The 60,948-nt window shown below is 40.3% G+C and overlaps 1 protein-coding gene across 2 annotated transcripts; it reads left to right on the top strand.

Moving 5' to 3' along the window:
- The first annotated feature begins 217 nt into the window (after window positions 1-217).
- MTX2 (metaxin 2) lies at window positions 218-50,545 on the top strand. Of its 2 annotated transcripts, none has more exons than XM_060779576.2 (10): window positions 218-550; window positions 24,433-24,480; window positions 25,477-25,523; window positions 38,569-38,641; window positions 42,943-43,019; window positions 45,925-46,017; window positions 46,382-46,420; window positions 46,796-46,921; window positions 47,787-47,863; window positions 50,075-50,545. In XM_060779576.2, exons 1-10 carry the CDS (start codon window positions 511-513, stop codon window positions 50,283-50,285), a joined length of 831 nt encoding a protein of 276 aa, XP_060635559.2. In that variant the 5' UTR covers window positions 218-510; the 3' UTR covers window positions 50,286-50,545. The 2 variants fall into 2 exon arrangements, with proteins under 2 accessions (XP_060635559.2, XP_067327460.1); XM_067471359.1 differs by having other exon boundaries at window positions 350-550; window positions 24,436-24,480.
- The last annotated feature ends 10,403 nt before the right edge of the window (window positions 50,546-60,948 follow it).

Below are 60,948 nucleotides of genomic sequence, written 5' to 3'. Positions count from 1 at the left end.
TCCAAAGAGGTTCTGTGGCTCAATGAGTTTATTGGCCGCCCAAGATATTAAGGGTGCACCTACACTGTAGAATTAATACAGTCTGTCACCACTTTAACTGCTATGGCTCAATGCTATGGAATCCTGGGAGTTGTGGTTTAGTGAAGCACGAGCCCTTTTTTGCCAGAGTAGGCTAAAGGCCTTGTGAATCTACAACCATGATTCCATAGCACGGAGCCATGGCTGTGGTGGGTGCCTGAATTCTGCAGGCGCTCCCAGGGCAACCCAGCCGAGGCCTGCCTTTCTCTTTTGCACCAAGAGCGGCGCGCGCCTGCCCGGGCCTGGGCCGAAGGGGCGGAGCAGGCCCCGGATGTAGTTCTCCCGCAGGAGCCTCCTCGGCCCCCGCCCCCGCCGCCGCCTTGCTCCTCTTGCCGGTGCCCTTGCGGCCCAGGGAAAAGGGAAGGCCGCTCTGCTGCTTGGAAGCACCCGCCTCCTCCTCCTCCTCCTCGGCTTGAAGCCCCTGATTGCAGCATGTCGCTGGTGGCGGAAGCCTTCGTGACCCAGATCGCCGGTGAGAAAGAGGGAGAAGGGTCAGTGGGGGTGGCAGCAGTGCTGCTTCGGGGCCCCCACGTGCTGCAGGGCTGGAGCATCCCTCCCAGCAGCACTGAGCCATCGGGGATGAGGGGAATCGCAGCCATTCGCAGCTGAAGCGGCCCCTCTTTGGTGGTGCTAGGAGTGTGCATGTACAGCAGTGCTTCCCAAGTGTTTTGGACTTCACCCCCCAGAATCCCTCATCGTTGGTCAGGCAGCTAAGGCTTCTGGGAGTTGAAGTTCTAAATACCTAGACTGGGTAGGATACACCGCAGAGTGAATACAATCAGTTTGGTACTACTGAATAAATAATAATAATAATAATAATAATAATAATAATAATAATAATAATAATAATAATAACAACAACAAAACAACAACAACAAAACAACAATGGAATATATTATTAATAATACAGTAATCTTCTATCTATATAAAAATAAAAATGTAATGTTCGTTTGTGGGATTAACAGAACTCAAAAACCAGTGGGCGAATTAACACCAAATTTGGACAGCATACACCTAACAACCCCATGTATGTCCTTCACTCAAATTTTTTTTGATTTCATCATTTGGGAGTTGTAGTTCTTCGGATTTATAGTTCACCTACAATCAAAGAGCATTCTGAACTCCACCAATGATGGAATTGAACCAAAGGTGACACACAGGACTCCCATGACAAACAGAAAACATTAGAAGGGTTTGGTAGGCACTGACCTTGAGTTTGGGAATTGTAGTACACCTACATCCAGAGAGCACTGTGGACTCAAACAATGATGATCTGGACCAAACTTGGCACGAATATTCCATATTCCCAACTAGGAACACAGATGGAGCTTGGGGAAAATAGACCTTGACATTTGGGAGTTGTAATTACTGGGATTTATAGTTCACCTACAATCAAAGAGCATTTTGAAGCCCATGAACAATAGAATTGAGGCAAACTTCCCACACAGAACCCCTATGACCAGTAGAAAATACTTAAGGCCATCCAGTCCAGCTCCCTTCACCAGGGCAAGAAAACGCAATCAAATACTGTTTACCCACAAGCATAGAGAAATTACATATCTTAGAAACCATTGTCCATAGACATCTCCATGGCTGGCATAACTGCATGAAGCACGGTAACCTTCCCGCCAGAGAGGTACCTATTGATCTACTCACATTTGCATGTTTTTGAATTGCTAGGGCCTGACAGTGGGAGCTCATGCCGCTCCCCATATTCGAACCTACAACTTTTCGGTTAGCAAGTTTAGCAGCTCAGCGGTTTAACCCAGGGGCTCCGGCATAGCCACATGTATATTTATGCATAGCCACATAAATACACATATACACAAATATACACACATATATACACACACAAAACACATATACACAGACTGGGCCACAGCAACGAGTGGCAGGGAAAGGCTAGTATAGTAATAATAATAATAATAATAATAATAATAATAATAATAATACAGGAACCCCCGGTGGCGTCGTGGGTTAAAACTGCTGAGCTGCTAAACTTTTTGACCAAAAGGTCGCAGGTTTGAATCCAGGGAGCGGTGTGAGCTCCCTCTGTCAGCGCCAGCTTCTGCCAATCTAGCAGTTCGAAAACATGCAAATGTGAGTAGATCTATAGGCACCGCTCCGACGGGAAGGTAACGGTGCTTAAACACTTAAACACAATAGTCGCTGACTAAATTACCATCTGTCAGGTGCAAAAGGCCACCTTACTGGGATCTGTACGCATTATTCGCTGATACATCACACAGTTCTAGATACTTGGGAAGTGTCCGACATGTGATCCAATGCAACAGCCAGAAGAGTGATCTTGTTTGCTGTGTACTAATCTTCTTGTGTATGAAATAATAATATTTATAATAGTATAAAAATAATATAATTATTAATAATAATTTTAACATGTCTCTCCTCATGACCTGCCATGGCTCGATGCTATGGGATCCTGGGAGTTGTAGTTTAGTGAGGTACCCATATACTATTATTTTTATTATTACTATTATGATGTTTATATTCCACCTTCTCTCGCCATACGGAGACTCAAAGTGGCACACAATTGAAATTATTACAATACAGCTTAAAATATACAATATACAAATATTAAAACATCATTAATATTTAAAAAACCCAATTCAAGTTAAAACCATAAAAGCACTTAAAACTACAACACCCCGTGATGTAAACACCTTCATCGAGGACAGCAAGGAGGGGACCATTCTGGCTTCTCTGGGAAGAAGGGAGTTCCAGAGTCATGGGACAGCCACCGAGAAGAGAAGGAAGGCCCTGTTCCCTCTCATTCCCACCAACCAAACTTGAGATGGAGGTGGGATTGAGAGAAGGGCCTCTCCTGAAGATCTCATAGCTCAGGCAGGTTCTTACAAGGGAATGAGGTCAACCAAACAGCCTGGATGTGAACCGTCTAGGGCAGGCATGGGCAAACTCCAGGTGTTTTGGACTTCAACGCCCACAATTCCTACCAGCCAATTTGCCCATGCCTGGTCTAGGGCTTTCAAGGTCATAGCCAGCACTTTGAATTGTGCCTGGCAGCCAGTGGAGCTGCTGCAAAGAGAGGTTGTCTGTTCCCTGCAGCAAGCCCCAGTGAGCAACCTGGCTGAAGCCCTTTGGACCAGCTGAAGTTCCCAAGCATTCTTCAGAGGCAGCCCCACGTGGAGCCTGTTACTCATAGGCAGAGAAAGCGAAAGGCTGTGTCAAACTACAACTTCCATGATACCAAAGCAACAACCCTTGGCAGTTAAAAAAAGTGTGAATATACCCCAGACAATGTTTTAAGCAGTCTTCCTTCCTTATCTTATGGTGAGAGTTTTACTCCTAAACGTTTTGCAGGTTGCCGGTTAAGTAAGCCTGCTTTGAAGAAATGGGCTTATTTATTGCTTCTTGGCAGGGGGTTGGACTGGATGGCCCATGAGGTCTCTTCCAACTCTTTGATTCTATGATTCTATGATTCTATTGTGTCAGGGGCAGACCAAACAGTTGCATTGCATTTTTTTAAACAAACAAACAAAACACAAAGTTTGCAAGCTTGGTAGTCGTGTCAGGGCAACCAGTCAATTATATTACATTTCTAACAGAACAAAGCAAACAAACAGACAAAATACAAAATTTGTGAGTTTGGTAGTTGATTAAATATCCTTTGACCAGTATCTGGCCACTTGGAGTGCCTCTGGTGTTGCTACAAGAAGGTCCTCCATTGTGCATGTAGCAGGGATCAGGTTGCATTGCAGCAGGTGGTCAGTGGTTTGTTGTTCTCCACACTCGCATGTCATGGATTCAACTTTGTAGCCCCATTTCTTAAGGTTGGCTCTGCATCTCGTGGTTCCAGAGCACAGTCTGTTCAGCACCTTCCAAGTCACCCAGTCTTCTGTGTGCCCAGGAGAAAGTCTCTCATTTGGTACCAGCCATTGATTGAGGTTCTGGGTTTGAGCCTGCCACTTTTGGACTCTCTCTTGCTGGGGTGTTCCAGCGAGTGTCTCTGTAGATCTTAGAAAACTATTTCTTGATTTAAGTCGTTGACGTGCTGGCTGATATCCAAACAGGGGATGAGCTGGAGATGTCACTGCCTTGGTCCTTTCAATATTGGTTGCTACTTCCCGGCGGATGCCAGATGGTGCACTACCAGTTAAACAGTGTAATTTCTCCAGTGGTGTAGGGCACAGACACCCCGTGATAATGCGGCATGTTTCATTAGCGTGGTGAGATGTGTTCCACACTGGGCATGCATACTCAGCAGCAGAGTAGCAAAGCGCAAGGGCAGATGTCTTCACTGTGTCTGGTTGTGATCCCCAGGTTGTGCCAGTCAGCTTTCGAATGATATTGTTTCTAGCGCCCACTTTTTGCTTGATATTCAGGCAGTGCTTCTTGTAAGAAATGGGCTACTGAAGGGCATCAGAGGCATTAAAAGTAAAAGAACCCATTTGATGTGTTGCAGTCTTAAGAACACCCAAAGTTGCCCACCGCATGGGTTTATTTTCTGCCCTTCTTTTTTCTTTAATGCCTGTCTTCTGTTTATGCATGCATGGCAGTGCTGTTATAATTGGGAAACTTTATACTGGTAATAAAAATAAAATTTGATTGGCTAGTAATAGAAGGTCCCATTCATGAAAACAATTGCTTTGTCATGCAGTTCCAATTTAACTGCAACTGGTATAACAGCAGTAAAACATTAATCTTCACTACATGAGCTCTAGGGTGATTATACAATACTATAAATAGTTTAGAAATGTATTAGAAGATTTTTCTTGGTCTGTGATTACACTGGCCATAGCTTCAGTGTGGTTGTTGACTCTCCACTTCTCTCTGGAGAAGCTTACAGCGGTCTTCCCCAGCCTTGTCCCCTCCAGATGTGCTGGATTCAAATTTCCATATTTTTAAAGGATGATGGGATATGCTGTGCAACACAAAGAGCGTAATTGTGGAATGCTACTCTATAGTCTCTGCCAAACATACCGTCTATACTCAAGTATAAGCCAGGTTTTTCAGCCCTTTTAAAGACTGAAAAAGCCCCCCTTGGCTTTTACTTGAGTCAAGGTTATTTATTATTTTACTCTATTATTATTTTTATTATATTTATTATTTTACTCTATTTATTATTATTATTATTATTATTATTATTATTATTATTAACTGATTATGTTAGTTATTATTATTATTACATTTATTATTTTACTCTATTTATTGTTATTATTACATTTTTGTTATTTTATTCTATTATTATTTTTTATTACCTTTATTATTATTGGAGGAATACGTAAGCTCATTTACACTGAAGAAGGTTAGAATAATGGTTTAATCAAAGTCAGACAGTCTTATCTTAAATTACAGTTTTATGTAAATAGTCAAAAACATTTAACCTACCGATGTCTCAATTAATGTAATTTTATTGGTATCTATTTTTATTTTGAAACTAGTCATCCCTTGTCATGCGTTGCTGTGGCCCAGTCTGTGTATATGTGTTTTGTGTGTATATATGTGTGTATATGTATGGATATATTTGTGTATATGTGTAGATATGTCTGCTTGTGTATATATGTGGTTTTGCGCATGCGTTCTAATGCATTTTTTGTCTTTTTAAGTCTCTTGTTCTGTGTTTTTCAGTGTTTTTATGAGTGGTGGTCACTTGTTGGCCTGATAGGTGTATTTTGTCCAAATTTGGTGTCAATTTGTCCAGTGGTTTTTGAGTTGTTAATCCCACAAACTAACATTACATTTTTATTTATATAGATTTACCAGTAGCTGCTGCATTTCCCACCCTTGTCTTATACTGGAGTCAATACGTTTTCCCAGTTTTTTGAGGTTTAATTAGGTGCTTCGGCTTACGTTTCGGTCGGCCTATACTTGAGTATATACGGTAATAGCTTTCCTTTTCTTGCTTGTATCTCTGCAGCACTTTAACTGTATTGTGAATATTGCATTCCTAAAATGTTGCCCCCTCCACTTGGTAAGTCTGGTCACATTTCTTCGAACATGCTGACCATAGTCTGTTGCTCTAATGCACTAATGATTAAGTATAAAATGATGACCATATCATTTAAGAGTCCTTTGGTAATGATGTTGACTGGGTAATGATGAAAGCATTATTTGCTTGCGCTTCTCTCTGCAGAATCCTGCTGTTTTTAGATGTGGAGCTTCTGAACAACAGAGGCAACAGTCGTCCTCCCGTCCCCCCACGTGCTGTAATCTGTTATAAAATATAATCTTATGCCTTTATTTCAATCACGTTGTCAGACAAGGTAGTGCTCAAAATTGTGTTTGAAGGAAACCTCCAATACATACAGCCCAGACATGTATGAGGATTTATAGAGATTAATCATATATGTATCACAAATGACCTCTCAGGATAAGAAAATGAATTCTCTATACTACTTGAAAGTTAACGTCTTGGTTTTCAGATGGTATCAGGCTTTAATCTTTCTTACAGCAGGAACTGAAATATCAGCTGATAATGTTGGGTCAGAAAAATGGTTGCAGAAGTGATAGATTAGTGGATCCAAGGGAGAGAGACTTTTCCTGAGCATTCCTTCTCTCTCTCTCTCTCTCTCTCCGTAAATGGAAAAGAAAACAAGGTGACTCCTTTTGTTATATAGTGGGTTGGGGAAAGGATATTTATTTATAAAAAATGAGGGATGCCCCCTTTAATTGTATGCTTTGCTAGTGCTTAAAAATACTGTTTTGCAAAAAGAGACCTTTGCAACTCATTGGTTCACTAGAAATTCACTTTCAGAGCAACACACAGATGTGCAAAGACAAGTGTCCCCCAACTCGGCGTGTTGATGTATTAGCCGGAGCTATGATTGTGCTCATAATAAATATGTAGGATGCCACACAAAGTCCTTTTGCAGGCAAACCTAATTCTACCCAACAGCACCCCGACTAACAAGGCAGACAGAATAACAAATGTGTGTATGCTAAACTAATGTATTAAATTGGCTTGCTGCAAAATGCCTGTGACCAAAGCATTGTGGGAAGGATGTGGACATAAAAAGCAATTGCTAGCATCCAGAATTATTGAAAAGATTTCCATGTTGCTCAAGGGAGGGGAACTCCTAGTCCAGGAGTTTAATCCAATCTGAAGATGTTTGGTCTGATACACATATCACTAACCTTTAAATTATGTGTGACTTCTCCATTATTATTATTATTATTATTATTATTATTACTTTATTTGTACCCCGCTAGCATCTCCCAAGGGATTCGATGCGGCTTACAACAGGCCGGAGCTCAACACAATACAACAATACAATACATAGCAAATAAAACAGTTAAAGCAGAAAACAATAGCAATAGCAATACAACAGGACATTATTAAAAACTGAGCCGGCCAGAATAGGGTACAGGATTAAAAGTGCTGAAGTGTCAGAGGGATATGGGATTAAAATATAAGTGCAGTGTACGGTGAGGGTGATCTTGACTCTACCAAAGTGCTTCTGGGCTTTAGTAGTGGGGTTCCTAATCTGAGAAGGCACGTTGGAACAGCCAGGTTTTCAGGTTCTTTCTGAAAACTGCCAAAGCAGGGGCCTGTCTGAGATCTTTCGGGAGGGCATTCCAGAGGTGGGGGGCCACCACAGAGAAGGCCCTGTCTTGCGTCCCCACCAAACGCGCCTGCGATGCGGGCGGGATCACGAGCAGGGCCTCTCCTGATGACCGGAGTGAACGTGTGGGTTCGTAGACTGTGATGCGGTCACGCAGGTAGGGTGGTCCCAAACCGTTCAGGGCTTTGTAGTTAAGCACCTGCACCTTAAATTGGGCTCGGAAAATAAACGGCAGCCAGTGGAGCTTCTTAAACAGAAGGGTTGACCTCTCTCTGTAATGGGCCCCTGTTAACATCCTGGCTGCTGCCCGTTGGACCAATTGGAATTTTCGAGCCGTTTTCAAGGGCAGCCCCACGTAGAGCGCATTGCAGTAATCCAGTCTAGAGGTGACTAAGGCATGGACCACCCCGGCCAGATCAGCCTTAGCGAGGTACGGGCGCAGCTGGCGCACGAGTCTCAGTTGTGCAAAAGCCCTCCCGGCCACCGCCGACGCCTGAGCCTCAAGCGTGAGCGATGAGTCCAGGAGGACTCCCAAGCTGCGGACCTATGGCTTCAGGGAGAGTGTAACCCCGTCCAACACAGGTTGCCACCCTATACCCCGGTCTGGTTTACGATCGACCAGGAGGACCTCTGTCTTGTCGGGATTGATCTTCAGCTTGTTCGTCCTCATCCAGATGGACACAGCGGCCAGGCACTCGTCTAGCACCCGAGAGGCCTCCTTGGAATTAGGTGGAAAGGAGAGAAAAAAATGAGATGCCCATCTTCAGGCTGTAGTCGAAAAACATTTTTGGCAAGTGTGTACCACAAAACATGCTAATATATATATTAGTATATATTGTAGCACTTCTGATGGACGTTTTATTTGAACTCAATCCTGGACAGTAGCGTGCACATGAGAGAGGCAGCAGGGAATGAAGGTCTGAATATGCAATAGTGAGCCAACATATTACTGCCATCTACATCTTCCTAGTAGGTGCAATGGGTTAAACCCTTGTGCTGGCAGAACTGCTGACCGATGGGTCAGTGGTTCGAATCTGGGGAGAGCAGGCTGAGCTCCCTCTGTCACCTCCAGCTCCCCATATGGGGACATGTGAGAACCCTCCCACAAGGATGGTAAAACATCAAACATCCGGGGGTCTCCTGGGCAACCTCCTTTCAGACAGCTAATTCTCTCACACCAGAAGCGACTTGCAGTCTCTCACGTTGCTCCTGACACAATTTTTTCCCCCTAGTGCTTCTGGTAAGATGCACTGTTTTACTTGAACTGTATCTGGGCCATATAGTAAGACCCCTGTATCTGTGAGCCCCGTACCCACAGTTTCATTTGACAAAATGTGCCCTTTCTAGGAATTTTCAACATCTTCCAGGCTATAGTATGGAAGTCCTGCAAAACTTGGCAGATGGAAAGGACCAATATTAAAACAAAATAAACTTTGGCAGTCCATTCCTCCTCCCTCTCCCTGCATGTTGTGCAGTTCTGTTCTATGGTATGCTTCTACTGGAAATTGTCCTAGAGTTGCACTGGCCAAATGCTTACAGAAGATATCTCTCTAGGAATTTTCTAGACCCTCCAGCATGATTCTGTAATTTTAAGCCATTCATTTATTTCAATCCACAGTTTTCTGTTTCCATGGTAAGCTTGGGAACTTGTTCCCTGTGCATACAGGGGTCATATTGTACAAGAAAACAATTCTAATAAATAAGTAAGTGGTGCAGTTCTTTGTGTTGTAGGACTATTAGACAAATATTGGCAAATCATAAATGTAGTTGATAAAAAAGTGAAGAAAATGCATTGAAAGGAGCCAGTCAAGTTATCTAGGAATTATTTAGTACAGTTATCTTGGCTGGCAGATAATAAAAGACTCCAGTGCAGTCCTAAGCATATTTTTTTCAAATTTAAAGTCCTTATAAGTTTAGTGTGATTTAATTATCTTCTAAGTATACAGTATTTTTTAGTTTTGAAGCTTCAGATTATATTGTATATTACAACATACGTGTTAATGCTGCGATTTGCATACTTGAAATTGATCCAGGAATCATTGTACATACCTACATGGAAGCAAGTGCAATTGTTTTTAATGCATCTAATGCCCAGGTCACTATGGGCCCTTCCACACAGCCCTATATCCTAGAATATCGAGGTAGAAAATCCCACATTATTTGAGTGTGGACTCAGATAACCCAGTTTAAAACAGATATTTTGTGATTTTCTGCCTTGATATTCTGGGATATAGGGCTGCGTGGAAGGACCCCAAGTAGAAGGTTTAGGTACTCTTTTTTCCCCTGTATAGGAAAAGTACAAAATCAAATAAGGAGCAAAAAGTAAGCTTTAACTCGAGAGTGAGTAGTATTTGCTACTTCTCAGTTGAAATGCAAACTTATTTTTTATATTTGATTTCTTTTTATGAGAAATACAATCTTATACTTACATGAGAGTAAGGCCCCTTCCACACAGCTGTAGTAGCATAAAATCCCACATTATCTGCTTTGAACTAGGTTATTTTCCAGTGTGGACTCAGGCCCCTTCCACACAGCTGAATAAAATCCCACATTATCTGCTTTGAACTGGAATATATGGCAGTGTGGACTCAGATCACCCAGTTCAAAGGAGCCCCCGGCGGCGCAGTGGGTTAAACCCCTGTGCCGGCATGACTGAAGACCGACAGTTCACAGGTTTGAATCTGGGAAGAGGCAGATGAGCTCCCTCTATCAGCTCCAGCTCCTCATGCAGGGACATGAGAGAAGGATGATAAAAACATCAATTTATCCGGGCGTCCCCTGGGCAACGTCCTTGCAGACAGCCAATTCTCTCACACCAGAAGTGACTTGCAGTTTCTCAAGTCGCTCCTGACATGACCAAAAAACAAAACAAAACAAAAACCCCAGTTCAAAACAGATCTCGTGGGATTTTCTACTTTGATATTCTGGGTTATATATCTGTGTGGAAGGGCCCTCAGATTTCCATTACACAAATGTACATCTTTGATAAAAACCTCATTTTAACTATAGGTTGTCATTATGTTTCCTGTTGATTTATTTAGCAACCCAAATCAGGTTTACTCAGAGGTAAAGTTCTTGGCACTCAATCCTTAGCAAGTGAGCATAGGGCTCTAGCTTTAATTAATATAAGGAAAGATGATGGATGTGTTCATAAGCTTCTGAACTGTGGAATGATATATTTTTCATTTTTAGATAAGCATGTCTATTTTTGTCATGTTCCTTGAAGAGCTGTTGAATCTCTAGCTCAATGAATTTGTTTTCTTGACCCTTTCTGTTGAGTAGCATAAGGTCAATTTAATGAGAGAGCTCGGAGTACATTTTGAAATTGATTGCGCCTTCATATAGGTATTTATGCTGGATGACGATGAGGCAGCTAATTCATAAAGGGATGTATTTGTGCATTCTTTATTGATCACTACTAATGGAGCAGAGATCTTCAAACTGTAGTTCCGAACTGACTCCAGCCTTGCCGAAGTAATGAGGCCTTATGTACAGTTGGCTCTCCACATCCATGAATTCAACTATCCACAGCTTGACATTAAAAAAAAATTCAAAAGGCAGACCTAAAATTTGCAATTTTTATATAAGGAACACTAATTTACTACACCATTATATATATATGTGTGTGTGTGTGTCTGTGTATACTTTGGTATCCATGGAGGACCCTGGAACCAAACTCTGGCAAATACCAAGAACTCACTTTATATGGATCCCCCGGTGGCGCAGTGGGTTAAACCCCTTTGCTGGCAGGACTAAAGACCGACAGGTCGCAGGTTCGAATCCGGGGAGAGGTGGATGATCTCCCTCTGTCAGCTCCAGCTCCCCAAGCGGGGACATGAGCGAAGCCTCCAACAAAGATGATAAAAACATCAAATCATCCTGGCATCCCCTGGGCAACATCCTTGCAGACAGCCAATTCTCTCACACTAGAAGTGATTTGTAGTTTCTCAAGTTGCTCCTGACACGACAAAACAACAACAAAAACTGTATAATATTTTAGCATTTGAAGTTGGAATCACCAGCTTTTTCATGTCTCTGTGAGATATTAGAAATACAATTTAAAATTATCTTTTCTAATGTAAAGAATAGCAAGTTAGTGACAGGCATGCTGTGCATCTGTCTGGGGCAGGAGTGGGCAAAGTGCATCCTGTAGAAGTTAGTTGATTACATTTCCCAGCATTCCTCATTACTATCTGCTGTCAGTTGTAGTCCAACAACCATTGATTTCAAGGTACATCTGCACTGTAGAATTAATGCAGTTTGACACCACTTTCACTGTTATGGCTTAATGTTGTGCAATCATGGGAGTTGTAGTTTTACAAAACTACAGAGAGAAGGGCAAAGAAGGCCTAACGTATATATTTAAAAACATATGATTTATTGCTTATTTCCCATAGAGTCAGAGGTTTCTCGTTACATTTGCCTAACACACATACACACTGCAGCCGATGCAGTAATGTGTCCCAGCACACACTTTGGAAAGCCCTGCTTTAGGGACACCTGAGGGCCTTTCCACACAGCCCCATATCCCAGAATATCAAGGCAGAAAATCCCACAATATCTGCTTTGAAGTGGGTTATTTGAGTCCACACTGCCATATATTTCAGTTTTTCCCCCAGTACTACTTCTGGAATGTCCTAGTCAGCATAGCTAGTGCTGATATTCTGATATTGTAGTTCAAAAATTAACTTTCTCAAACTCTGTTTATAAAAATCTAATGAGTGAATGGAACCCCCGGTGGCACAGCGGGTTAAACTGCTGAGCTGCTGAACTTGCTGACTGGAAGGTTGGCAGTTTGCATCGAGGGAGCAGAGTGAGCTCCCGCTGTTAGCCCCAGCTTCTGCCAACCTAGCAGTTAGAAAACATGCAAATGTGAGTAAATCAATAGGTACTGCTTCAGCAGGAAGGAAATGGTGCTCCAAGCAGTTATGTCAGCCACATGAACTTGGAGGCATCTACAGACAACGCCAGCTCTACGGCTTAGAAATGGAGATGATCACCACCCCCCAAAGTCGGACATAACTATACTTATTATCAAGGGGAAATCTTTACCTTTAATGATGGAATGAGGTAGGCAAGAAGTGTAAAAAGAATGGTCCTTTGCTTTAGGAAGCCTTTTAAATGGATTCACACAAAATGCTGGCTACATACTGTCTTGCCTTTGAGATCTTGGAAGGTGGAGTCCCTAGGTAGGAACAGGAAAGACAATACACATACAGATTTGAGGCTATTCACCATCCAGAATAGTTTCGCCAAATAAGAATGATCACACATAGTTTCTGATACTAAGAAAGAAAAATTACAGTTGTGATAGCAGAGTTCTTCTTAATGCAGCCTCTGCTGCAGCCTAACAGAGTTGAAATGTTACCACCAACAAAAATATTGATCAGATCCTGACATCAGGCAACAGAAAGCCACTGACATTGGTTCATAGTGCGCTCATCTTTCATCTGCTGATGGTCCAAATGGCCACTTGACCTAGCTCAGAGTTTGCATAGCAAACATTGTACGTTTTTAATGCAATAAATAAAAGGAATAGCAGATGTCAAACCGTGAATCACTAAAGGCTCTGTTAAGCCATGGTCAACATACTACTTTGGATTTACTATCAGTTTGTTTTCAACAGTTCCGAGCTATGGGAGAAAGGGGCCAGAATGATCGAGTAATCATCCTAATATTCAGTAGCCAAGCATGTCACCCACATTATTTTTAATAGGAGCTACAGGTATAATTAGACTCATAACTACACCGGGGAAGTGGGGGGGGGGGGGGTGTCTTTAGGAATTTCTAGGTCCTCCAACACAACTCTGTGGTATGCTTAGATCAGAAGCTATGTAATTTAATGGTGTTTGGTTGTATACACAATTTTAGATAACTGTGGTCTGGCTGGAAACATATTCCTTGTGGATACGGGAGTCTTATATAGCCTATAAAAAGCTCTTCTTCATTGGAGCCCCCAGTGGCACAGTGGGTTAAACCCTTGTGCCATCAGGACTGCTGACCAATAGGTCAGCGGTTAGAATCTGGGGAGCGGGGTGAGCTCCTGTCTGTCAGCTCCAGCTTCCCATGTGTGGACATGAGAGAAACCTCTCATAGGATTGTAACACATCTGGGCCTCCCCTGGACAGTGTCTCTGCAGACGGCCAATTCTCTCACTCCAGAAGCGACTTGGCAGTTTCTCAAGTTGCTCCTGACGCGAAAAAAAATATTGGAGAGCTGTTTGGAGAAGGTGGTCAATTCCCTGCTCAATTTGCCTGAAGGAGGAGGCAGACCAGGTTTATATATCGGTGAAGAGGATTTGAAGTGCACTTGTATCTCTGGAAGTCTGATAAGTGAGTAATAGATGTGCCAGTGGCCTCTGCTGTTTGCTTCCTTCCAACTTTGCTCCAGTTGCATATTTTGTTAAATAAAAGCATATGTTGCCGATCACCAAAGTCTCTCTAATGATCTTTCCCTTCTATCCATACCAGTGATACTCCTGAAATGTCTCTTGGCTCTGAGAAATGGCAAGGGTGAAAGAGGGGTTTTGCAAAATGTCACTGGTACTTTCCCTTTTAAAAAAATCAAAACCAGTTTTTATTTAAGGTACCAGCTGCCTGCTTGGTTTTCACAATTTTCCTCCCTGTATTAGTGTGGCGTAGATAGACGGGCAAATAATAGCTAAAGACCAAAAGAATCCAGTGGCCGAAGGATAAACTTGGTTTGACTTCATTATTAGACAAATGATAAGTTTGTGGGGAGTTATTATAGCATTAATCAACTTGATGGATTGGAAATATGACAGAACTGAAGCAGCGTGTAATATTAGTGGCTATTATTCTACAAATTATGCCTTCACCTATTGTTCACAAGGCAAGAGTCATGCTGTACATTAGAAAATGTTGTGTGCCCATTTTCCCTCTCTCTTGTTAAGACATCTCCCAACCCTTCACATTACTGCTTCTTGTAATGCGAACCTATTGCCTCTAGATCGGAAAAGCATGGGTGATCCTCCAGAGTATTTCTTTAATACTGTGCTACTAAAGCAAACGCATTAATTTCATTAATTGGGACCTATCCCTGACCCAAAAGATCAAGGCAGTCAGGAAAGTCACCCTCTTTTTTGCAGAACAGAATAACATTCACGGAATTCAGTGGCCCTTTTTCCTGCTTTCCCAGGTTTAGCCTCATCCTCAGAGGCCAGTCCACAAAATCTAGTCTTAAGCAGTCCAAAAGCATTAATATAATTTCAGCTATGTAGTGTGTGGCAACTGAATTGTTGTCCATAAAAATAGGTATAAATGTGTGTTGTTCCCAATGTTTATTTCTGTTGTATAAATGATAGAGGAAATTTGGACATGGAAATTGAGAGGGAAAACATCCAAAGGGAAAAAAAGTAATACAGTGTTCCCTCGCTGTTTCATGGTTCGCTTTTCTGCGGACTCACTGTTTTGTGGTTAGGGTTTAGAATTAATTACGAAACAGTGAGTCCGCGGGCTCCGTGGCTGCCGGGTGAGGTGGGGAAGCTGACCCTGATCGATCCAGGGGCTTCCCATCTCACCCCAGCAGCCTTTGCAGTGCCTCCGTGGTTGCCAGGACGAGATGGGGAAGTTAGCCTTGGCCGGATTGGCAAGGGCCGAGTTCCCCACCTCGCCTGGCAGCCACGGAGCCCTGCGAGGGCCTTGGGCAGCCCTGCAAAGGTTGGTATTTATTTATTTATTTATTTCAATTACTTCTACCCCGCCCTTCTCACCCCCGAGGGGGGACTCAGGGCGGCTTACAAGCGAAGGCACAATTCGATGCCTATATCACATTATACAAAACATACAAAACAATTTAAGCAAATTAACAGGTTAAAACATCAATACAATATCAAAACCAGGTAGGGTGAGGTGGGGCCAGGTCTGCTGTGTGTTTGAGTCTACTGTAAGAGATTATCCTTAGTTTATCTTGAAAAAAAATAGTCCTTAGGTAAAAACAAAAGATTTTAGAATCGGAGTTTTACATTACTGTTTTAGCCCACCATGGTAAACCTCACTACTCCCCAACTCTTTCTACATACAGAGTGAGGCAGCATAACTTCCTTTATTCAAAACTTAATAAAAGCCATTGTATGAATCAGAATATATATATATATATATATATATATATATATATATAATGTAGGTGCATACCTAAAGTTTTGTTCTACATAGTTTTGAAGATCAAATTAGTTAGGTGATGTCCCCCATTCTCCATACACGGAGTAAACCGATTTCTGGCGTTTGTCATGACTCTTGCCAGAATAGCAGGCGATATGTTGGCAATTTCTTCCTGAATGTTGGCCTTCAAATCTTGTAGGGTCCCTGGACGGTTCACATAAATACGCGATTTCAAAAAAACCCATAGAAAAAAAATCACAAGGGGCCAAATCTGGAGAGCGGGCCAGCCACTCCAAATCCACTAGAAAAGTAGGCCTCAACGGCAAAAGCACGCTCCCCACTGTTCCAACTCATGATGGCGACTGAACTGTGTCAGGACAAGATTTTATACTCCCGCCTCTCAAACGAGACCATTAGCGCTCCGCTACGTCTTCAACCGACTGAATGGCGCGCATTTAAAAAAAGGAAGTTATGCTGCCTCACCCTGTATAATGTGTGTATTAAATGATGAACTCTATATTTGTGTCCATACCTGTCTTTTCACAGCATTAATAAGCTCACATTCTTTCTCCATTAAAATATAGGATACAAAGATTAAAATACAGTAACAGTACTTCCACCCCAAAATAAAGGAATACTGTTTACAAGTGCCCTTTTGTGGTACACAAATTAAGAATTATATTTGTCACTCACCTCACAGCAGCTGAACAATTTTGGCCTAAATCCTGTTGATATTTCTAAGTAGTGTAGATACGTTGACTCAGTAGTGATTCAGCAAGTCAACACTTGAGTAAGTTCCGTTGGTTCAATGGTTCTATTATGGTTGTGTCTAACAATAGGATTTAAGCCTATACATTCATTTGACCATAAGGAAGGCTACGCAAAGGAAGATCGATGCTTTTGAACTGTGGTGTTGGAGGAAAATTCTGAGAGTGCCTTGGACTGCGAGAAGATCCAACCAGTCCATCCTCCAGGAAATAAAGCCTGGCTGCTCATTGGAGGGAAGGATAGTAGAGGCAAAGATGAAGTACTTTGGCCACATCATGAGGAGACAGCAAAGCCTAGAGAAGACAATGATGCTAGGGAAAATGGAAGGAAAAAGGAAGAGGGGCCGACCAAGGGCAAGATGGATGGATGGCCTCCTTGAAGTGACTGGCTTGAACATGAAGGAGCTGGGGATGGTGATGGCCAACAGGGAGCTCTGGCATGGGCTGGTCCATGAGGTCACAAAGACTTGGAAGCAACTAACGAATAAACAACAACAAATTTATTCGCTAATAAAACGATTCTCAAGAAGGGCCCCATGTTTTGGTCCAGTTTGTGCCTGCATTTTTAATGTTCAGTCTTTCTTAAAATGGCTGTGCATAATCTTTGTACAGTTCTATGTGTAGTGGAGGTAAAGGTTTTTCCCTGACATTAAGTTCAGTCATGTATTGTGATGTTTTCTGCTTTTTACCGATGTACGTATTTCTATATATGGCATCTAATTGTTGCCGATTTGTACACCGCCCTGAGTCGCTTTCGGGCTGATATGGAATGGAAAGAAATGACGTACATAAATAAATAAATAAATAAGGGCATGTGGCCATCATGACTGCATGGAGCACCATTACCTACCAATTGATCTACTCACATTTGCATGTTTTCGAACTGCTAGGTTGGCAGAAGCTGGAGCTAACAGCGGGAGCTCATGCCACTCTGTGGATTTGAACCTGCGACCTTTTGGTCAGCAAGTTCAGTATCTTAGTGCTTTAATCCACTAAGGCACTGGGGGCTCCAGTTCTGTATATAGTATTAGATATAGATCTCCGTTCTGCCTCTTCAAAAAAAAAAAAGAAAAAAAAGAATACAATCCCACTGCTGGAACCTATTTCTCTAGGGTGCAAGCTTTGCTGTTAAAGTAATAATGGCATAATAAAAAAAAAGTTTGGTTATGACACTTGAATATGATTAGTTTCTGCATGCACATAGAAGTACAAATGTTTGTGAATGCATATAATATTCAAGGAAATAATCTTGGACAGCTTGTATACAGTTATATATTTTATACCCAAAAATGCAAGAGTAGTTGTGTTAACTATTAAACAGAAGCCCAAATCTGCATTGATTATACCTATATTAAGTTAGCCAGGAGACACAAAAGGTTTGCTGAGTGCTTTATTAGGCAAAGGTCGTAAAAGAAACCTATAGGTTTACATCTTGTGGTTTAGAACGTTGCATTGAGAGTGTACAGTCGGTTCACTTTACCACAGATTCTGTATCCACAGATTCAATCAGCCACAACTTGATTTTTTTAAAAATCTAAAAAGTAAATCATGATTTTGCCATTTTATATAAGCGGCACGATTTTACTATACCGTGGTATATAACTGGATTTGAAAATCTACAGAGCCCACTGTATTAATGGAAGCAGAAAGATTAATCCGTGCCCCCAAAAGAGAAAGGAAGAGGGGAAAAGGTGGCAGCATGCAGTCTCTTCCCTGGAGGGCTGTTTGCCCAGTGAGGCCAAACCCTCCTGTTTTGAAGAGATTCATGACAAAACCACAACATAAAAACTGCTGACATTTATGACTCTAATAATGTTGCTTTTGTTTGCTTTGTTTCTTGTGATGAAGAAACTGGGATTGGAAAGGCAGTATAATGCTTTACGCTCGAACCCAGGTTTTTGGAAGAGGCAAGTTTAGTATATTGTGAAGAATGGAAGATGCAATTACAAAGCTACAAAGCATTTTTGTTACAGTTCTGACTCCAAGATCATCTGGAGAGGAATGCGTTCTGCTCTTCTTGTAGTGAAAGCATTTGTTGTGGTGATGATATTGAAATATTTTTTAAAAAAAAATCTGTTTGTTATAATATATGTTATAATAACGTGGCTTTTTGAACAAGCATTTCCAAGTGCAGAGTAACTGACATAGGAAAATGGAACAATGGCAATGAGACCAGACAATGTTTTTAACAGGGAGACACTATGCATTTATATGTTATTGATACGTTTAATTTTTATTATATGTTATGTTTTTAATTGTATTTATGATATTGTAAGCATTGAATTTTACCCTGTTAACCGCCTTGTTACCTACGGGCTGAGAAAGGCAGTAAACAAATACAGTAAGTAAGTAAATAAATAAATGAATAATACTTTGCTACCTTTCTTCACTAAATGTAAGTTGAATCATGGCCAGCTAATTTGTGCACAAATTAGTTTCACATTGCAGTCCAAATGTTAAGGCCACTATGCTTTTTAACCTCAAACTGTAAGCATACTATGGCTGCCAGTGTTGGCATATTAGGATCATTGGTTTTGCTGATTCAGTGCTATGTCTTAGAATCATAGAGTTGGAAGAGACCTCATGGGCCATCCAGTCCAACCCCCTGGCAAAATGCAGGAATATTGCATTCAAATCACCCCTGATAGATGGCCATCCAGCCTCTGCTTAAAAGCTTCCAAAGAAGGAGCCTCCACCATACTCCGGGGCAGAGAGTTCCACTGCTGAACTGCTCTCAGATGATGCTGGTGCTTGCCACTCTCTACAGTATTACCCTCAACTTATCCATCAGTCATATCAAAATCCATACTTTTCATCCCCAGACTTCCCTTGAAGTCTTCACAGAGTGTATGATGGATGTATTTGACATAGGTCCCGAAAAGGAGTCTGTATTTTTATGTTTACATTTTAATACCTAGCTATCTATTCATCTACTTATCTATTAATCATAACAAAGTAATGCTGTTTTGTATTATCAGAAAAATGTAGATTCTAAAAAAGGATGCCCCATTCTCCCCCTCCTACATTTCAGCTTGTCAGCTTGTTAAGATATCTTGTGGTAGATTTCACATGCATCCCAATTTAGAATTGCCCGTATGTGTTGAGATTTTGGAGTCCCCGATGGTGCAATGGGTTAAACCCTTGTGCTGGCAGGACTGAAGACCGACAGGTCGCAGGTTCGAATCCGGGGGAGCGTGGATGAGCTCCCTCTGTCAGTTCCAGCTCCTCATGCAAGGACATGAGAGTAGCCTCCCACAAGGATGGTAAAACATCAAAACATCCGGGCGTCCTCTGGGCAATGTCAATTCTCTCACACCAGAAGTGACTTGCAGTTCCTCAAGTCGCTCCTGACACGAAAAAAAGGGCAATACAAAACAGTCGTCTGATTTGCAATACACCTCTTAAAACCCATATATTTCTACCAGGACATTATGTGAAAGGAAGACCTTGCCTTTTGCTTCTGTGGCAAAATGACTTGCCTCTGTTCTCTCTTCCAGCATTTCCTTAGATGTTCCTAACGTTTTACTTTTCAGCCCAAACCAATCTTCTCTCTTAAACGTATCCAAAGAGACAGCATGTTGTTGTTGAAATGGTGGCACGAAAGCTGCTCTGTAGTAGCAATGTAATGTGTTTGTTACACAGCAAGAAAAACACTATTTGTTTCAGAAGTGAAAAGCATCAGATGACAAGGAACTTCTGATACTTTGTGAAAGTTTGGCTTCCTGGATGTTCTTGGATTTCTATAAAACCAGAAAACAGTTTGCTGTTTTTTGTTCGGTTTCTCAGGGATTTCTCTCTCATTTCTGACTTATGGTGACTGACTGATCAAGTTTTTGTGTGTGTTTTCTGGCAGAATTTGTTCAGAGTGGGTTTGGCCTTGTTGTCCTCTGATGCTGAGAGAGTGTGACTTGACCAAGGTCTCTCAGGGGGTTTCATGACCAAGTGGGGATTTTAAGCCCCGTTCTCCAGGCTATAGTCCAACAGTCCAATTATAACACCACCGCTCCCTTCCTTACATCTTCCTTGATAAATTCTACAAGTTCTAAATGCTTACACTTTATTGCTCTTGTTTTAACTTTTCTCTTTAATTGATCTTTATAGTCTTTCTGGAGCTCTTCATTCTTCAGATACGGATCTCTTGGTTAGACTAAAGATTGCATCTCTCGTCTGATACCGCCATCCATTTTCTTCGACAAGCACCTTATCTTCTGAGTTCCTTTCCCCCTAATATTTGTATAATCCGGTCCCTCCTTCTCTTGAGGAATCATCAAGGCATATCTGTTTACAAAGGCTGCTTCTATTCTAATTCTCTGAAATTTTAACTTAAGGCCAAACTGAATGTAAAAATAACTACACTTTTCCACCTTGCATGTTTCTAAAAATGCAAATTGTGTCAGATGGTGACGTGTAGTAGTGGTGGTAATTGGGACTTCTGTTTATCAGGACTGCAACAGATTGGAATTTACCATAAATCTTTCCTTCTTTGCTGCAATCTTTACGAACATCCCTGGAGAAAGTTCACTGGCATCAATGAAGAATATATTCCTATTGGGGATATCCACGTTAAAAATTGCAGCATTGGATTTTATTTGTTTCATGTCAAAAGCATTGCATACATAAGTATAAAACTGATAAAAAATAGAAGGAGCACAAGCAGCTAAACAATTTTTGACCAAAAACAGGCAACAGTGATCACATTGTCTGTAGCTTTAAACAATTCTTTCTCTGTACATGAGGCAGGGCATTGTGGACAAGCATACAGATGCAGATTTTTTTTGTTCTGCTCCACAGTCCCACAAGGTGTGGAATTCTTTTAGGTAGTGCCATTTTACAAGGTTGCCTTTTGATTTGCCCTCTCCACTCCTGAGTCTGTTCAGGACTTCCAAGTTTCCCATTCTTGGTTTGCCCCTGGAGGCACCCCTCCCCCGGAGGGGGGTCCATTTGGGATTTCCCAGTTCAGCTGCCCAGAGGGATCCTCTTGGTGTTTCTGAAGGAACATGAAGAAGAGTGGTGGTTCCCATGAAGTTTTTCCTTGATTTGAATCTACTGGGAGGAGGCTGATAGCCATGCAGTGTATGGCTTTCACAGTGTTCAACCTTATTTCTCTTACAGTTAGCAGCAACTTCCCATTGCCTATCAGAGAGGGTAATGCCAGCTATCTTGTAGAGTCTATCAACAGGTGTAGGTTTGAGACATCCCGTGATTAATTTGCATGTTTGTTCAGTGCTATGTTCACCTGCTTCACATGAACAGGCTTATGCCAAACAGGGCAGGCATACTCAGCAGTTGAATAGGACAAGGCCAGGGCTGATGTTCTTACTAATTTTGGGTCTGCTACCCATTTGCTTCCAGTAAGTTTCCACAGGATGTTATTGCATGCAGCTACTTTGTACTTGGTTTTCATGCAGTGTTTCCTAAATGTTAGTCTTTGGTCGAAGGTGACACCGAGATATTTAGGATGGAAACAGAGTTCGAGCTCTTGGCCTTCCCAAGTAACTTTCAATTTCCAGTATTGCATTCCTTGCAATATAGGATAATGCTAAAGTACCCTTAACTTTAGCCAGTTATTCTCTTCCTCTAGTGTTTTTCCAACCTTTTTCTTCCTCTATTTTAATTGTAAATCTGTGATCAGGCTATTATCATGATTAACACCTATTGAGTTCCCTATCTATCTCTCAAATCTGCTAAGAAAGTAAATTCAATGACAATCTACTTATAGTTATAAGACTACTGTATTCCAAAAGGCCTGGAGCTTAGCTTAGTATCTCAGGCGTATGTCAGGTTAAGTTAGTTTAGATGTACTCTATTCACACATGGGGCAACTATTACAAACAAACATTTGTGTATAGACTCTCACCCTGCATTATATTCCAATGGAATTGCTGATCTTTTAAATAGTGGCCAAATAACTATAGATTACAATTGAAGAAAGCAGAAACCTTAACAAGAGCACAGCTGGTCTTTATAGACCCTGGTTCATGACGCTTACGCATGAATTGAATATTGATGCAGGGCTCTGCATGTTTGCAAAGAAGCAATCTCTACTAAATTCAACAGGGCTTGCTCCTAGGTTCATTTGTGTAGTTCTGCAGCTTTATTTGATATGCTGTAAATGGCTCAATTTGTTGTATAATTATTAACATTTATATACTTTCTAGTGTATATACCCAGCAATGCCCAGGTTTGCATTTTGTTTGCAGCTTTTTTCCCCCTCCCTCCCTTTCCCTCATACACCTTGTCCCTCTCCCTTTTCTTTCCTTCTTCCCTTTCTTTCCCTTATACACCTTCCTCCCTCCCCCTTTCCTTCTTTCCCTTTTCCCTTTCTTTCCCTTACAAAATGTCACCTAGGAGCTGCCAATCTGCATCACCCTCTTTCTTTCCCAGTTACATGACAGAGGGCCACTTCACCTAGCTACAGCCAGTCTGCTTTGTTCCTTTTCATTTCCTCCGAAAATTGTGGAGTTTTTAGTTCAAACCATTCAATTATTTTAAGTTGAATAATAAAGGATACGTGTGCCAAGTTTGGTCCAGATCCAACAAGCTATGTAGGAGCCTTTGTGTTACAAACCAATCAACATAGATACATAGATAGAAAGATTGCAATCGTTTTCATGATGCATGATCTTCGGAAGCTACCTCAAAAATGGTTACTGAGAAGACATGAGTGATCAATAAGTGTCTCTTGAAGGGAATTTTGCATATTCCTACTGATCCTCTCTCTTATGGTGCCATTGGGGAAGAGCAGGGATGATAGATAGGGAGCCTGAGCCAAACAGGTCGCTCTCCTAGAGGATGTTCCCCCAGTATCTTCACACACAGGAGAGAATTCTGACTCAAATGATATTCTCATACGTGAGAATTTCTGTCATGAAATATTCAGTGAGATGATGGCACAGTCTTTGCATTATAAATCAAACCAGTGAAATAATTCTGCCAGTGTATTGTAGCCTGTGGTGATTTGTTGACCAGAGGAATGGATGTTGATGATAGAACAGAGTACCTTCCCATTTCAGTCCCCAAATCTGCCCTGTGTGAAGGACGAGAGTAGAGGAAGCGGATGTCTTCTAGTAGTGTGTTGTATGTAGACCTAAGTGAATATTTGAAACGTCATGTTTTTCATTTCACGAAATAAACAATGTGTAATTAAAGGCACTTGTACATGGAATTAAATATGACTTTGTTGGAGGCTTATTCTTTTCGTTCACTGTGTTTTAGAATACTATGTTTGGACGTAAGATACTACATTAGGACGTAGAAGACACAACAGAGAATAGTATATTCTGTAGAATGTTGCTTTATACATAATTCTGAGTTGTGTAACCTATTGTAATGACTTGGTAGGTTGTGAGATTGTGCTATGTAATTGGTCTATAGGAGCCCCCGGTGGCGCAGCAGGTTAAAGCACTGAGCTGCTGAACTTGCTGACTGAAAGGTTGGTGGTTCAAATCTGAGGAGCGTGGTGAGCTCCCACTGTTAGCCCCAGCTTCTCCCAACCTAGCAGTTCGAAAACATGCAAATGTGAGTAGATCAATAGGTATAACACTTCTGCGGAAAGGTAATGGCACTCCATGTAGTCATGTTGGAGGTGTCTATGGACAACGCCAGCTCTTTGGCTTAGAAATAGAGATGAGCACCACCCCCCTCCCCAGAGTTGTACACAACTTAATGTCAAGGGGAAACCTTTACCTTTACCTATGTAATTGGTCTTGTAATCATACAAGGATGATTATGATAGAAGTGAATCTTGCTTCTTAATCGAGCTGGATGCTCAGCCATATGAGGAGAAAACTGGGAGATACTTGATATAGTTTAAACTGGTGGTGGGTGAAGGAAGACACTGTCAATTCAAACGGAAAGAATTCTTACCTAAACTCAATGACAAACTCTGTTTACATTCTGAATTAAACTACTTTTCTCCTTTTACAGCAGCAGAGCCCTGGCCTGAGAATGCTGCCTTATATCAGCCCTTGAGAGGTGCGTATTTTGTGCTTTCTTCTTCAAATACGCTGCAGTGTAATTACCTGGAGGCGGACAGGTATGGAGGGAGGGGAGGAGAGGAGACCTTGTTAAAAGGAGAACCCTTTGTGGTGGTTATCTGGTTTTGTTTTTGTTTTGTGCTAAACTTGTATCCGCCAATATAAACCAGCTATCCATGGCCTATAAGGTCCTTGGTTTATTATTGACTCATTATATTGGCTGCTGTAGGCAGTGTAAAATGATGTGGTTTGCAGGCCCAGTTGGCAGATTTACTGCGCCAATAGCTGAGGCAGCAGATTTTTGAAGTCTTGTGGTAAAGTGGGCTCTCGGTAAAAAGGAACTGTTAAAATGTATAGGCTAGGATGGTTCAGGCTCCCTTTAGCAGCTCTTCATATATCATCAGATCACATTATGGCCCCCATTTGGGGCTCAGCAGCCTGCTACAGTTGTCAGAAGACTGCAAAGTAATGAAGACTAATAGGTAGCAGCCCTAGTCTTCTAAGCATGGAATTTTTATTGCTGTGTACTTGTCATCTTTCTTTTGGGTGACAGACCTAGACACAGTGTGCGATATTAACTGCAAACTGGGGTGAGTTTTTTTGTAGGTTCCCAAATGCTTCTACTTTTTTAGCAAGAGAAATTATGAAGTTGTTGGATGTTATTTCTATTAGGAAATGAGTAATTGCCCCTTTATTTATATTTTACAAAAGAAAGAAAAAGACTAACACATGGTCTTTGTTGGGATTTTTTCCTCCACTGTTGGGATAATACATTAAATTGTGAGACCATATCTAAGAGAAATATTTCTGGTCCTTCGGGCCACAGGCTTTTAGATACAGCATTAATGTAATGGGGCATGTGATTCGTGTTAAAGCAGTTTGTCTCCTTATGTTGGTACACATTTATTTTTTCACCCTAAACAAGCTGCAATTATTGAAAGAGGAAAGAGCCACTATTTCTGACATCCCCCCTCTCTTTATTTTTATTTTACAGATGAACAAATTTTGCTTTCTGATAATGCTGCCTGTCTTGCTGTTCAGGTAAAGCACATTCATTATCCTACTTAAGGATATAGAATGCTTTTATACTTAATAAGAATATTGATTCCTCTTACCCAGTTATGTTGAACTGATTGGGAACAGCTCTCTGGGTTTTTGCAGAAGAGTCTATGCCAGTGATTCTCAACCTGCGGGTCCTCAGATGTGTTGGCCTTCAATTCCCAGAAATCCTAACAGCTGGTAAACTGACTGGGATTTCTGGGAGTTGAAGACCAAAACACCTGGTGATCCACAGGTTGAGAACCACTGGTCTGTGCCAACAGTATCTGATGATTTCAGGGACGGAAACTGAGATCCTCTACATTTAAACCATGCATGTGACCTGCCTGTGTGCTACATCTGTTCCTCAGAAATTAATATAGTCTAGATTTTCAATGATCAGTCTCTATATGTTCTTGGTCAGTTCTACACTACATTTATGTATTTTGTACACTTCTATCCCGCCCTTGTCCCCACAAGGGGGACTCAGGGCGGCTTCACAAAGGCATCAACGCTGCTTACAACATATACATCTTATGAATACAATAAAATAGTAAAACAGTAAAAAGATCTTAAAACATCATACACATCAGTCAATAAATTCATTTACCAATGATATTGAAGTGCCAGTAAAACCAAAAATCCAATGTCACAAACCCAAATTCCTTTCCTATTGTCACTTTCATCTAATCAAACTCCTGGCCACAGAGCCAGGTCTTCAGTTGTCTTCTAAAGGACAGGAGGGTGGCCAACCCGATGTCCTTATGGAGTGAGTTCCATAGACGGGGGGCCACTGCCGAGAAAGTCCCCACCAACCTTGTTTGCAAGAGTGGTGGGATAGAGAGCATGGCCTCCCCTGACTATCTTAAGCTTTGTGATGGTTCATAGCAGGAGATACGTTCGGACAAGTAATTTGGGCCAGAACCGTTCAGGGCTTTAAAGGTTAAAACCAGCACTTTGAATTATGCCCGGAAACCAATCAGCAGCCAGTGGAGCTGGCGCAACAAAGGAGTAGTGCACTCCCTGTATGGTGCTCCAGTTATCAACCTGGCTGCTGACCGCTGGACTAACTGAAGCTTCCAAGAAGTTTTCAAAGGCAGCCCCACGTAGAGAGCGTTGCAGTAGTGTATTCTGGATGTAACCAGAGCGTGGACCACCATGGCCAAGTCAGACTTCCCAAGGAATGGGCGCAGCTGGTGCACAAGTTTTAATTGTTCAAAAGCTCTCCCGGCCACTGCCAATACCTGAGGTACATCAACAGGAATATACAATAAGACCACCTTACCTGCAAGTTCACTTTCTGTGGTTTCAGTTATCAATGGCAAAGAAAACAGAACTGTGTATGTGGGCATCTCTTGATCCTCCAGTGGGATTCTGTGATGTGCTTGGGCTGAGCGCTGACCCTCCACCTTGTTGTGCAAACATTTGTTGAGAAAGCTACAGAAGGAAAGTTGGAAATAATAATAATAATAGTAATAATAATAATAATAACAACAACAACAACAAGGGCCCTTGAAGCTGCGAGGCTGTTCAATGCTAATCAAGATGATCAATTGCAGCATTCACACTTGCCTCAAACAGAGAGCCCTTTCTCCCACCCTGGACATTCCACAGATATATAAACCCTACTTGTCTTGTTTCCAACAAACCTCAAAACCTTTGAGGATGCCTGCCACAGATGTGGGTAAAATGTTAGGAGAGAATGCTTTTGGAACATGGCCATACAGCCTGTAAAACTTACAGCAACTCAATAATAAGAATACATTTATTTGTATTCTCCTCATAGTTGAAGACAGGATGCAACATGGTTAGGACAGACAGATAAAATTGAATACTATTCAAAGACTGACACTAATCAATTTCCCAGCCTTCTGTGGGCCAGCCATGGGCAGTGTTGTTTCTAAACCCCCTTTAACTCTGTGATAGTGGGTTAAGTTTAAGTAATCAACCATGGTTCAGAAATCTAGAGTTTGATATTGTCCATGGTTTCAGGCATCTACGAGGGACTCTCGGAAAGTATTCCCTGTAGCAAGAAGGATCTTATTCTAGTATCCAAATTAAGAAAAGCAGTAGTGATACTCTATTCTGCTTGGTTTGGACTACACTTTGAATACATTGTGGACTTCCAGTCTCCACCATTCCAGAAAGATATCAAGAAGATGAAATGTATCCAGAGAATGACATCACGATAACACTATGTAACATGATTTTTGTCCCCGGGTTAAAAAATGTCATCTCCCAATTGGTTCTATCATAAAAACATGAACAAAATTTATTAAACTCCAAAAACTTTGTTTTTGTGGGACATCCTGTAGTAGATTTTAAAAATATTTAATGACAGTCTCAACCAATTCAACATAGCTTGCAGCAGCCACAAAAACAAGTTTCTGGAGTATGACAATTACTTTCAAAGTAAAATTAAATTACAATTAAACAGGAAACAACACTTTCAAACCAGGAACAGATTTCTTTAAAAAAATTGTTACATAGTGTAATCAGAGGTCTGGAAACCAAGAATTATGGGAAATGGCTTAGGGGAGCTCTAGTCTGTTTAACTTGGAGCAGACCGAGAGGTGACATGACAGCCATTTTTAAATATCTGAAAAGTGTCATAAAGGAGATGAAGCAAGCTACTTTCCAGTTATTCCAGAGCATATATCATGTACCAGTTCATTCAAATGGATTCATATTACTTAAATATTTGGAATAACCTTTTTTTTTTTTTTACTATAAAATGGGTTTATTATGAAGGGTGGTGAACTCTCCATCATTAGAAGTCAGTAAACAGAAGTTGGATAGGAACTTTTGAGGAATGCTTTAGTTGTGTATTGCTGCATAACAGAAAGTTGAGTTTAGAAGAGACGTGTAGTTCCAACTCTGTTTCTACAACTTCAGAATTACTGATCATTAGACCAATTTGGGGTTCTGGTTCTTGCAAATCCAACCTCATCTGGGGGCTGAAGGATAGGAGCCTCTGCTATATAAGATTGGAAAGCTTGTCATTGTGTGAGTATATAGAGACTAGATACCAGGGTTCGGATGCCTGATCAGCTATGAAACCTACTGGGTTACCTTGGGCAAGTCACATTTCCTCAGAGGAAGACAATGGCAAACCCTATGATAGGGCTCACCATAAGTTGTGAACTACTTGAAGGCACGCAACAACAACAAAAATGCCTTCAAGTCACCTGTCAGTTTATGGTGACCCCATGGATCATTGCGTCTTTGTGTGGGCTTCAGTCCTAGTCATTCCTTCCTGGCAATGTTATGCTCCACATTCTGTGGCAATGTGGAAAAATATTTATGTAATTCCCCCACCCCACTTTACACCAGTGTCACTCAAAGTGGTGACCTGTGAACCTGTGCTGGTCCTTGAGCCATTGGCTGTTGGGCTCTCGCAAGTTTCTAGGAAAAGAAAGAAACACTTGTAGCCAGTGGGGCAAAAATATGGTGCTGATCTCTGACACTTGCTATGCCCTACATCAGACGCTTTGGTGGACTGTCTGTAATATAGTAAGGTTACTGAAAACTATAATCACTATTATAATAAGATTAAAAAGCAAATTCTTTTCCCTCCCAAAGGAGGATTTAGTTTATTTCAATCCTGCTGCTCTACACATGTCACTTAGATGATAAATTGGCTATAATATATTACAAATCTTCCTTTTTCTTCAATATTCTTTGTTTTGACAGCTGATAGTAGCCATGACTATAAAAATGACTTCGCAAGATATCTGATTTTAAACTTTATGGAACAATTTTCTTTGATGTAAGGTGATGATATCAGTTCATAAGAATCTGTAGCAAGAAATGAACTAGTTATTCCTATTTTTAAAAAGGATTATTTTCTAAAGAGTCCATTGCTTCAGTGTGTTACGTTGGTTTACTATTTTCTCTTACCTTTTGTACTTTGGAAATTACTATGGAAATTACTTTGTGCTTTGCCTGTTGGTTACCCATAGTCTGGAATTCATTAGATTGCTGTATTGCATCATACCCATCATAAAAGAAACTGCAACTGGTTCAGGGTTTGGGAGCCCAAGTGCTAATTGGGAATATATCTTGACAATTTTGAGAGATCTTTAATTCCTAATGGGCTGTTTTCAGGAACAGTTGAAAATACTGGTTTTAATTTTCAAGTTCTTCCAACATGTTAAGGATCACCTGCTCCTTTATCATCCTACTCATTTGTGAAGACCTTTCATTTTGATGCTTCTTAGATGACAGAATTAAGGTATTTGGCAAGAAAAAGGAGGCTTTTCATTCCTGACACCTTAGTTGTGGAGCAGCTTTTCCACATAATTGGTCCTGGTGTCTTTTCCTTTCCTGGTTAATACTTCTATTACTCAGAGGCTTTTAAAGATTTCATATTTTAAGCATGGACATTCTAGACATATTTTGCTTTGCTATTCTGTTGTTAACTGGTTTTAAAATTTAACACTGTTATTACTATGCTTTAAAATTTTACTGTAAGCAGCTATAAAATAATAGAATTCAACAGAGGTATAAAATATGAAATACAGTAAGTAGACATAGATGATCATTTTTTTAAAATGTTAGAGAAAGTATGCTTGTGGAAGAAACCATTGTGTTAGGCCCTCCTGAATATTTTTCAGTTTTTTATTATGTTGGCTGTTTCCTCCCCACTTCTCTCCCTCCCCGCAGCTATTCCCCTTGTACCCTCTTTGGCTCAGTGGCAACGATGCAGGTGTTTCTTGAAATAGCACACACTTTATTTTGGTTCCACTGGGTTCTTTGGTCCTGTGTGATAACACTAGCCGTGGTGGTGATAAATTGGCTTTCAGCTCTATCCAGTCTTTTGAGAAATCCTTCCTTCTGCTAGGATGCAAAATACTACCACTGTGGAAAATCTACAATTAACCCACAATAGTCTCTGCATCCCTCCTGAAAAGCTGCACAAATGTTCACCCAGACATCATTCCCAAATGTGACCTGTCCAAACGTCTCGCTCATCAGACGCTTTCCTACATTTCCTTTCAGTAATCCCATTGAAACAGACAAGTGTCCTATATACTAATTGGCAGAAAAATGGGTTGGATCCACACTCACTGAAGAACACTTGTCTACAGCAGATCCACTGAAATAATCACTTCAGCCTCCTCATCCCATTTTAAATTGATCTTTTGTAAACATAGTAATAATAATAAACATTTATTTCTACCCCGCCAGCATCTCCCAGAGGGACTCAGAACGACTCACAAAGCATTCAAAGCTGCAAACATGCAAAATACAAAAAGTGCATAGACAATAATACAAAGGCAGTAACAACCAACATAAGCATCACAATCCCCCCTCCTCTGATTAAGATCAGTAAAATGTGACAATATTTGCAGATATAAAACAACTGCAATCAATATCAGTCTCATAAAGTGCACAATGAAATGATCTCTAGGTCCTCAAGTATGTTCATTAAGGGTTTCTAAACATGGTCAAAGGTTTGTCGAAAAGCCATGTTTTCAATTGTATATAGAAGGTTTGGAGAGTGTGGGCTAGCCTAATCTCTCTTGGGAGGGCATTCCAAAGCTGGGGAGCCACCACTGAGAAGGCCCGCTCTCTTGTCCCCACCAACCGCACTTGAGGCAGAGGTGGGACCGAGAGGAGGGCCTCCTAGTAGATCTTAGTGTCTGTGCCAGTTCATAAAAGGAAATGTGGTCTCAAAGATAGGTTGGACCCGGAGCATTTAGGTCTTTATAGCTAATAACCTGCACTTTGAATTGGGTCAGAAACTCAATGGCAGCCAGCGGGGCTGCTTTAATAGGGGCATGGTATGCTCCCTATAACCAGTTCCAGTTAGTAATCTGGCCTTCGACCTTTGCATTAACTGTAGTTTCTGAGCTGTCTTCAAAGACAGCCCCACATAACAGTAGTCCATTCTAGATGTAACTAAAGCATGGACTAAAGTGGCCAAGTCAGGCTTTTCGAGATATGGTCGAACCTAGGGCAGAAGTTTTAATTGTGTGAAGGTCCTCCCAGCCACTGCCAACACCTAAGTTTCAAGCATCAGCGCTGAGTCCATGAAGACCCCCAGACTGTGGACCTGTGTCTTCGGGGGAGTGTAACCCCATCGAGCAGAGAGATGGCACCCAATTCCATGTAGATGTTAAAAAGCATGTGGAAAAGCATAGATCCTTGCAGGACTCCACAGGTCAATGGCCAGGGGTCTGAGCAGATGTCCCCACCATCACCAACTGGGTACAATCCAACAAGAAGGAGCAGAGCCACTACAATGCCCCCAAGACCCATTCTAGAGAGCCAACCCAGAAGGATACCATGGTTGATAGTGTCGAAAGCCGCAGAGAGATCCAAGAGAACCAGCATACTCCCCCTGCCTGCTCTCTGCAGAGGTCATCCACCAAGGCAACCAAAGCTGTCTCTGTTCCATGATCAGGTCTAAAACCAGACTTCGAGGGATCAAGATAGTTGCTTTTATCCAAGAAACCCTGGAGTTGAGAAGCCATATGACTAAATTAGATTCAATTCTGTGTTTGGTTGGTGCCAAACATGCCCCTGTTCCTAAAATGAGTTGACATTTGCAGAAGTGTTACATTCACATCATTCTTCATGGTAAACTTGAATCCAGCATCTTGATGGTTTTGCAGTTTTGCAATTGTGTTTTGAGATTTCAAATAGTGAGAGCAGACTGTTAGTGCTATCAGTAACATTATACAAATATCCCATTCACATTTTCTTTCTAAAGTGGGCTAATAACAACTTTGATTAATGATTTTCCCTCACCCTTGTTACATTATTGGATGGTAAATACACAGGCCAACACAAAAGCACTTGCTTAGTGGGAGGACAGGTCAATGGGGAGAAGTACCATATGGATAGCATGTTATGCCAATTCAAAAAGAATTACACTGGCTGCCAGTATTCTTCCAGTATTAATTCAAGGTGTTTATGATGCCATTTAAAGCCCTGCACGAATTGGGACTTGATCATTGTGGGAATATACTGGAAGGGGATCCAGGAAAGGGCCTTTTCAGCCATGGCACCCCAGTCGGGGAATATCTTCTTGGACATTCAGCCCCAAATCCATTTCTGTGCCAAGGAGAAACTTAGTTAGTCATCAAAGCTTTTCAGCCTCATTGATTTCTTTCCTTGCTAATGTGTATAGTTTTGAACCGTGTAATCTTTTAAATTTGTTTAAGCTTCTTAATTATGTTTAATATTGGTTATTTTATTGCTTTTAAAACAGCAAGAAACAAATTAAAAATGAATTCATGGAAACAAATCATGTAAAAATGATAGTGTTCCCAGCTTTAGAAATGGCTACCCATAATACATTTACAATGTAAAGATGTTTGTGACTCAAGAGAGAAAGAACAACATTGCACTGTTGTAAGTACCTGTTGAGGTTTGGTTCAAGAACCACCTCTTTTCCTGTGGATACCAAAATCTGTGGCTGCTCAAGTCCCATTATTTACAAGAGCATAGTAAAATGAAGTCTCATCTATAAAATGACAAAATCAAAGTTTGCTTTCTAGATTTTTTGAGAATATTTTTGTCCATGGATTGTTGAATTTAAGGATACAGAATCCATGGATATGGAGGGCCAGATGTGGAGCTTGTTTCCAAAAGGTACCAAACAAATTGAAAAAAATTGAGGATATGCATTCTTTTGTTATAAAATGAACTTTTCTAAGCCCCATGCCAAAGTAGTTTGGTGCATTTTGATAGTTTTGATCTGTACATACTACAGGGTGTTTCCAAAAGATGGACCCAATTTGAAATTGCTATATCTCTGCAACCATGAATGAAACCCTTTGAAGGGTGGACACAGCTTCAAAGGATTCCTGCTAGATTCCTCTCGCAGTGTACAAATACCTCCTGGTTTCAATCATTTACAAGAGGGCAACCTGCAACATAAGACCTAATGAGATATTCTCCATTTGCAGAGTTATTTTTTAGATTGGTTCTAATAATAACTTTATTCTTATATCCCACTACCATCTACCCAAAGGGACTCGGGGCAGCTTACAGATGGCACGAAGTGCCTAAAAACAAACATAAAAATGAAGCACAATAAAAATACAATGAAATAAAACACATACGCATATAAAAACTTCAGCTCAGAGTCAATAAAACTGAGGCCATCAACTAGTGGCGGTAATCTGCTGTAAACATGTCTAAGCTGTAAACAATAGGAATGGAATAAGTGCAAGCTGCAACAATGGAGAGAGGACATTGGATAAAGGGCAAGGATGTGCAACTACTGCACAGAACAACTAGGTACTAAGCATTCTCGAAATGGTTATTAAAACTTGGTAACTTGACAACTCATTAAACCAGTATTAACTTTTTATTAATTGGAACATATTGCCAACATGAAATATACTGCTTTGGAACTGGGCCCATCTTTTTGAAACACTTTGCATTCTTTTCGTAGCCAACAATGTGTGTTTCTACCTATAACTTTTTTTTCTGGATTCAGTATCTTTTGGAAACAAACCTCACAGAGTCTCTTCTGTAAGGGGAGACACAGAGCTCTTTCCATAAAATGGTGGCAATTGCCATTTTAATTGCTTTTATTGTTTATTTCTAGAGGATATTTGTGGGGGTTGGGGTGGGGGCATGTCTGGAAATGTATAAGGAGATGATGTTACATGTCCTACTTTATAGCTTAAATCCAGTTGTTTGTCCCTTCAAGTGTGGACTCACTGACTAAACTGAACTTTCATAGGTGCACACATACGAATAAATTCATATTGATTGAATAGGTCTACTCTAGTTGGGGTTTAGGCCATTTGTTTTAAATGTAAGAAATACATCGGTACATAAAGTCACCTTGAACAGTTTCTTTCATAAATGAGAAGGATAGGAAACCAATCCCAGAAATAATAAATCATTTGCAATATGTAATGAATAAATTCAATTTTCAATAAAATTTGCTGTCAACCAGCCTGTGTCAGTTGATACAGTTGTCCCATTATCCATATCCTACTCTTCTTTTAATGATGTATTAGAGGCTTTCCATAAAGAAGCTATTTCTATTTAATTGAGGACTCATATTTGGTACCAGTATCATCCACTCACATTTTGCCTTGCAAATAACTACATTAGTTAAGGAAAACCAATTTGACCTTTAGATCTTTTGCAAACTTTCTCCGGTACCAAAAAAATGGGATTTGCCCAATATTTTTGAGAGAGTGAGCCTATGCTCCCTATGTGGGGCTGAAGAGTCATGTGATATTGAAGACCACCTCATCTGCCTGGAGAGTGATAGGTCTATGGGTGGAGAGATGGGTCTGCAGCTGGACCTCCTTGATGTGGGAGAAAAGAGCCCAAGTAGTGGAACATAAATAGTGCATTCAAGGGGGGTGTGTGTGTATAGCAGGGTGAGATAGAGATTGGCTTCAAGGAAATAATAATAATATAATAAAACTTTATTTATACCCCGCTACCATCTCCCCAAGGGACTTGGTGCGGCTTACATAAGGCCGAGCCCACAATACAACAATACAAGCAATACAAGCAATAACAAATACAATACAAAGCAATTAAAATAAATCTCATACACAAATAGCATAAACATTAAACAAGGTACAGTGTACATTTAAAATCTATGGTTGGGCCAAATGTAATTGAAGTTTTAAAAATAATGCTAGGCATGAACAAGGTAAAGGAGGTGGGGCGTTGATGGAGACATACAAGCAAACCTAAATCGATATAAAGTGCTTTTGGAGGACACACTGGAACAACCACATTTTCAAGCTCCTCCTGAAGACTGCCAGAGTTGGGGCATGCCTGATGTCCTTGAGTTCCAGAGTCGAGGGGCCACCACTGAGAAGGCCCTCTCTCTCGTCCCCACCAAGCGCGCTTCCGATGCAGGTGGGAGCGCATGTAGGGCCTCTCCAGATGATCGAAGAGATCGTGTGGGTTCGTACACAGAAATGCGGTCACGCAGGTAGGCAGGTCCCAAACCGTTCAGGGCTTTGTAGGTAAGAACCTGTACCTTGAATTGGGTCCGGTAAATGAATGGCAGCCACTGGAGCTCCTTAAACAGGAGGGTTGACGCTCCCTGTAAGGAAATCGGTTCCTCATCATTCTCACAACATCAGTCTGGGCCTCTGCTTATCCCGTACCATTGAGATAATTGAGAATTGAGGATTTTAATAATAAAATAAAGCCACCGGGCCCTTCCTGCCTTGGCTATCAAGAGCTGATACCAATTTAGATCATCAAGGGTGATTCCACTTGCCACATCGCCATAGGATTGCTCCCTTAATATTTGTTGTTTCTTGTCAAAATGTGTGTGTGTATATGCGCATAAAGATACACACATGTAAAAAGAACAGCATTATTAAAATTCAGGACTTAATTACGTAACTTTTGTAGTCCCTTGCTTTGCAGTAAACTGATAACACAAACCAACAAAATCAAACTTTTTGTAATCATCTGAAATGAGAGTGGCACAGTTTAAATCAATTTTTATGCTGATTTTAAATGTCTTCATTTTTTCCCATCACCTCAACTTTTAAAAATATGACTAATGGTACATTACAGCAGACTACTGTAAAGTCTGCACATCATATGCGTGTAACACAAGCCAACAAGTATTTTTCATCAGATATAATTTTAGGTCATTCCTATAGAGTTTTCTGGAAGGATAGCCCTTAAACACTAGCCAACATTGAGGCTGATATTGGGACGAGTGCTTCTTAATCTATGAAAGTATCCAAACGGTGCGTCAAGATCACAGGGGAGGCCATCGATCCTCATCCCTCCCCGAAATAATCCTAGAAACACAGGAGAGATGCGTTTGTGTAAGATGAATCCTCATGTTGCACTGAAAGATCTTCAGTCTGCTTTGTATTAAGCATGAAAAAGAGGGCTGTTTTATGCAACCACATTTTTAAAAGGCAGCTTTGCTGGCTGTTAGTTCTTGAGTTTTACTGATTTGTGACTCTTTTAATGTAAATCTATAATTTCAATTTTGTGAACTGAAACTGTGGTTTTTGCTCCAACCCAGAGAGAGCCTGAGCCATCTAATGAAAGCCTGACAATCCATTCTTTAAGCAGAATAATAGCTGGAATTCTTCATGATTAGAAATACAGTATCAACATAATCGATTTAACAACATTACATTGTAGCTGAAAATAGACTGAAATCCCAAGCCAGGCATCCACTGTGCCTGAGTGAAACATCTTTCATATGGTTCTAAGATGAAATTACCCCTGAATGAATAGCATCTTCATTTATCTTCAAAACCTGCTCTGTGCTACCAGTGAGTCTACTCTTCCCACATTCTGCAGGAGGAATTACATTAGACCATTATAGCCGCATTCCAGTGCAGTGGAGGACAGATTGTTTTGGAAAATGAACCTGGCTTTGCAATAAATTACATTTACAGGTACAAAAGAATGTGTTACTTTGTTTAAAGGAGTCACAAATACAATTAAACTCTTAATTTATGTTAAACTACAAACGTGGCTATTACCATAACTGCATTAGGAATATAATCTGTCACTCCAAGAAGGATCCTGAACACTTTTCATTTATAATTTCAGGCAGACTTTTCAATGTGCAGTGCCTGCCACTGCTTGATAGGGAAACGGGAAGATTTTGTACATTTATTCATGCTTTATAATTTCCAGGCATGTTTTCCTCCAGCCCCCATCTTGTTGCATTGGAGAATAATTCTTCAGTTGTCAAGGCAGCTATCCCTTTGTGTGTGTGTGTGTGTGTGTCTGTGTGAGTATTATGATTGGAAACACAAACCTCTTTTCTTTCTATGTGTTTTTACAAAGACATGTTTTGGAGCTATGTTACTACCTTACTGTGGTACTATTTCAAATAGTTTTGATTTATTTTTAAGACTACTAATGAGTAGCTGCAAAGAATTTGTTTGCTTTTGTTTTCCAAAATGTGCAGAGCAAATGGCAGGAGATGTTTTGTCTGAGCCAGAACAGCAAGTAGCCTCCACCAAGCAGGCAACACACTTTTTAACACTAGCCAAATCATTTTGGTATATGAGGCAGAAAACCCTATAAGCATTTCCTTTCTGGCAGTGAAAATAGTCACAAATTCAATACTGTATTTCTTCAATTCTAAGATGAATTTCCCCCTATATAAACATCTCTAAAATGGGGTACATCTTAGAATTAAAGGTGTATGTTATGTATTTTTGTTGGTGGTGATTGCACTGCAATTAGGGTGCATCTTATAATCAGTTGTGTCTTACAGTTGAAGAAATACAGTAACCAGTACCCCTCCCCTTTTATGTCACCCCCAAATCTCAGGCTGTTCACCTAGAATGGGAATGGACATCTTGTTGCCTTCTAGAAGAGTGGTTCTCAACCTGTGGGTCCCGAGATGTTTTGGCCTTCAACTCCCAGAAATCCTAACAGCTGGTAAACTGGCTGGGATTTTTGGGAGTTGTAGGCCAAAACACCTGGGGACCCACTGGTTGAGATCCACTTCTTTAAGAGGTCTGGGGAAGCACCTTTGCTACTCTTGGGGTGGTCCTCTGTGCCATTTTAGGCCCAAGATTGACTTTCTAAAAAAAACAAACAAACCAGGAAGTGAGGTCTAGTCACGTTCTTTTGGGATTTCTGGAAGTTATAGATCAAAACACCTGGGGACCCACAGTTTGAGAACAATTGTTCTAGATATTGTGGTACTGCAGCTTCCAGCATGACTCGCCATTGACTGCATGGTCTAGAAAAATCCTTTTTCATCTGGAGGGCTATAAGTACCCCACTCTGATGTACAACTAGAGCTCTTTGGCAAACAGTGTTTTGACAACAGAAGATCATGTGGTACTGTAAAGACTTAACACATTTTGTTTGATATAAGCCTTTGTGGATTCCAGATGATTTCAAGCACCAAATAAACTTATTTAGGCTGGATCTACACTGCCATATAATGCTGTTCAAACTATAGCTTGGTTACAAGCGCCATTTCTCCTGCAAAAGAGTAACACAGTTATCTTATTTTCCCGAGGTTTGTAATTCTGTTGCTTTTGGAAATATTTATTTTGCCTTCAGATTAGAAACGTAACCTTTTTCCATTCTTAATTTTCAGGCCTTTTTACAAATGTGCAATCTGCCATTCCAGGTGGTTTCTAGGCCAAATGCAGAATACATGTCCCCATCTGGTAAGTGTGGAAATCATTTGCATTACACCTGTGTTCAGAAACCATGGCAACAGTATCTCATCTTGGAGATCAGTCAGAATTGTGTTTGAGCTTGCTTCTTGTTACAGTACAGATTTATTTTCTAGGAGGAAGAAATAGAATGCATTTCAGCATTTCCGAGCTCTTGTGGTTCAGTGGGATAACACGGGGCAATTTTAGCTATGGGGTAGGAAGGAACTGCTCCGTGGGTTTCATTATGGAACTGGCCCATTCACCATGTAAGAGGAATTGGAGGAGATTTTCTTTCTCTTATGTTTTTCCCTTTGTATTAAATTAGAAAATAAGATGAGAAACCATGTTTGCATATGGAAAGTTGGACTCTCATGTCTAAAGATCTCTATAGCCTCTTTCTGCCAATCGCTATTATCACTTTCAATATCTAATTTCATCTGGGAAAAAATGGCTGGAAAAGAGAGCTTTTGCAAGTTGATGTTCCTCATCTCTTCGTCACCCTCATCACCCTTTCATCTCTGTTGTCCGAATCCCAACCCCATCCCTTTTTCTATTTCAACTGGGGGTAATTTTTGTATGCACGGGACTGCTGCTGTGGCTTCAAATGTGATTAGTTTCCTTTCTTAATTTTTTTGATGATGAGGTCCGTTAGTTACCTAAGATTAAAGCCTGGAAGAATTACCATATGTATTTGGACTACAGCTCCCAAACTACCTCAGCCAGGAGGGTTACTGACCAAGCTGATGGGAAATTCTTAAATCATGAGCATGACCTCAGAGGGAACATGTTCTGGAGGGAGCTTACCATAATGTATATGTTGTGTTAACAATTTATGCCTATATTTTTGTTTTATATTGTATATTTTTGTATTAGTTTGCATATGTGGAAACTTCTCTGAGTCCCCTTGGAGAGATAGGGCGGTATATAAAGTTGTTGTTGTTGTTGTTATTATTATTATTATTATTATTATTACCATATTGTGTATGTGTATGTTCATGTGTATGTGTTATACAATACAGCTATGAAATTCATAGAATCGCTGTATGCTGACATACAGCTGGAAGGCACATACACAAATATGAGTCATCTGTCAACGGTGATCCCATGATTTCATAGCTTTTGTGTATAACTAGGACAATGGAAGTCCCTAGACACACATCCTTGCGCAAATTTTGTTCTTTTGGGGAATCTGAGCTGTTAGGCTCAAAAGTAACCCTTGGTTAGGTTGTGTTCACTGCCAGAAACCAGGTTTGCCAATGTCAGTGGCTCCTTCTGAACTCACTAGCAATGGACCACTGTAGTCTCATGCAGAACAGGAAGAGCATTCAGCTCTCTGTATGTTGTCTGCTTCAGTTCCCTTCATTCCTATCCACCTTGCCTAGTGATGAGGAATAATGGGAGTAGGTACCTCATCAGCATTTGGAGCCTGAATGTTCTCCATCTGTGGATTAAAGCATGCATTACATGAAGAAGTTTGGAATTCACTGAAATGATGTGCCAGATCCTTTCCATTTGTCATTTTGACATGCCTCCTTGTGTACTAAGAAACACTTGGGCATAATCTGCTCCTTAATCTGTCAGTCAGCTAGTAAAATGTGGATCATCTCATCATCCATCTAGGCCAGTGGTTCCCAACCTTTTTTTGACCAGGGACCACTTTGACAAGGGACAACTCTCCAACATTAGTACCACAAGGGTTACAAATCAGTTTTTCGTCACCTTTAGATTCGGTTTGGTTATCCGGAGGGCTGATTCAGAAAATTGCATTGGATAGACCACATCAGCTCTAGTTTCTGATACAGAACATATGCCATCCAGTAGTTGCCCTCTGCTCACCCACAGATAACCATATATAATAAGCCTTGGCTCTATAAAAGGGTTTTGTAAAACCAGTCACTCCTGCTGTAACAGTGTATTAACGATGAGGCCACGGATCATATTTTAGTTTTTGCGGACCACTGGTGGTCCATGGACCACAGGATGGGAGCCACTCATCTAGGCCATTGGGTTTGGAGAGAGAAAAAAATAATGGAAATAAGCAACATTGCAATTTGAAGTCAGTATTCTTTTGTTTTTTAGTAATTAGATAGCATTTCCACTGCCTAACTTGGAAAAGACTTGTTAAGTTTTATATGTGATTATATATGTAATTTACCCATGGCTGGATCCAGGGGGGACTTGTCGATGAGCAGCATGCCTAGGATTGTGGCCCTAATTGCATCAAGTAAAACCCATCGTTGCAAAAAGCGTTTCCCCCCTTCCCTGGGATTTTGTATGCAAGGGCAGTGTGGTTGGCTGTACTTTCCCTCTCTCCATCTGTTAAGAGCCTTCTGAGAGCTCTGAAATGCTGACTCCTGCTGTAGGAGCACCAAAAGATCATTCTTTATGTAGCAGTTCTGTGGAAGTAGAGTCTGGATCGATAAAACCATTGAGAGGTCTGGAAGTTCAAAAGACCCTGGGTGCCTTTTGCAATGTATGTCATTGTGTGGATGCCTCGCTTCTTGCGTACAATTACTTTGTTGACTGGCAGTGATCCTGAGTAATGCTCTTGGGCAGTGGAGGTGTAACTATTTGGTATTCCTGAGCTTTATGTTGGCCTCTTCTGCTTGCCTCAACAGGACTCCTGTTTCAAAGAAAGTGAGATCATCTCAGATCAATTACTTTAAAGCAGTGGCCACCAGTGGTGGGGTGGTAAATCTTCTCCAGGTTTTAATCCTTCAGTTCCTATGATAGCTCCTTATTAAGAGAAACAGACACCAGTGATACTGTATAAAGCTCTTCATTGAAGAGATGCATGCTATCCCACAGGAAAGTGGTCTCAGGATTATAGTCTTTGACTCTTGGACAGGAGTGGATGAAGTGCAGCCTGCAGGACTGATACAGCTGGACTGATGTTGTGCCCCTCAGGACCTATTTTTCCTTTCCTTTGGGACAGTGGTTCTCAACCTGTGGGTCCCCAGATGTTTTGGCCTTCAACTCCCAGAAATCCTAACAGCTGGTAAACTGGCTGGGATTTCTGGGAGTTGTAAGCCAAAACACCTGGGGACCCACAGGTTGAGATCCACTGCTTTTAGGAGGTCTGGTGGAACACCTTTGCTACTCTTGGGGTGGTCCTCTGTGTCATTTTAGGCCCAAGATTGACCTTTTTTTAAAAAACAAAACAAACAAACAAACAACAGGAAGTGAGGTCTAGTCACATTCTTTTAAAAAGTCTCTCTTAGCTTAAAATGCTTCAGGGGTCTTAAAAACAGGGCAAAAACCCTCATTGGGAGCAAAATGCTTTTTGAATTTTCTTTGACAGTGGAGGTGGTGCAACTCCTCACAGTCTCCTGGGGTGCTAATGCACTCAGGCCCCATCTACACTGCTATTATAAAATGCATTAAACTGCATTATTATTATTATTATTATTATTATTATTATTATTATTATTATCCAGCCTTTTCTCTCTACAAAGGAGACTTAAAGCAGCTAGTCAGAGCAAATTGAACTGCATTGAACTGGATTATATAAGTCTACATATAGTTGAGGCTGGGTGCCCCAAAAATCTCTAGTATCATGGGTTTTATGGTCGATCAGAGTAGATTGAAGTAAACATGCACACACACAAACCAAATCTTTTACCCCTTCTTTCACTTCTCCCTCCCAGCTCTGTCCTTCAATTGTTCCTCTCTGTTCCAAAGCGATCCTGTTTTTCAAAACTTCCAAAACAATTCTCCTGCGCTCCCTCCCCCCCATCTCTTCCAGGTCATTCTGATATTTCTTCACCTTTCACACACATCTGTGCTGTCGCTTGATCTCACTGCCAATGAGCTTTGTTCATGAACTTCCTCCTTTGACCCTATTGCCAGCATTCCTTATGGGTGCCTCAGAATACCTCCCCACTTTTAAAGCGGTACCTATTTATCTACTCACATTTGCTTTTGAACCGCTAGGTAGGCGGAAGCTGGGCTAAAGGTCAGGAGCTCACCCTGACCCAGGCTTCGAACTGGAACCTTTCACCTGACAAGATTTTCTGCAGCTGGTGGTTTAACCTGCTGTGCTAAAGCCTGCTGTGCTGAAGCCCGGCAATGAAGTTCACTTGGCCTTGTTTTGTTCAGTTGAGGGTGCATCACTAAGTACTGTGCACAGAATGGCCCTTCCCTGAAGGGACACATCTTGTTGGTAGAACAGCTCTGCATCTCTATTACAGCTTCAGCAGTCAATGCCCTGCTCTGTTTAGATCAATAAACCAGAAGTCAAAATGATACTCTTGATTTGGTGACAAATTTTAAACTTTATTTAAATTACTATTTCTCTCTTTGCCACTCAGGAAAAGTGCCCTTTATTCATGTGGGAAATCAAGTAGTGTCTGAACTTGGTCCCATTGTCCAGTTTGTAAAAGCCAAGGTAAGGTGCAAACACTTAATTTGCTCAGGAAATATCTGTTCAGTAGTTGTACTAATTAAGTTTGTGTCTATGAAATCATGCTGTGAGTTAATAAAGTAGAATCAGAACTTCGGAAGACAGGACAGAATAATTTATTTTGCAGGGTAAGGCTTCTTCTAATGGCTCATAAAGAAAAATAATTTATTAATGAGCTTTAGGACTGGATCCAGTTTTGCAGAAGGTGGGGGGATACGAGGAGAGGCGTTCCCAGGTGCACATCTGCAGATGGATAGGCTTATTATAGCTGTGCATTGAATTCTGCTTTGTCTTCATGCCTCTATTCAGGATTGGAGAAACATACCTTTTGGGTCACAATTCCTAGAATCATGCTGGGGATTCTGGACATTATAGACCAAAAATAATGTTTTGAAGTTAGCCCATAGCTCTTTTCCTATTTGTTTGGACTATGACCTGTAAAAAAGGCTCACTTCTGTGCAATACTTTGGATGTGAGTGTGGAAAACAGCAGAAAGTATGCATGAGAAGGATAGCCTACTGAAAAAAGGAAAAGAGATGGTGGGAAACCTAAAAGACACAAACATGACAATATCTACAGTCTTTGACACTGTGGTGATTTCCACTGGCAGAAGTAACTTTTGGTAGCCCCTCCCCCACACACACTTCCCCTTTAAAACCTGTCCACTGTGCTCTGGAGTACTAGGAACACTGGACAAAGATTGGTCCCATTTTCCACCAGTGAGATTTCCCTTCTGTATTAAGTGGAACCTCTTCATTTGCTAACAACAAAATTGCCATGCAATCCTCTGGAGTTTGTTTATAAATGCTGTGCAGATCTTCCTGATTTTCAGGATAGTTTTCTTCTCTCCTCCTCATAAGATGGCCACTTGGATGTGTGTGTGTGTGTGTGTTTAAATGCATATCTTAAAATTTTATTTATTTATTTATTTATTTTATATACCACTTTTCTCAACCCCAGGGGGGTTCACAACAAAGTAAATGTCAAAATTCAATGCCTCACAGAATATAAAATACAGGGTTAGTCAAAATGCATAGGCCAATCTGCCATTCAATTGAATGGCTTATTGGCCTATGCATTTTGACTAACCCTGTACAACACATAAGTAAAATAGCACATAATAATAGATTAAAACCAGTAAACTATAAACATCAAACATAACATAAAGAACATAACGGAACATTGGACATTGCACCAATCCCGATGTTGTATTGGCTGCTTCATTTCACTCTCCAAATGCTTGTTTTAAAAGCCATGCTTTGAGTAATTTCCTCAATGTCAGGAGGGAGGGGGCCGATCAGATCTCGCTGGGGGCGGGAAGTTCCACAGCCGAGACACTACCACCGAGAAGGCCCTGTTTCTTGTCCCCATCAGTTTGCGCCTGAGAAGGTGGTGGGACTGAGAGCAGGACCTCCTCAGCCGATCTTAATACTCTACTTGGCTCATAGAGGGAGATAGGTTTGGATAAGTCAGCTGGACCAGATGTGCTAAAATGTGTGCTGAAGGGTGAAAAGTTAGGGAACGATGTCAGTCTTTCCTCCAGTCTATAGAATTAATTAATTCCAGAAACAATGTACAGTGAAACCTGCATATTTTTGGATTTCACTTTTGTGGATTTGAGTATTCACTGATTTGATTAATATATTTTCTCTAGGAATCCTTATGTCCCCTAGTGCGACCCTATAGTCTACTTTTGTCATCGAGTTGCACCGGAGAACATAGAAATTCCTAGAGAGATCACATCTCTAGGCATTTGCTGGTCCTCCACTGTGATTTTATGGTAAACTTTGAACAGAGGTTGATTGTAGAGTTGCACCGAATGAAAGTCGCTTCTGGTGTGAGAGAATTGACTGTCTGCAAGAACGTTGCCCAGGGGGACGCCCAGATGTTTTGATGTTTTGCCATCCTTGTGGGAGGCTTCTCTCATGTCCTTGCATGGGGAGCTGGAACTGATAGAGAGAGCTGCATCCGCGGCCTCCCCAGATTTGAGCCTCTGAACTGTCGGTCTTCCGTCCTGCCGGCACAAGTGTTTAACCCGTTGCGCCAGCGGGGGCTCCCCTAGAGAGATGTTCTCTCAGGTAAAAAATAATGTGCCCCTAATCCCAGTCAGTGTGGATGACTGACTGTATTTTAGTGCCTGTTCCCCTACAGAAGAGCCTCCATAAAAGTAGCCAGAATTCTTCATTGGTTTTGTTTGTATAAATACCTCTTCCATTAAAGTTACAATTCTTAAGCTGCTTTTCCCGCTCTCCCTTTTGCCAACTACAGTATTCTTCAGGCAATTTGATGTTGTATAAACCAAGTGTCTCTGAAATCAAATAACCCTCTGGATCTTGCTTCCAGCCTAAAAGATTCCTGCATGCCTCTTTCAGCCACATTGGCTGCGTTCGGCGTTGCACTTTGTTCTTGGCTTGAGCAGTCAACTGCTTATGGACCAAGGATTCACATAGTTTTAAAATTCTGGATCATCAGTATTCAGGCTGTTGTTTCTTGTTTTCCTCTTGTAGATTCCTACCTGCGCACTGTATTTTATATAAGGCAATTTTATATCATGACAAGGTATTTCTGTTTATTTACAAAAAAAAAGTCATTAAAATGCTTTTCAGCTGAAAAGCAAAAGCAATATTCTCAATATGTGTTGTTTGCAATACTGTCTCCTGGTATCCCTTGTGTTTTATCTGCTTAAAAGATTACCTTTTGGTATTTGTTTTATTCTTCTTTGTGAAACTGTCTGAGTTCCTGTGTTCTACAGATATGCTTTTAATGTGTTATGATATAGTGAGTTTTTCTGGAGCGAGCCAAAACCCTATCCATGGGCTTTGGAAAGAACCCAAACTGATAATTTTTGCCATCGTTTTTCTTCTCTCCCGCTTTCCTTTTTTTGCCTTAGGGCCATTCACTTAGTGATGGGTTGGATGAAGTCCAAAAAGCTGAGATGAAAGCCTACATGGAGTTAGTCAATAATATGCTTTTGACAGCAGAGGTATGGCAAGGCACTAGTAATTTTTCAGTCTTGGGAAATGAATGATACTTGGGTGGAGTAGAATTGAATGCTATTCTTTGCAGTACAAGTGATAGCTTACTTTTAAAAAAATGTAGAGTGGGCTTAAAGACACAAAATATAGCACATTTTCATTTTGCATATTCAATCCCAAATCCAATTTTGGTTGTTTGTGGTCCAATGGGACCTTCTGCTTGCGCCACTCCATAATTGGCAACTGCCCTTCACTGGTCTAAATGTTATTAATGGGTTGTTTGGAAGAGAAAGAAGACAAAGCGACAAGGAATAACTAGCTGTCTCTGTAAGCTTACATCTTATGAAGTTTTCATATTCTTCTGGTTCCTAGCTCTATCTCCAGTGGTGTGACGATACTACAGTCCAGGAGGTGAGTGATTCTGCAGCATTTATCTTAATTAAATTTTAATGAGAAAACACTTTTGCTCACAATTGCAAGTCCCTCCTCATAAATGAAACATGGAGGTTTCTACCACTAATGATACCATGTTTTGCTTTAATTTTGCTTGCAGATACATTTTGAGGAAGAGCCTTGTGTCATTACTAGATGTTCTGGTTGCAAGAATATCATTTTAAAGCCATGTGTTCTGGAGGATTTTTTTAAAGTTGCAGTTTATGAATAATTACACAGACTAGTGTGCAAAACTATGCCATGACAATAAAAACATAGCAGCTTGAATCATTTTGTAAAAATTGCTCTATTCTCAAATATATAATAACAGGAGTAGGTTTTCCTTTCTTAAAGATTACGCACCCAAGATACGGATTCCCTTATCCCTGGCCCCTGAACCATGTCTTGGCCTATCAGAAGCAATGGGAAATCCGTCGTAAAATGAAAGCCCTTGGCTGGGGCAGCAAATCACTTGATCAGGTCAGTCACTAATACTACAAACTTGGATTACTTTGTCTTCATGTGAGTATATAGTAACGATAAAACTTTTATAAATTGTAAAAGGTTACACAGAAGTTGCTGACTTCTAATGAATGCCTACCTCTTTCTGTCACTTTGGAGCTCCTCCTTATAAACACATTCTCCCTCAGACACAATTTTTTCTTACCTCACCCAGGGTTTTACCAATCATATCAATTTTATTCTTAGCACATTTGGCCCGCCCTGTGTTTAATTTCTCTATTAGGTTATTTTGAGACTGTTTATTTTATTTTGTCATTTCTTGGGTTTATTTTGATGTTATTTTGTTTCTTTGAATTTTGTTTTGTTGTATTGTTACTTTTGGGCTTGGCCTCGTGTTAGCTGCCCCGAGTCCCCTTTGGGAAGATGGTGGCGGGATATAAATAAAGATTATTATTATTATTATTATTATTATTATTATTATTATCATAATTGTTATGATGATGATGATGATGATGATTATTATTATTATTATTATTATTATTTGTATATGATTACTAGCTTGGGTATCTGGCATTGCTCAGATTATTTGAAAAAAGTCATCTTTCCATAATGGGAACTGGAATTGAATTTTATTTTGGTACTGGTAATGTACTACATGTGCTGGGAATCCTCCACAACACTTGAGGGCAGGGGACTCATGTAGTGCATACAAAGCATACTGTCTCCCATAGGTGTGTGCACTCGTCACCTCTTAGCACATTTTATCTGAGGCTACTGCCGCACTGTCTAGCAGTAGAGCCAGTTGTAGTCTACGTGAAGGAAATATTTTCAGTATGCTCACTAATCACTGAAGTTTTGCTCTTTCTGTCTGGTTGCTCTTTAGGTGCTAGAAGATGTTGATCAGTGCTGCCAAGCCCTTTCTCAAAGACTTGGGACACAGCTGTATTTCTTCAACAAGAGGTAAGTGACGTCTTCATTTAAGTTAAGGAACTTGCTGTTCAGGAATGGGGAAGTACCTCCTTGTTTTATAAACAAAAGGGAGAAATAGTTTCTGTCATCAGAAGCGCAAACAAGTGAGGAAGTGATGAGTTCTTTGAATAAAGATCATGCTCCTGCTTCTCTGTTGATCAGACCTCTGCAGTATCAACTTCTAAAGCCAAGAAAAGAGGCAGTGGAACTTTGCTGTGATTCAGAAACAAAACATCTTATAGCCTTTTAGATCGAAGAGATGTAGTATTCTGCTTTTATTTGTTTCCAAACCCAAGAAGTCAGGTGCAAGGTTAGAACTTTCAGTGCTGCTTTTGTGCATGAGACCTCTTGTGCAGTCGCACCCAAGCTGCTTTTGAGGTCTCTTTGGCATAAACGTGTCTTATCTCTCTGTCAGCTTGGGGAATGCTGGATTGCCTTCATTTAGAATAGGGAACCCCACAGAATTAATGTCCATGCTGTTGCTTTGAGGAAGTGGTAAAGATTTATTAGCAGATCTTGGGCCTAACTCCACCTAGGCAATACCTTGATTTCCCCACAACAAAGTTCATATTTAAAACTTGAAAAGTAACTTATTGATTCTGAAACTATCAAATATGGATGTTTCTGAGGAGAATAGATGACAGTTTTCTGAGGAGAATAGATGACAATTTTCCTTGCTCTCAATCTCTGGTATAGGGGTTTCTGAGGCACCCAATACCCAAGGTGTTAACCAGTTATTGTTTAACTAATTGGTTGAAGTAGGTAACTGGTCTGGAGTAACTAGGTGTAGTAAAACTGGTTAAAGAGTAGAACTGGTTGTTAAGTAGTAGTTGTATAACTGGTTGAAAAGCAATTGGTTATTAAGTATTGACTTGAAATGGCTCGTCCAAGCCTGAATCTCTGGGACCAACTGAATACACATCCTGCCTCTAGGATTCCCTGGGGGTCTATGATCTAAAATGGCTCCTTTACGTCAGGCAAAGGGGCGTGGCCAACTAACTGACACAAAATGGCCCCCTTTTCCTCAGGAAAAGGAGCATGGCCAACTAACTGGCACAAAATGACTCCCATTTCCTCAGGCAAAGGGGCAAACAAAATGGCTGACACAAACCAGGAAGGGTTTTCCTAAACTCACCTTCATAAAAACTAACATAAAAGTAACTGCTCTGAAACTCTGGGCGAGGAAGCCAGACAAAAGGATCTGGAAGTGGTTTAGCTTCAGCATACCTCTACCTACCAATATGCAATAATGATGCCAGCAATAGCATGTCTGTCGCCATACCGTACTGTTATTCCAATGCCAAGCAGTCATTTCATAACAAAAGCCTTGGGGGATTGGCTGGAGGGGGAATCTGTTTGTTTTATAATTATTATTAGATACTTATGATACTTTAAAACCCCAGTTTTCTGATCAATTGGAGGAAAAAAGGCACAAGACTGAAAACTAGCCACTGATGTTTAATGGCCAGCCACCCAGTCTGCCTCTGCTGCCTATATTGCCTTCCTTTGGCTTACTTTTGCCATTTGGCCAGCCAGCAAGCACAGTCTGGGGCTCATAGGACCATAGGGTTGGCAGAGCCATCAAATCCAACACCATTCAGCCATGCAGGAAACACTCAAATAAAGCACCCCTGACAGATGGCCATCCATCTGTTCAAAAACCTCCAGAGAAGGGGACTCCACCATGCGCTGAGGCAGCATAATCCACTGGTAAACCGCTCTTAGGCCCCTTCCACATAGCTGAATAAAATCCTACATTATCTGCTTTGAACTGGAATATATGGCAGTGTGGACTCAGATAACCCAGTTTAAAGCAGATATTGTGGGATTTTCTGCCTTGATATTCTGGGTTATATGACTGTGTGGAAGGGCCCTTAGAAAGGTAGTTCTTTCTAATATTCAGGTGGAATATCTTTTCCTGCACTTTAAATCCATTAATCTGCGTCCAATCTTCAGGCTAATCAAATGAAATCTAGCAATTTTGTATTGCTATACCAGTGTTGGAGTCTCTCTGCATTTTAGGAACGAAAACCCCAAGCAGCTTTTATAAGGGCGGCTCTCCAATTATGGCAATTGTTAGAATGTTCTCCTTGAAATGGCTATCCTGCCCCCTGTATACAGAAAGCCATATACTGATGGTTTGCATCATATATGCCATTTGATGTGCGTATTCTGAAGATACTCATTTTCCTTTACTTCTAGGCCAACTGAATTAGATGCCTTGGTATTTGGCCATATCTTCACAATCCTTACTACCCAGCTGATCAGTGACGAACTGTCTGAAAAAGTGAAAAACTACAGCAATCTCATTGCATTTTGCAGAAGAATAGAGCAGCACTACTTTGAAGGTCTTAATAGAGATGGCTCGGCAAGGCTCCCACCTCCAATACGAAGGAAGATCCTGAGGAGTTGAATGCTTTGTGGCAGCAGAAGTTATGAAATTGATGTTTTTGGTTTAGAAGATACTAGCTGTGGCTTGGGCAACTGAGCTTGATGTACACTTTGTTTCAGACTACCACGCTGTTCTAACCCAGGAGAATCTGTGCTCAATTCATGCTCTTATTTAAAATGGCAATATTAGGGTTTTCATTGTCATAGGTTGCATGATATTCTAATATTACTTTTTAAGTGTCCTTTCAGATTGTAACAACAATAAAAACGTACTGTCCTCTGTCTGGATTGGCAGTTTACTTTTTCTTTATGAATGTATTTATTGAAATATTTATGTTTCAAGCTACAGCAAAAGATCTCAGGGTGATGTACAATAAAGCCTACTCAGGCCCCTTCTACACTGCCATATAAAATCCAGATTATTTGCTTTGAACTGGATTATATGGCAGAGTAGACGCATATAATCCAGTTTAAAGAAAATAATGTGGATTATCTATTTTGATAATCTGGGTTATATAACAGTGTAGAAAGGGCCATAACCACCAGTGTTCTGTTCTTGCTGGCCCCCATTCCCTCACCATTGGCTATGGCAGTTAGAATGATGGTCAACTGGAGACCCATATGTCCATCATTCTAGCATTGAAAGTATTGCAGCTATTCTAGCACATGAGTTCAAAAACATATTTAAATCATAAGGATGTCTATTCTGCCTGACATTGTTGTAACTTTATGTATCGCACTAATACAGTGTATTAATCTTTCTTCTAAAACATGGCAGAACAACTGCACACGGATTAAGGTCAATGTTCCTCCCTGCTCCCACCTGCCAGGCCACATCACAATGTTTCAACATGCGCAAAGTAACTTGACATAAACCTGCTGTTATTATGTACAAATTTTTGCTGGTGTATATTTGTGTTCAGAAGGTTGGAGTTAGGAAACACAGACTGCTACATTTTAGACAGTTTTGTAGATTTATTTACTTACTTACTTTACTTGTATACTGCTTTTCTTTTCTTTTCTTTTTATTAAGTTTTTATGGATTTTCTCTTAGTACAGTGAAAGTGTGGGAACAATAAATGGATAGGAAAGGGTGGAAGAAAATGAGGGGGAAGGGGGGAAGGGTGGTGGTGTTGGAGAAGCAGAGGGGTAAACAAGGGAAGGAGGGTCGGGGGGTGGGGGGGTGGGGAGGGGAACAGAAGGGGAAGTGTCAATCGTTTGACTCCCGTTCGATCTGCAGGGAAATATCTTCATTGTCTTGAGTATTATTCTTCCTCTGTGTTCTTTTGTTAGTTTGTAATGTATCGTTTTAAGTTTCTTATATATCTAATTTTATCTATTTCTTGAGATAATCTTCCAAATCTTTCCAGTTTATTTGTTTGCTTTGGTCCTCTTTTTCTAAGATTTGTGCGAATTTGTCTAGATTCTTGATTTCCAGCATTTTTTCTATCCACTCTTCTTTGCTCGGTACTTCCTTATCTTTCCATTTTCTTGCAATTAAAATTCTCGCTGCTGCGGATAGGTGGAGGAACATTCTTTCTTGGTTTTTTTAAAGATTTATGTTCATTATATTCAGTAAATAAAATTCAGGTTTCATGTCGAATTTAATGTGCAGGATATTTTGGACATGCTTGTGTACCATCTGCCAAAATTTTTTAATTTCTTTGCATAGCCAGAATTGGTGATAATAAGTTCCATTTTCTTTTTTGCACTTCCAACAAATTCCCTTGTTTTTTTTGTTGAATTTGGCTAGTTGCATTGGTGTTAGGTGCCATCTATAAAACACCTTGTACCAATTCTCGATTATATTACTAGCCTTCATAAGTTTTAGTTTGTTGCTCCAAACTTGTTCCCACTCGTTAAGTAGTATTGTGTGGCCAATGTCCTTGGCCCATTTGGTCATGTTGTTTTTTATTAGTTCTTTTTCATTTTTCCATTCTAATAGCTTCTGGTACAATATTTTTATAGATTTTTGGTCCTTTTTCATGATAATGTCCCAACATGTATTTATTTCATTGAAGCCGGATGTCAGGTCAATTTTGAAACGCTGTTGGATTTGTAGATGGTGGAGCCAGCTCATTTCGTCGTCTTCCTTTTTTAGTTTTTCCAGGGGCTTCAGTTGCCACTCACCATTATTTATTGTGAGCAGTTGTTTATAGGTGAGCCACTTACTTCTGGGGATTTCCCTCTTATGAAATGCCTCTGCTGGCGAAATCCATGTTGGTATTTTTTGGTAAAAGTAATTTTTATATTTGTTCCATGTTTTCAATAACGCAGATCTTATGTAATGATTTGTAAAGTTCTTTTCTATAGTTGCCTTTTCATACCACAGGTATGCGTGCCACCCCCTTCTAATATCGTGCCCTTCAAGGGCTAGAATTTTTTTTTGTTCTAAAGTGGCTCATATTTTGGTCCATGCTAGGGCGGCCGCTTCGTGGTATGTCTGTAAGTCTGGGAGTGCCAGACCTCCTCTTTGCCTTGCGTCTGTAAGATTCTGGAAACTTATCCTATGCTTCTTGCCATCCCAGATAAAATTCACGATATCTCTATTCCATGTTTTAAAGGTTAAGTCTGTTTTGATAATTGGGATCATTTGAAATAGGAAAATTAGCTTAGGCAGCACACTCATTTTGATCGCTGCTATTTTCCCTAATAGGGACAAGTTCAGGTACTTCCAATTTTTTAACTTCCTCTTGATCTCACCCCAGAGTTTTTCGTAATTCTCTTTGAATAGATGTCTGTTGGATGCGGAAATCACAATGCCTAAGTATTTTATTTTTCTGACTACCTCTATTCCTGTATTCTTATAGATTTTGTCTTTTCCTTCTTTGTTGACATTTTTTGTTAGCATTTTCGTTTTGTTTTTATTTATTTTCAGACCTGCCAGTCTACCGAAGTTTTCTATTTTGGCAATCCACTTGGTGGTATTTCTTTCTGGATTATCTATTACACATAGCAGATCATCAGCGAAGGCTAAGATTTTATATTCCTCCGCTCTGATCTTCAGGCCTGTGAGATCTTTGTCTTCCCTAAGGTCCTCTAGTAGAATTTCAAGCACCATTATAAACAAGAGTGGGGATAGGGGGCAACCCTGCCTTACCCCTCTCTGGATTTTGATTTTGTCTGACTGCAGGCCGTTAACTATTACCGTTGCCGTTTGATTTGTGTAGATGGCTCTTATGGCATTTTGGATAGAGTATCCAATGTCCATTTCTGACAAAATTGCTTTCATAAAATCCCAGTTGGTACGGTCGAAGGCCTTTTCTGCATCTAAGAATAAAAGGCCTATATTTTTTTGTGGATTTTTTTCGTAAAATTCGATGATGTCTATTACTGTCCTTATATTGTCCCTCATTTGTCTGTTTGGCAGGAAGCCTCGTTGGTCTTCTTTTATTCTTCCTTGTAATAGCTTCTTGAATCTCTCTGACAGCAGGCTGGTGAATATCTTGTAGTCCTGATTCAGGAGCGAGATAGGTCGATAATTTTTTACATTGGTGGGTTCTGTATGCTCTTTGTGGATGAGTGTAATATTTGCTTCATGCCACGTCTCAGGCATTTCACCTCCCTGCATAATATTGTTTATTATTTCTTTTAGTTGTGTTGCAAGTTCTTCTTTAAAAGTCTTGTAATATAAGGCTGTGAGCCCATCCGGGCCTGGGGACTTATTTGCTGCCAGCTTGTTTATGAATTTTATTACTTCTTCTTCATCAGTCGGCTTGTTCATATATTCTCTTTTCATATCGGAGATCCTTGAAATCTTTTGTTTGGAGAGAAAGAAGGTTATCTCTTCTTTCAATATTGTATCTTTTTTATAAAGTTCTTGATAGAATTTTCTAAATTGCTCCCCAATTTCCTTTTCTTTTGTATAGTTTTTATCCCCCTGTTTAATTTGGGTTATATACCTTTGTTGCTTTCTCTTAGCGAGTTTTTTCGCTAGGTATTTCCCTGGCTTATTCGCTTGTGCAAAATGTTGTGCCTTGAAGTAATTCACATTTCTGGCTATTTGTTCTGTTTGTGCAAATTCAATATCCTTTCTTGTTATCTCTATCTCTAATTTGATCTTTTTGTTTCCTGGTCTTTTTTTAAGTTCATCTTCTTTTTCTTTTAGCTTTTTTTCCAGTTTTGTCATTTTCTCTCTCCTTTTCTTATTTCTTATGGCTCCCTGCTGTATAAAATGGCCTCTCATGAATGCTTTGCTTGTTTCCCAAACCGTTTCTAGCTTTGTGCCCTTGTCTAGATTGTTTTTAAAAAATTCTTGTAGTATGGTTTTATTGCGTTTTATATCTTCTTGTGATTTTATTAATGAATCATCTAACCTCCATCTTCTGGGCTGCTGACTTATTTGTATGTCAATCCTTAATGGACAATGGTCTGTGTGTGTCATTGGTAGGATTTCCGCTTTGGTAGTTTTAACTGCTAGGCTTTTCGTCGCCCAGCACATGTCTATTCTAGACCATGTATTGTGCCTATTAGAATAGAACGTGTAGTCCTTAGTTTTGGGGTTTTTCAGTCTCCATATATCTATTAGTTGAAAATCTTGCTGTAGTTCTAGGAAGTTAAGTGGGAGCCTTCCCCCTCTTGGATCTCCCCTTCTTGATTTTTTTTGGATTTGTCTATTTTACAATCTACTACCCCATTAAAGTCTCCTATTATTAGTAAGCTATCATTTGTTTGTTCTGCTATTTTCCTCTTTAGATATTTGAGAAAGGTGGATTTTGCTCCATTAGGGGCGTATATGTTGCATATAAGGATATTGTTATTTTCTACTTTGATTTTAACGGCAATTATTCTGCCTTCATCTTCTTTAAAGGCTAATTCAGGATTAAGGTGATCTCTAATATACATGGCGACTCCTTTTTTCTTTTTAGGGGCGCATGAGTAATATAACTTCCCTAATTGTTTGTTTATTAGATGTGCTGAATGTTTTTGCATTATATGGGTTTCTTGTAATGCGATTAAATCACATCCCAAGCTCTTGAGTTGGTTGTATACTAGTTTCTTTTTATTTGGGCTGTTAAGCCCATTCACATTATTCGTTACAATCTTTATTTTCATCATCAGGAATAAGGTTAATTAAGTCCTTGGTCAATTTGTTTTGGGGTACTTGCTTAAGATAGTCTTCTGGGGATGTAAGTCTGGCTCTCTTCTCTCCTTTTCCTCTTTCTTTGGACGTTTCCATTGATTCGAACTCCTCCTCCTCTAATTCATTAGTTCCTTTAGCTTTCGCTCCTCGTTCTTGTTGAGTCTTGCCTCGGTCTTGTTCCTGGTCTTTTTTCTTAATTTTACTGTAAAAGTTTTTTGCTTTATCTACTGTTGTTATCCAGAATTTTTCTTCTCCGTATGAGACCATGATGCCTTCATATTTCTCCCAGCGGAATTTAATTTGTTGTTTTTTTAATTCGTCCGTTAAGAAGTAATATGGTTTTCTCTTACTCATTACAAAAGATGGTACTTCTTTGAGAATGGTTACCCTTCTTCCTCTGTAGATTGTCGGTTCTTTGGCATTTCTAGATAGTATTTGGTCTCTCAGGTGTTTTCTGGACAGATGTACTACCGTGTCTCTTGGGGTGCCATTCTTTTTGGCATAAATCGTTTGAACCCTGTATACTCGGTCAATGTTTTTGTCCATTTCATCCCACGGTATTCCCAGCACTTTGGATGTTATCTCAGTGGCTATGTTTCTAATATTATCTTGTTCTCTTTCTTCTATGTTTCTGATCCTGATTTTAAATTCCGTTTCCCTCATTTCTACTGTCTCTTGCATCCTTTTCATTTTGGAGGTTAATTCCTCTAACTGGTCCATCCTCTTGTTCGTTTTCTCCATAGTTTTTTTTTTGGGTTTCCTTGTCTCTTTTCAGCTCCTTGACTTCATTTTGTATGGTGTTCATATCTGTTTTGATAGTAGAAATTTCTTCTTTGATTTCCTCTCTCACTTTCCCCATCTCTTCTTTTATCATTTTTTGTAAGTTGTTTTCTAGTTTTCCTAGTCTTTCTTGAGATTTCTGTATTTTCTCCTGGGCTTCTTGCATTTTTTCTTGTGCCTCCTGTATCTTGGTGAGCTCTGCCATTATATCCTTAGCTGTGGGTTCTTTTGGTTCTTTGATTGGGATCTCCCCCTGGAGGGAATTTCTTCTCGTAGCTGTTCCTTTAAGGAGTTTTGTTGGATTTGTTTTCTCCATTTTTTTTTAATCAGTTAATGGTCAATTAGTAAAGCACAGTCTTCTAAATTGGAGCACCAAGTGGATTTTCTCTCACTTGGTTACACTTGATTTCTTGTATTTTGATAATCACTGATTTAGTACTACTGCTATTCCATATGCCGTTCAACACATTTGACACATTTAACACTTAAATTAAGTAGTATACTGCTTTTCTCACCCTCGAGAAGACTCAACATATTTATGGCAAAATTTAATGCTTCACATGAAACCTAACATATAACAACAATAACATATAACTAGCAATTAGATCATAAAAACCTAACAATATCTGGACATTAAAATGTGGAGTCAAAAACATATTAATATAAACATTCAAATCACATAATCCAAAAATCATTGTCCAAGGCCACCATCCAGATTTCATCTGATTGCCTGAAAATTGCCCTGTAATAATTGAGGTTGGGTGGATCTGGGGGCTTTAAGGAGCTTCTGGGGGTCCCAAGGACTGCACTGAGGAATCCCAAAGGCTGTGTGTGATCCATAGGCTGCCCTTTGTGCACCCTTAGTCAAAAAGATGCACATTATAAACTATTTTTTGCTAAGCATGTAAATGAGAGCTGGAGATTTTTTGGTCCTTCAGAGGTTTTTGATGTCAGTTCCCACAATCCCCAGCCATTAGCCATGCTGGCTTCGATGAGTGGGATTTTAGTTACAGAACATCTAGAAGGTAAAACATTACCCAAGTCTGAGGTAAACTATGCTTTACTACTGGATGTTTAGATTTAAAAATAAAATTGAGAAAATATAGCCAAGAGAGAGCAATCATATCTTGCTCAGAATACTTTGTTTCCTGCCCTTCTCTTCCCATTCTTTTGTGATGTCATCTTGACCAAATGAACCATCTCAAAAGCCCGTCTAAATGGAGAGCTTCTGAAAAAGTAATATATAAAACTACATATGTGTGATTATCAGTTATTTGTGTTATCAGGTGATTTTAATAAGGCAGGGGTGGAAAATTTGTAAACTATGGGTGACTCTTGAAAGGTTCGCATGCAGACCATCCTGAACCTAAGAATCCTTTTTAGTCACCTTAATAAAATCCTTTGAAAATAGACTCAGAAAAAGCTATTTGTGGGCTCCTCTCCTTCAAACAGTCTGAAATCTTCTCTGGATGTGCCCAAAAATTGGTTTTCCAGCTCACAGAGCATGTCTACCCATTATATGGTATGATGGTGGCAGCGCTATTGTTGCTTCCTTTGTGATGGTAGTGGCTTGTTTCTTTTTTCATGAGCAAACTTAGATGCTAGTTTGCAACAGAAAACTATTGCCAGTCTTGTTCAGCAGAATCCAGTCAACGTTTTAGCTTCTTAAAGCCTGACAGTATGCATTAACTCTATTTGGATGTGCCTTTCAGATTATAAATCCCAGATATCTAGAAGCAGGAGATACTGATCTATTATAAGCAAATAAAGTGCGTGTGAAGCTATTTAAGCCACTCAGAATGCACTTAAGGATATGGAGATGAGTGAATTACATTGCAAATTCAATCAGTAAAGTAAGATGAGCTGCAAAACTATCAAGAGTAGTTCAGATAAATAATTTTTTTGTAAACTTAACTATCTTCTCCTCCCCTGCCCCCACTACAATTACTTTCTTTCCATTGCTCTAATTGAGTTATCAGGTTGCTCCATTTAAATTAGATTAAGAATCACGAATATTTGTTCACATGATAAGACTAAGTACTTATTACACTCCTTCAAGTTTTAATTCAGAGGAAGTGGCATTCTAAGAATTAATACAATTATCTTGTCTTGAGCGTGTGTCTTGTTTAAAAGGTTTGCAGAAAATTAGTTTTGAAACAAAAGCAAACTAAAATAAAATAACGAAGTCTGGAAGCTCCACTGAATTATGTATGACAATGACAGAACAGAAGTGGAAACAACATACATTCAGAACTGGAACATTTAATCAAGACATTGGTGAAATTCAACAATTAAATGTTTAAGCTGTGATTTAGATTCACTGATCTTTTAATTAGGTTCTTACTTGCACTACAGAAGATTTCCTTTTTCATCCCTTCTGACCCTTGCTAATAGCCTTGTCTTCCTTCTTGGGAGCATGGGAGAAGAAATAGCTTATGTCCCTTTCCTAGTAGGTCAACATGCTTTCTAAAGCAGAGGGTTCAGTTAGAGCAGTGGTTCTCAACTTGTACGTCCCCAGATGTTTTGGCCTTCAACTCCCAGAAATCCTAACAGCTGGTAAACTGGCTGGGATTTATGGGAGCTATAGACCAAAACACCTGGGAAAATACAGGTTGAGAACCACTGAGTTAGAGTATGCCATATGCTTGCTCCTTGCAGGTTTGGCTGCTCAAATTGTGCAGCAGAGCCCATAGGGGATAGACTTCTCTTATCTCTAGATGCTGAAATTCACTTCCCATTATGCATGACTACTGGCTATGCTGTAGGCACAAAATAATTTATTCCTTCTAGATATTGGGGAAAGCTGAACCCAGGCAGCTTACTGGATTGCACACTAATTTCCAGGAATCCTCAAAGAGATCTAGCCACCTTGGCTGGGCATTCTGGGAAGATATTCCCAGGCTCTGGGGAACAAGTATAAGCACTGAAGTCAGGGAAAATAAAGGCCATAGCAATTACATACATTCCCAACACTGGCCATCTGTAAAATACTTGCTGATTAAATAAACATCCTGACAATATGTAAACCAATTAGTCTGAGAATAACCTCTAGTGATAGACTATGGCTGACTCTACACTGCCCTATGTCCCAAGATCTGATCCCATATTATCTGCTTTGAACTGGATCATATGAGTCTACGCTAATCTGGGATAAGCAGATATTCTAGGATCAGATCCTGGGATATAGGGCAGTGTAGATCCAACCTAAAATGTCCTAACACTTTGAAGCTTCTTTGATCCACAATGGATGCTTTACACTCGGAAACTGTGTGCCTGTGGAACTGATATTTCTTTGTTGTTTAAATATTAACCTTTCTGGTGACTAATATGTGTCCATTTATGTGCCACTGCCCAGTATGTCATCTATAGAGTACAGAATGACTACATGTATAACACTGGAAGATGAGCAAGTTAATAAATCCCTGAATATTGTAGCGCTAATAAAGTTTTCTAGGGGTGGTGTCAGAAGTCATTAGGGTACAGAGTTGGTATCTACACATTGCAAATCTGGTTCCTGTGCATTATTCTGTAGTTTGTGATCAATAGGCAGCATTATTGGTTGAGTTTGTAAGAGTAATGACCCAGGATGATTATAAGTTTTAGCTTTTTCAACTATAAGCAATAGATAAGCAGGGGAAGGGGGTTTGGAATGGGGAGAAAATGGATGGGGTAAGATACTGTTTTCCCTTCTAATGCTGATTGCCCTTCCAGATGTAGAAGAATCTCCTATGATTGTGGGACAGCTGTGCAAAGGAGAAATCGCTTGCCTTTGAGGAAGTCACTTGAATCTCCTTTAAAAAACAAGAGGAAGGAAATGTTATTAAAATTACAATTGCTGAGAGAAACATGTTGGCTCCAGTTCCCTTGATTAACATGGAAGGTTCATAGAAATTGTAATCCAGCAACATCTAAAATGCCACAGGTTTCCCTGTCCCTACTTTGTGGCCTGGTGTTGGTAATTCTGATTGTAGATGAAGATCTATTGTAATCACACTGGTTTATAATATGAACAGTATGTTGGAATAGTTGTATTATAGAGATTAACTAAATTTAAACAGCCATGTTGCATATGATGCATCAAACCAAAAAAGCCCTAACTTACCCTTGGATCATCATTAAAAGGAACACTGAACTTGGACAGCTTCCAAAATAGGGAAGGGAAGAGTACTGCATATTGTAGAACTATGCATTTAGTGCAGTTTGAAATGCAACCCTCAGAATCTCTAAACCACGAAGGCTACTGACTATGCTGTGGCTCTAGAGCAGTAGTCCCCAAACATTTTTGATCATGGAACCCTACAGAAGACTTCCCTGCCCCACTGAACCCTAACTCTGTCCCTGATTTTCTTGCAGAACTCTAACTCTGTCCCTAAGCATTGTGAAGGCCACAAAGTTCTTCTTTCTTTCATCTGCTCCAGTGATTCCCAACCTGTAGTCCACAAGAACTAAAATACGGTCTGTGGCCTCACCATTACTACACTTTTGCAACTAGAGTGACTGGTCTCGCAAAACTCTCTTATAGTGCCAAGGCTTATTAAATATGGTTTTCTGTGGGCAAGCAGATGGCGACTACTAGATGGTATATGTTCTGTATCAGAAACTAGAGCTAATGTGGTCTATTTAATGCAATTTTCTGAATCGGCACCAAATCTAAAGTTGACCAAAAACTGATTCATAACCCTTTTGGTACTAATGATGGAGAATGGTCCCTGGTAAAAAAAAATGTTGGAAACCACTAATCTACTCCTGTTGCCTGAGTATTTTGTATGATGTAGTAGGCTTGGAATTAAAGAGATTCAAATTTCATTTTTGAATTTCAATA

Source organism: Anolis sagrei, chromosome 1 (genome assembly GCF_037176765.1).
Source record: "Anolis sagrei isolate rAnoSag1 chromosome 1, rAnoSag1.mat, whole genome shotgun sequence".
NCBI lineage: Eukaryota > Metazoa > Chordata > Lepidosauria > Squamata > Dactyloidae > Anolis > Anolis sagrei.
Note: the sequence above shows the minus strand (reverse complement) of the source record. Positions and strands in the feature narration are given on the sequence as shown.

Coding starts and splice junctions, on each gene's coding strand:
- MTX2 (XM_060779576.2), top strand. CDS start 511: ATGTCGCTGGTGGCGGAAGCCTTCGTGACCCAGATCGCCG. Junction 25,524..38,568: donor CTGCCTGTCTTGCTGTTCAG/GTAAAGCACATT, acceptor CTTAATTTTCAG/GCCTTTTTACAAATGTGCAA. Junction 38,642..42,942: donor AGAATACATGTCCCCATCTG/GTAAGTGTGGAA, acceptor TTTGCCACTCAG/GAAAAGTGCCCTTTATTCAT.